Source organism: Medicago truncatula, chromosome 8 (assembly GCF_003473485.1).
Source record: "Medicago truncatula cultivar Jemalong A17 chromosome 8, MtrunA17r5.0-ANR, whole genome shotgun sequence".
In the NCBI taxonomy this organism is placed as follows: Eukaryota; Viridiplantae; Streptophyta; class Magnoliopsida; order Fabales; family Fabaceae; genus Medicago; species Medicago truncatula.
Window position 1 is genome coordinate 45,570,285 of NC_053049.1, and position 72,089 is coordinate 45,642,373.

General features: G+C 33.1%; 5 protein-coding genes and 1 long non-coding RNA gene across 8 annotated transcripts; 3 read left to right on the forward strand and 3 right to left on the reverse strand.

Moving 5' to 3' along the window:
* Window positions 1–9,067: 9,067 nt before the first annotated feature.
* On the forward strand, window positions 9,068–15,898 carry LOC25502109 (G-patch domain-containing protein 1). 2 transcript variants are annotated; one of them, XM_024773587.2, is made up of 11 exons: window positions 9,068–9,261; window positions 9,369–9,453; window positions 9,870–9,946; window positions 10,067–10,091; window positions 10,201–10,288; window positions 10,376–10,442; window positions 11,386–11,482; window positions 14,366–14,547; window positions 14,755–14,994; window positions 15,071–15,187; window positions 15,503–15,888. In XM_024773587.2, exons 1-11 carry the CDS (start codon window positions 9,184–9,186, stop codon window positions 15,623–15,625), a joined length of 1,179 nt encoding a protein of 392 aa, XP_024629355.1. In that variant the 5' UTR covers window positions 9,068–9,183; the 3' UTR covers window positions 15,626–15,888. The 2 variants fall into 2 exon arrangements, with proteins under 2 accessions (XP_024629355.1, XP_013447111.1); XM_013591657.3 differs by having other exon boundaries at window positions 9,069–9,261; window positions 15,496–15,898.
* Window positions 15,899–19,920: 4,022 nt separating this feature from the next.
* LOC25502110 (probable WRKY transcription factor 29) lies at window positions 19,921–21,406 on the forward strand. The gene is made up of 2 exons (XM_013591658.3): window positions 19,921–20,317; window positions 20,627–21,406. The coding sequence occupies exons 1-2, from the start codon at window positions 19,995–19,997 to the stop codon at window positions 21,123–21,125; spliced, it is 822 nt and encodes a 273-aa protein (XP_013447112.1). The 5' UTR covers window positions 19,921–19,994; the 3' UTR covers window positions 21,126–21,406.
* Window positions 21,407–27,082: 5,676 nt separating this feature from the next.
* LOC25502111 (uncharacterized) lies at window positions 27,083–38,178 on the reverse strand. Of its 2 annotated transcripts, XM_024773368.2 has the most exons (9): window positions 37,900–38,176; window positions 34,390–36,999; window positions 34,206–34,309; window positions 33,405–33,474; window positions 31,548–32,333; window positions 30,620–30,822; window positions 29,790–29,916; window positions 28,397–28,603; window positions 27,083–27,975 (listed from the first exon to the last, which is right to left on the reverse strand). In XM_024773368.2, the coding sequence occupies exons 1-9, from the start codon at window positions 38,074–38,076 to the stop codon at window positions 27,832–27,834; spliced, it is 4,428 nt and encodes a 1,475-aa protein (XP_024629136.1). In that variant the 5' UTR covers window positions 38,077–38,176; the 3' UTR covers window positions 27,083–27,831. The 2 variants fall into 2 exon arrangements, with proteins under 2 accessions (XP_024629136.1, XP_039684834.1); XM_039828900.1 differs by lacking the exons at window positions 27,083–27,975; window positions 28,397–28,603; window positions 29,790–29,916 and having other exon boundaries at window positions 30,637–30,838; window positions 37,900–38,178.
* Window positions 38,179–41,586: 3,408 nt separating this feature from the next.
* LOC25502112 (pentatricopeptide repeat-containing protein At1g80880, mitochondrial) lies at window positions 41,587–44,380 on the forward strand. The gene is made up of 2 exons (XM_013591662.3): window positions 41,587–42,164; window positions 42,861–44,380. The coding sequence occupies exons 1-2, from the start codon at window positions 41,674–41,676 to the stop codon at window positions 43,864–43,866; spliced, it is 1,497 nt and encodes a 498-aa protein (XP_013447116.1). The 5' UTR covers window positions 41,587–41,673; the 3' UTR covers window positions 43,867–44,380.
* Window positions 44,381–57,512: 13,132 nt separating this feature from the next.
* On the reverse strand, window positions 57,513–58,392 carry LOC112417084 (uncharacterized). The gene is made up of 2 exons (XR_003007563.2): window positions 58,252–58,392; window positions 57,513–58,131 (listed from the first exon to the last, which is right to left on the reverse strand). It is a non-coding gene; the product is annotated as an uncharacterized lncRNA (long non-coding RNA).
* A 6,554-nt stretch (window positions 58,393–64,946) lies between these two features.
* LOC25502117 (serine/threonine-protein phosphatase PP1) lies at window positions 64,947–69,385 on the reverse strand. The gene is made up of 4 exons (XM_013591667.3): window positions 68,964–69,385; window positions 67,187–67,746; window positions 66,373–66,585; window positions 64,947–65,321 (listed from the first exon to the last, which is right to left on the reverse strand). Exons 1-4 carry the CDS (start codon window positions 69,139–69,141, stop codon window positions 65,307–65,309), a joined length of 966 nt encoding a protein of 321 aa, XP_013447121.1. The 5' UTR covers window positions 69,142–69,385; the 3' UTR covers window positions 64,947–65,306.
* Between the last annotated feature and the right edge of the window lie 2,704 nt (window positions 69,386–72,089).

Sequence of the window (72,089 nt, forward strand, 5' to 3'; positions counted from 1 at the left end):
AGAGATATGAGTTTGGTTTGCGAATGGTCACCTCAGAGTGTGAAACTGGGTATGCTGAAAATTGATAGTGAATTTCTGAAAAGTATCAAGGAAGCACAGAAAGTTGATGTAAAGTTTGTGGACTTGTTGATTGCTAGAGATCAGACTGAAGACAGTGATTTTAAAATCGATGATCAAGGTGTGTTGAGATTCCGAGGAAGAATTTGTATCCCAGACAATGAAGAGATTAAGAAGATGATTCTTGAAGAGAGTCATAGAAGTAGCTTGAGTATTCATCCGGGAGCTACGAAGATGTATCATGATTTAAAGAAGATTTTCTGGTGGTCTGGTTTGAAACGAGATGTGGCACAGTTTGTGTATTCCTGTTTAGTTTGTCAGAAGTCGAAAGTTGAGCATCAGAAACCTGCTGGAATGATGGTACCTTTAGACGTGCCAGAATGGAAATGGGATAGTATATCGATGGATTTTGTGACGAGTTTGCCGAATACTCCGAGAGGGAGCGACGCAATTTGGGTTATTGTTGATAGGTTGACGAAGTCAGCTCATTTCCTACCTATTAATATTAGTTTCCCTGTTGCCCAGTTGGCAGAGATTTACATCAAAGAGATTGTGAAGCTGCATGGTGTTCCTTCGAGCATTGTATCAGATAGAGATCCAAGATTTACTTCTAGATTTTGGAAAAGTTTGCAAGAGGCCTTGGGTTCGAAGTTGAGATTGAGTTCGGCGTATCATCCACAGACAGATGGTCAGTCGGAGAGGACAATTCAGTCGCTAGAGGATTTGTTGAGAATTTGTGTTCTTGAGCAAGGAGGAACTTGGGATAGTCATCTTCCGTTGATCGAGTTCACTTATAATAATAGTTATCATTCTAGTATTGGAATGGCACCGTTCGAGGCTTTGTATGGTCGGAGATGCAGAACTCCGTTGTGTTGGTTTGAATCAGGAGAAAGAGTGGTCTTAGGACCAGAGATTGTTCAGCAAACTACTGAGAAAGTTCAGATGATCCAAGAGAAAATGAAGGCGTCGCAGAGTCGACAAAAGAGTTATCATGATAAGCGTAGAAAAGATCTTGAATTTCAGGAAGGAGACCACGTGTTTTTGAGAGTCACTCCTATGACTGGTGTAGGACGTGCTTTGAAGTCAAAGAAGTTGACCCCGAAGTTCATTGGTCCGTATCAGATATTGGAAAGAGTTGGAACGGTGGCTTACCGAGTGGGTTTACCGCCGCATCTTGCGAATTTGCACAACGTTTTCCATGTGTCGCAACTTCGAAAGTATGTTCCGGATCCATCTCATGTAATCCAAAGTGACGATGTGCAAGTTAGAGACAACCTTACGGTAGAGACTTTGCCGTTGAGGATTGATGATCGTAAAGTGAAGACGTTGAGAGGCAAGGAGATACCTCTCGTGAGAGTCGTTTGGTCGGGAGCGACTGGTGAAAGCTTGACGTGGGAGCTTGAGAGTAAGATGCTGGAGTCTTATCCAGAGTTGTTTGCTTGAGGTAAATTTTCGAGGACGAAAATCCTTTAAGTGGGGGAGAGTTGTAACGCCCACTTTCGTTTAATCGTTATTTAATCGAGTTTAGGTGATTATATTATATTTATATAATATATGTATGATTTTGATATGTTTTGATAAATTGTGGTGATTTTGATGATTTGATCGATGACGTGTTAAGTTGTGAGTATTGAAGGATTTGATTATGATATGAGATTTATTTTATTGATTAAATAAAATAAAGATTTGAAAAATATTTAGTTGAGGGCTGTTTTGATATTTTAGATAGTTTTGGGGGAGAAAGTGAGATAAGATAAGTTATTAGAAAGAGGTATAAATAGGAGAAGACCTAATATTTTAGAAACTCATTGTACGTGAAAACTTTTGGAAAAGGGAGAAAAAGCTTAGAAGGGAGAAGAGCATAGAGAGAGCTGCGATTTCTTCATAACCAGGTAAGGGTGAGACTAATAATTCAATAATGTTAATTACTGTAATTCTGATGATTAGTTGACCAAGTTAGGATTGATTTAGAGAAGTTTTGGAATTAGGTCAAATCCCTAAAAATTGATGATCAAACGGTAAAACTTGTTTAGATTGATGTAAGAACCGTCCTATAACCTTAGAATATGTTTAGGATGAATTCTGGAATCAAAATTAGGCTTTGAACCATGTTGTGTGATGGATTTTTGAGAAAAACCCTAGTCTGCCCGTGCTTCTGTTCATCGCTCGCCACAGCGAGGGATGATCCTCGCCTCGCGAGTGATGAGCTTCATCGCTCGCCACGCGAGCCCCTTCCTTCGCCTCGCGAGTTGTTTGGTGCAACTCGCCATGGCGAGCAACCTTCCTCGCCTCGCGAGCTTAGGCAGAGTGCATGTCATATTTCGTGTTTCGACCTTTTTAGTTGGACCTTGGATGCCTTTGAGTACCTGAACATGCCTAGTATTGATTAGGAATGAATGTAGGATCAGGGGGAACCCAGAACAAGCTTAGTTTGGGAGTTGAGTGGTGCTCGCCATGGCGAGTAAGAACTCTCGCCTCGCGAGTACAACCAGATTGTAGTTTCCTGAGTGTCTGTGCGATCTGTGTCGCACTTGTTGATCAAGAGTGAACCCCTAACTGGTAATGAGATCTAGTGATGACGTTTAATGCAGCATGTAGAGTTGTTTAGGTTATATTGATATTAATTGAATATGAGTTAATGTATTGTATATTCATGCAAGATATGAAGGTTTGATAATAATGCAATTTATGTGCTATTGATATAATAATATCATCTTGATATGTGACTTGTTTATGCTGCTTCCGTTGTTTAACTAAGTGCATAAGTATATGATAAAGTTTAGCTCCAAATTATTGGATGCATGTTGATTACGTTGATTACGTGTTTTGTTGTTAAGAGTCCATGCATAGCATATCATTGAGCTTAGTCCTCACCACGAAAATTAGGAGCTTTGTCCTCCGCACGTTTTATAGGAGCTTTGTCCTCCGCACGATTAAAGTATATTAATACTTATGATGACGAATGGTACCACATGCATATACGGAGTCTAGGAGCATTGTCACATTATCATGATTAAGATGCCTTGTTGATAATGAATGAATATGTGATTACGTGATAAGTGTTTATTGATTATGTTACGTTGTTCATAATGAATTGGATATATGATTACGTGATAACTGTTTAGCATTTATGCAAAGTTAACAATGGAATGATTATGATGTAAATTATGATTCGCAATTACATTGATTAATGTTATTTTATTATGAAATCTCACCCCTTCTGCTTGAAAATGTTGCCCTTCGTATGGGTAACTTGCAGGTGATCGTGCTTAGTGTGCAGTTGCTTCGTGAGTTGGCCTTGCCTTCACTGTGTCGTCTAGGTCGCTCTGATACGTAACGGGATGGGGTTATATGCTATAACATGCTTCATTCTTTTACGTGAACTGCTTATGTTTTGATAAACTCTTTTGAGATACTTATTGGGCCTGCGTGCCAAAAACGTTTATGTTTATGATTTTCCGCTGCTATGATTAAAGATATTTGTGAAGGTTAAATTATCATTTAACTGTTTTTGGATTACGTTTCTATGTGATATCCCGTTTATGGTTTTCACTCTGATAATTGTTTATGAAATTTGTATATTGGGAAAACGGGGTGTTACACATTGGCATTGCATTGTTTGAGAGGTACATATATATGCCTATTGTGTTTACTATCATAAAAAAATAGCAAAATAACAACTCAGAAAACCTTATTATTAACGCATATCAACTCACAAAATTATGTGCTTATTGTGCTTTACTGTCATGTCTAATGTGCTTTTGTTATGTTTTTTTTATCACTGGACTTTCACTGAATTATTTTCTGTTTGATCCGCAGCTCCACTGGATCCAAATCCAGTCACTGAGTTGGACAAAATGGAGAATGAACTACGACTCCAATATAGAACCATTTGCATTGAGTTCCACGTTAGGGATGTGAGCATTATTCAGTATCATTTTGTCCAGAAATTCTTCATATTTATCAGTACATAGACAAACAATCGATGATTCTTTTACAAAATCCATGCAGGGCGCTGTCATGTTACAGAAATTCTTCACATCTGGCTTTTTGGTAACGAAGCAAAACATCTTATATTTAATAGTTTGTACGTAGCATTATTCATGTTAGTTTAATCTCTCTGTTTGATTCTGCATATGTTACCATATGGATCATTTTGTCATTTGACTTTGGGCAAGAAGACTACCTCCGTTGTGTTGATTGATGACTGTGGAAACAAATGGAACTGTATCACTATATTCAGTAAACAGACACATCGCCACATTAAAATTGACGGGGGTTGGAAGCGTATGCTTGAAGCGCGCAACATTTCAATAGGTGCGCACAAGGGCTGGGAACAATATTGACAAACTCTACATTGAAGTCACTCACCCATCTGTTTTTTGAATATAGCTTTTGGATTCAGAATTATTGTTTTGTTTGCGTTGAAGACTTTTTTATTTTGGGACATTATTGTGAGTTGTTAGTTTGTAACAACAGATATCCTTTGAATTGAATGAACCATTTTGGCGTTTTGGATTTATCCTTGATATGCGTTGTTCCATTGTGTTTGCCCAATGTTTTCCTTTCATGACAGTTTTGTTTATTGTAAATTCAATAGTGAAGTATCCCTTTATTCAAGTAAAAAAATGTAAAACAGACTCAATTCAAATGCACATTAGACATGACAGGTGCAAAACCAAATTTACAATGACTGTAAGGGGCATATCTCATTGAACAAACAAAAAAAAATTAAAGAGATTTATTTAGAAAATGGTGAGAGATGTTAGTTTGTAGCATGTTTTTTTTTTTTTTTTTTGAAATAAAGTCATATAGACTGATTAAAACTTCAGCCTCAATTACTCTTTTTTAGCCAATGTTACTTAAATTTCGTCGAAGTTCTGTTAACAATGACTGATACAATGACTGATGAATTGAAGAAGATTCTGCAAAATTGACTCCTAACTGCAAGGCAATTTGTTAACCGGGCCGGGCCACCTATTTGACACATCTACTTGAAGGTACCCAATCCTCTTTTGTTGCCAAGTTAAACTCCTTGAAAACCCACAAGTACTTTTTTTTTTACCATTTATCATATCCCCGATCATCGTTATGTACTTTTAACACTCGAGCAATTTTTGGTACTTAAGAGCATCTTCAATGGGAGGTCCTTAGTTAACAAAGACCACTCCCTGTTAACGACCCCCATTGGAGGAAGAGAAAATGAGTCCTCATTAAGGAACAAATAATTATATAAGGACCCTCTCTTTACTAGGCAACTAACCGGTACCGCGTTTAAAAGAAGTAATAAAATATGTATTATGTGGTCCCACTTACAAAATAAGTAATATTTTAATAATTAATAGTTGTTTTAAATATTATTTTATCCATTTGTTATCATTTTAAATAAAATGTAATTCATGCAAATTATTATTATTATTTTTCAACGAAGGAATGTAAAATTTGTAATGTTAATTTTTCCATTTTCAAATTATTAGCCAATGTGGCAGAAATTTAAGTTCATACGAATAAATAAATATTTTATAATTTTTTTTAAAGATTATAATTAAATATTATGAGGTAATTTATAATTTAATAAATAAATTATTTTTGTTTAATAATGTAACCTTAATGGGGTTTATTTAAGTACTTTTCATCAGAATCCGTGTAATTCTATTGGAGTCATTGAATCCTTAATAAATACTTTTATTAAAATATTATAAATAAGTGATGTGTAACGTAGGTGTTTACACTGAAATTTGGTAAACAATCGCTGGTTTCAAAATGTTTACTTGCAAGATCAACCAGTAAATCTTAAGAGCATACTGTGCTTTATTTGTCTCTTTGAAATTGTAATGTTTGTTCTTGAAAGACTTTGATAAAAGCAAGAATAAATAAAAGGTAATTGAATCCAACCCAGTTGAATCCAATCGAAGTATGATGCGAATAAAAGTAAATGAATTACTCAAAATAAACAAGTAAATTGCAAAGACATTTAAAGAAATGTATTGAAATTGCATTGACTGGATGTAAGTTGGTATACATATTCATACATTGCAACTTGTGACTCGTTCATCGCTTCCATACGGATATTTTGAGCGTAAGTTTTTAGTATGATTGAATTGTGACCCTTTTTTCCTAAGAAAAACTACTATTTATACAGATAGGGTAATAACTACCTAGTATGAAAACTATAACTGCAGAAAAACTACCTAATCCTAGCCATACGATCTAAGTATCGAATATAGCCGTTGAAATGCTTGACCTTATCCGGAAAAATAACCATCTTCGAGATCCATCCGCCCATCGAACAGAGGCGCGTGTCTTCGATTCTCTCCCTAGGAGCGTAACTTCAATTAGTTACCTATAAGAGAAATGATCCTTATATAGTTACCCGTTCCTTAATGGAAACTCATTTTCTCTTCCTCCAATAAAAGATCCTTAACAAGGAGTGATCATTAGGTAAAGACATCCACTTGAAGATGCTCTTATGGTATTGTCCTAACTCCTAAGTAGCTGCAGGTTTCCCTTTCTCCAATGGATACTCTCTAGTCCACTTAAACTCTTCCAAGGTAAGTGTTAATTGAAATTTGAAAGTATTGAAAAGTAAAGCATCTCGAGGGGTAGTAACATCGATTTCAATCTCTACTTCTAATAACCCAAGATTTTCCCTAATATTCCAATGTACATGTACTTCACATAATTTTCCCAAGAATTTTCACAAAAATAAAACCACTACTTGCATCGTCTCATTCTCCACTACAAGTTTTTTTTTTTTTTTACCTACTATATCCAATACCTCATATTTATTCATGGAACCAATAAAAGAAATGATATACTTAATTGTATAAATAACTTGTTTTTTTCTTTTTCTTTTTCAAACGCATACATTTCTTATAATGTTAACAATTCATATAATTGTTTTTTTTTAAAGTATTCATATAATTGTTGTGTCCGTAATTTTTTTTTCAAAATTAAAGTTGATAATGTCTTATTTAAGGCCAACAATGTGTCGACAAAGATTAAATAAATTTGTTTTAATATCAATGGAAAAAGAATTGCTTAATGAAATCATTTACAATAATTTTTGATTGCTTAAATATTATGTTTTATTATCAATTATGAAAAAGATCAAAGTTGATTACATGCAAAATCTTTACTTCACTTTAAAGATAACCGATAATGAACGAAAAAATAGGTTTGAGTGAATCACTCCAATTTCAATTTGGAAAAAGATGAGAGAAAGGGATGACAAAGTGAGAGAAAGAAAATGCAATAAGGAAGTGATAAGAAATTTATCGAGTCAAAAAATGAAACTTCAAATGAGGGAAGATAGTGAAATTCAAAATCACGAAAAAAGGGAGCAATTATTTTTGAATATGAAATAGCGAATTTTGTCTCAAAATTCCCAACTTAACTATTTTCACAAGGTTTAGATTAAATTTTTCAACAACATATATTTTCATTTTGTCAAAAAAAAAAACAACATATATTTTCTTGTCTTAGATATAACTCAAAGTTACTTAAATTCGAACTCAGAATGAAATAGTGTTAAATTTTTTGAACAAATTTTTCTCGTCACCTTATTTGAAGTTACGTGTAAAATATATCCGTTCATTATAAAAAGGTTTAAACACATTTTTGGCCCCCTATGTTTATCATAGTAGCAATTTTGGCCCCATAATAAAAAATACCACTTTTCAGCCCCCTAACTTCACCCCCTTTTGCAACTCATAGGTCTCCTCTAATTTTGACCAAGTCAAAGGTTATTATTGAATTAAATTTAAATGGAAAAGAATGATAGGAATAATTAATAGCCTTAGGATTAAATTAGTGGTTTTAAAGATTCAATTTTAATGTTATTGTGTCCCTTCACAGGTCTCTCTCCTTCATGTACTTCATGATTTGTTTCTTTGCCACTTCAATTGATAAAAAGATTGTTCCCTTTCCTTTTGGAGTTTCGAAAATCGTAATAAATATTTTGGAAAAAGAAAGGAAAGAATCACGGGAACAGATCTGGTGTAGAACGAGAACATATATGGTGGTTCCCCTTATATTGCTGCCTCACATTGCCGACGACATCTTCACCTGTCACGGTTCCCGTCGGCGCCGATTGTGAGTGCAAGAGAGAGAGAGAGAGAGAGGGAGAGACGACAAGGGAGGGAAGACGGTCGGAGAGAGACAACAAGGGAGAGAGTGAACGAGTGAGATAGATACGAGATGCCGGTTCACTGTCACCTTTGGCAGAGAACGAGAATGGCGCAGGATGAACAAGTGAATTATGCAGTAGTTTTAATGGTGATTAAATGCAGGAAAGAGACATCGTAGATTGAAGAAGATGAAATGTAAATGGGTTTAAGGAAAAGTATTAGCTAAGAGAAGGAGCATGTGAGTTATTTTAATCTTGACCACTAATTTTTAATCTTGAGCCACATGGCCTTTGACCCGATCAAAATTAGAGGGGGCCTATGAGTTGTAAAAGGGGATGAAGTTAGGGGACTAAAAAATAGTTTTTTTAATAGGGGGCTAAAATTACAACTATGGCAAACATAGGGGGTCAAAAATGCATTTTAGCCTTATAAAAAAGATTAGGTTTAAATGTGTCATTGGTCCCTGCACTTTCATCAGATTTTGGCATTGGTCCCTGCACTTTGTAAAAATATTGGTATTGGTCCCTCTGTTAACTTTCTGTTAAAAAAAAACACAAAACCAACGGAGTGCCACGTGGCCCAATCATTTCACGCCACGTGACACCAATATCAATATTTTTACAAAGTGCAGGGACCAATACTAATATTTTTTCAAAGTGCAGAGACCAATACCAAAATCTCATGAAAGTGCAAGGACTAAAGACATATTTAAACCTAAAAATTAGATGGAGATAAGGTTTGACAAGATACTAGTACCAGATAAACCCTCTTTTCAACAAAAAAAGATGCTAGATAACCCATTAAAAATTGGATCGAACAGGGTTTAACACGACCCGACCCAATTCAACCCGCAACCAAGTAGCATCACTTTCAAAGACATTTGCATTTCCATGGAGGAAAACCCTAACAGTAACATTATAGACCAGAGCATCGTGTGTTCATACTGCACACGAAAAAGAAGAAGAAGAAAATCAGCGTCAATTCTGTCGGCGGAGCCATGGCGGCGCCTGAAACCCCTCTCAATTACGTCGGTGTCGCCAGGAAATCCGCCGCCTTCCGTCTCATGAAGCAAATGGTTCCTCTCTCTCTCTCTCTCTCTCGTTACTTTTTTCTTTCTTTCTAATTTTCTATTGTTAATGATTTTGTATATTGATATTATTGAATTCGATTCATTTGTTTAAGGGATGGGAAGAAGGAGAAGGTCTTGGCAAAGAAAAACAAGGGATCAAAGGACACGTTCGTGTCACCAACAAACAAGACACTACTGGTTTCCTTTCTTAATCATTTTCACGAATTTACTGTTTATTCAGAACAATTACTTATTAGATTAATCATGTATTCAGAATAATTAAGCAATTTTAGTATTCTATAATGCTATGTTATGTTACGCTATGCTTAGGGCGTGTTTGGATTAGCTTAGTTGAACTTATGCATGTCAGTATCTGTGAGACTGTTTGACAGAACTTATGAAAACAATTTATGACATGTTCATATGCTGTTTTCAGCTTACCTATATAAGTTTTCCAATATAGCTTATGAAAACAGCTTATAGAACTTTATTTAATATTTTGTTATAGAAAAAGCCTATACATAAGTACTTATCATGATAAGTGTTTATGCTATAAGCTAAAAATTAAGCTGTTTATCCAAGGAGTCTGAGTTTGGTTTTTCAATTTTAAATAGGCATCGGATTAGAGAAGCCAAACCAATGGGCATTTGATACCACACAATTTGATAACATACTCAAGAGATTGAAAGTTGTACGTTTCTTCCTCTCTTTTCATTTCTTACTTTGTTATCTTAATTAATTCTCATTCATTTATACATTTTTTTTTTCTCTTCACTGAAATATTTCTTTTTGTTTTTTCTGTATTTGATAGCAAGCGCCAGTATCCAATGACACAGGTATAACATCAGTCCTCTGAGATAGATCTCCAGTAAATTTTGTACTGTTTTGCTATGTTGATGAATATATTATGATGGTTTGTGTTTTTATCTACTGTGGTTTAAATAGAGAGTAACACGGTTAAGGTGGAAACTGAGGCGGTTGTTCCTGTTGATCCCAAGGTTGCTGTACCCAGAGCTACCAGACCACAAGGAAGGTCTGTATTTTTTCATTCATTGTGTTGTTTATTGTTTATATAACTACATATGTATGATGATTTTTGACTTTTCTTTTTAATTTTCAGATACAAGAAAAGAGAAAGAGGGAAGCTTGTCTCTCATTATTCCTCAAAGGACCTTGAAGGAATTCTTGTAAGTTCCAACTTCAGACACACCATTCACTGGACATCTTAAAGAATCTGAATAATATCTTTACTTCTTTTATTTGATTTTCAAAAAAAAAAAAACGGTTCTGCGTGGCCTGCTACGTTGCCATGTAAAGATGTTATGCATGAAATGAATTTTTATTTATCTTTGTAATCTGTTTCATGGCCCTGGACAAGTTGCCAAATCCAAATAAGCCTCTAACCGAAATTGTGGAAGATGCATTGTGCTCTGATATTGGCTTTCCGATTCTATAGTTCTATTCATTCATCAAATCCTGTTAATATGTGCATTCTAACTGGTTATTTTAGTCATATTCTTTACACTTGATGGGTTTTTGGTATCATTTGCAATGACTGCACACATGTGTGTTGCAATTCATAAGGATGAGTTGTGTATTCAAATACTAAAGAATGTACACTTTTTGACCTTCGTTTCGTTAAACTTAACTGAAATGGAAGATAACCAGAGATTGCAATCTCAAAGTATTAAAGAATGCTTTAAAATCAGCTGCTCCATGGCGTGGTCCTTGAAAAGGGAAACCTGGTGTCATAAAGTTCCCTCCATGACGTGTCCCTTGAAAAGGTTGGACCTATCATGGGTCTATTGTAGTCAACCTTACCATACATTTACTAGATCCCGATTCAATGACTCAAACCTCTCTCACCCGTACTATATTCTATTGACACTTTACCAAGTCTAATTGTTGCGCCAAGACTTCTTTCTTTGTGATTCTTTTATTTCAAACGTTGCTTTTACTTAAATGTTAGACTGTGAATATCATAATAAGAGTATCAAGCTGATGTGTTGTCAGAATCAAGCTTCTTAACTGCATTTTCAATAATCAAGCTTCTTAACTGCATGTTACAATGTCAATTCTATTTGATACAACATTGTCTCTGATTGTTTACTTCTATAATGTTGGTCATAGGTAAAAAAGAGTGACATATCCGAGGAGGGTACTGACAATGCTGATGATGAATTGGATTTATCAAAGACACCTGACTTTCAAGATTTTGAGGATGAAGGTATAATCTAGAATTACAGTGAAGTTTTTATGTTATTTGTATTGGGCATGTAACATTAAACACAACAACAACAACAACGACCAAGCATTATTCCATTAAGTGGGTTTGGCTACATGGTTCAAATTACGTTGTAATGTTATATCATAAACCATATTTTGATCAAACCCATTAATCTCTAAACCTTTTCTTAATAGTTTCTCTTATAGTTTTTTTCTAGGTCTTCCTCTGCCTCTAGTGACCTGACCACACCCACTCTCTTAACTACAAAATCCACATGTTCTACATGTCCAAACCACCTAAACCTAGTTTCCACCATCTTTTCTACTATAGGTGCTACCCCAACTAATCTTCAAGTGTTACAACACATCCAACACAACATCCTCATCTCCGCTATGTTTCTTTTATTTTTGTGTTGGTTTTTACAGCCCAACACTCCGTCCCATACAACATTGTCGGTCTTAAAGATTTAAAGTTGTTCGATAAAGTGTTCCCTTCAACTAGTGTGGTACTTTTGTATTACATAGAACACATGAGGTCCTCCTCCATTTCAACCACCTTGCTTGTATTCAATGATTTACACTTGCTTCTATTTCTACATCATTTTGTATCATTGAACCCAAGATATTTAAACCAAGTAACTTGTGGTATGATATGATCTCCACCTTTCACCTCTAAGTTAGAAATGCTTCGCCTTTTGCTAAAATTACATTCCATATACTTTATCTTGCTTTTACTCATGCGGAAGCAATATCCTTATAAGGCTCGTCTCCAAGCCTTAAACCCCCATTTAATTCCTCCCTCGACTCTCCAAGTAGGACTACATCATCTACAAAAAATAGACATCTCGGTGCTAGCTTTTGGATGTGTTTCGTAATTACATCCAAAATTAAAGTAAACAAAATAAGGGCTTAGGGTTAACCCTTGGTACAATCATATTGTTATGGGAAAATCATCATGACCCACTCTGCGTGTTCAAACTAGATGAAGCCCCCTCATACAGATCCTTGACGACTCAAATATAGGCAATCCTAACTCCTTTCCACAACATCTAGGCACTCTATCACGTGCCTTCTCCAATTCAATAAATACTTAAGTGCAAGTCTTTTTTATCCATCCAATGTTGCTTCCTAGGCATAAAACCAAATTGGTTAGCCGTAACTCGAGTGTCTTTTCTTAGTCTCCATTTAATCACTCTTTTGCAAAAGGCATGTAACATTAAATATCTACATATGATTGTTTGACTTCATCAACATGTTCATAGGGACTGTCAAGACCCAGGCCCACCCAACCCCCCCCCCTCCCAATTTTTTTTCTTATTTTGTAGACCTTAAAGACAGCATGTTATTTTAATGCAACAGTTTCATTCCTATTGGTTAGAGTGGATAATTAAAAAAGTATTTACAAAACATTTGACCAAGAGGACGAATATGCATGCATGCATAAGAATTCTGGAATTTTTAATCCTTAATTGCCTTAACCTCAATGTGTGCGCCACTATATTCCTTCAACTTGAACATCACTTTGCATTGCTCCAAGATTCATCTTGTCGGTCACAACATGAAACACATGCTTCCACGGATCCTTTTTCATTCTTTGTTGTCGAGTTAACACAACAGATGCAACTACTTGTGGTATAGATTACGATCTTCAGCTTCTGAAGGAGAAGACTTCCCCTCATCTATATATTTATCCGTATGAGCAATCCGCTCTTCCATCTATCTCATTGATAGACAACGCAAGCTCTTTGGAATGGACTTGGTGGCAATCAAACTCGAGAAAGCACCACACTTCTTTTCCTTTGTTAACAGTTCATCCAAAACTAAAATTGTATCCTTCAACTTCTGAATCTTGAGCTGCTTATTAAAGGACAAAGGACTCCTTTCCAATGTTGAACATGTTTCAATTTTTGTTTTTTTGGTAAAAAAACAAGTCAATTGAGGCTATTCAAACTTCTTTTTCATAATATTTTTTAATTATTAATACTTTAAATTTTCAAAAATATTATGAGAAAGAAGTATTAATAATTAAATACCCCCACGAGATTTTGTTTTTTCTTTTCAAAAACAACAAAAAACCGAAAAAATGAAACATCTTCAAAACATTAGAAAGAAGTTCTTTAATAACCATCTCAAGATTAAAAAGGTTGAAGGATACAATTTTTTAGCCGTGCATTCTCGAGTTCAATTGCCACCAAATCCATTCCAAAGAAATTTGCAATGTATATCAATGAGGCTGATATAATAACAGATTGCTCATTCGGAGAAGTATATAGATGAGGGGAAGCCCACTCCTTCTGAAGTTGAAGATACTAATATTTACCACTATGTGTTGTTGTCCGACAAGTAGCTGCATCTGTTGTGTTAACTCGGCAACAAAGAATGCAAAGGAACTGTGGGCACATGTTTTGACCGGCAAGAAGAAACCTTGGAGCAATGCAAAATGATGTTTAAGTTGAAGGATTATAATGGTGCACACGTTGGGGGCTAAGACAGTTAAGGATTACAAATTCCTGAATACTTTTGACGTATTCGCCTTCACATGATAAAATGTTGTTCCGTAAATACAACATCTTTTTGTACTTCTCGAATTTCCCTTGTTGTGGGTGGCTCTATCATAAATTTTACATTGAAAAATAAAAGGGTCATTTGAGGGGTATTGTTCTTTATAACCAATAACATGGAAAAACTTATCATATATAACTCTGAAATGCCACCATTTGTGACGACGTTCTTCCTGCAGGGTGTTGTAAGAAAAATAATTCCTCTACTTACATGTTCTGCCATTGGCATTTCTGTGATATATATATATATATATATATATATATATATATATATATATTAACAGTACTATTTTCCTCAATCAGCCTATATTGCATTGTTACAGGAAGCAAATGTCCTGATATCCATCCAGAGTGGTGGGGCAATAAGTTTGGGTTTGTCTCTGGTGGATTGCTCGGTGCAGCATCAAAGAAGAAAAAGTCCTCTACATCTGAAATTGCTAAAAGTGGGATGGCGAGAACTCCTTTTTTTGAACAAGATCAAGAAAACCTCTACAATTTAGTCCAAGTATGTGCTTTTCAAACTTGGTATATGCTGTATATTATTTTATCAAACAATAACTGTACTATGTTCACATATGACCTTACAATTATATAAAGGATGGTTGCCGATGTTCTACCAATATCTTGAATTTTAGTTCTATATTGTCATTTTAATTTCATTTTCTAACCTGAATGGTGTAATTATTAATTGTACCGTTGATTGCTATTCCAGGATAAATCCACAACAGGAAAGCAAGGTCTAGGTATCAAGGACAGGACCAAGAAAGTAGCTGGATGCTATTTTCAGGGTAAAAAGACATCATTCGGTAATAGTGACGATGAAGATTCTGCTGACATAGATTCTCTAGAAAACGAAACAGATGATGATGTGGAAATGGTGGTGGAAAAGGTGGAAAAGATTGTTGAACCCAAAATGAAGCTGAAGAAGTTGTGCAAGCAGATCTTAAACCAAGTGAGGCCTATTTCTCGGGTTGCATATTTTTCTCCTTCATAGTGAAATCATGATTGATTAGTTACTTTATGTACAGGCGCCTGGAGAATCATTGAAACTGAAACAGCTCAAAGTTCTTATTGAACAACATTCATCTTCAATTTTGTCGGACTTCTCTTCAAAAAGAGAGGCTGTTGCGTACTTGAAGCAAAAGGTATGGTTGCTTTAAATACAAAATCACAATTCATATTGAAATTTAAATAGCATGGAACCAAATTTCTTCATTTTATATTTTAAATTTGAATGTAAGTTGATCTTTTATGTTCATGTTTCCTTTTTGAAATAATGTAAAAGGAATCTCCTTTTTAACTTCCATTGCATAATAAATATATTGTGGATGCTCGTTATGAAACTATTTGAAGCTTGCTGTATTATTACTTTACTCTTCACAATTATACTGAGTTATTTTATATATTTTGCGCTCCATCTTCTACACTGACATGTTTTGGTCCTTGACTTTAGCTGACAGGTAGTCGGAAGTTTTGTATTGAAGGGAAAACAGTGCGATTGGCATCTTAGAGAAGTTGAAATTTTGATACATTTTTGGCAGTTTTTCTTATTCATTTCATTCTGGAGGAGAAAAAAGGGTTGAGGTGTTTGGGATTTTGAGATGCCTGTTCGAAGTGTAGATTGCATTGGTTGGAGTTAGTTATAGGGTATATTTCATTTCATTGCTTACCTTTCTTGAAAAATGTTGTAATATGTTTAATGGCTACACATTTACAATAGCATTTTATGAAATGTAGTTTATATTTTTTATTTTTGAAGTTAAAAAAACTTCCAAGTGTGTGTCCACTGGTTTTAAGATATTGAAATTATCTTTTTTGTATTCTTATACAAATAATGGTTGTGCAATTGTGTATTATGCATTTGTGTTTAAAGCGTGTATTGTCAGTAGGTTCTTTATTTTAGTGTTTAAAATGTGTTTGTATCTTGCAATGAAGCTTTACTAGTGTGATACCGTGCGTACGTTAATGCATCTATTATTGAACAATGTAATATAAATAAAACAAAATAAATAATGACACCGAAATTCAAGTTGATATAATTGTTAAAACAACAAAGTAGATAAACATACAACATGCAATAGATATTAAATAAATGACAAATAACTCATGATTACAAATTACATTACACCAAAGAAATGATATGACATAAAGATTCAAAGGCTATTAACCAGCATTAAAAATTAGTATAACACCCGTACTCAATTTCTTCTTTGTGACAATACTATCAACCATATTAATGATGCATGAATTTATTCCCAAAGGATTTTATGAACAAAATTCATGTTAACACATTTATTATGGATAAGATGAAAATCGCCTTTTGAGCAACAAAGCCTTGTGTTCGTTCAAAATAATAATAAACATAATACGGATCATACACCATAAAACGGATTAAATAGTTTTTAATTATACAAATCACAAGTTTTTAAGTTTAGTCGATATAAAATTTTAATCCTTCACAAAATTAGAGCTTTTACTGTTGCAAAATAATTGATGCTCAAGTGCAGCCGTAAAATGTTGAAAAATCGAACAAAACATCTCATATTTAACCTCTTGTAAGAAAAAACTCATATTTAGTCTTTTATAAAAAAAGAAGTACAATGAAAAAAAAAATTAACTTAATAAAATATTCTTGAAATTTTTTTATGTGGGACACCCTATAAATTTTATAGGCTCTTCAAATGGGTTTTAATGTGGGATACCCCTATAAAAATTTTGAGTTGAATTTTATATTTAACTTTAATTCTAGACCATTCATTTTATAAAAAATTTATAAACAATGATATGGAATTTTCTTATAAGCTTATTTTTTACTGGTATATAAAGGTTTTTGATTAAAATGGTTCATCCTTACTTTTGAGTATTACGTAATGTCTTCTCTGTTCGAATAGTGTTCTGAATTTATGGCGGCTCATTTACTCGACCATTATCCGATAATTGTGTAGAAGTAGAATAGATATGAAATGTTAATTTTTTTTTTTTCTAGAGTTAAAGTATATTCAGAAAAAGATTTAGACATGTATTTTTGAAAAATCCTAAACTATTTTTCCGATGCTAAATAATAATAAAAAAGAAATGATTTTGTGAAATGGAAATATTCTTTTGAATGAAAATTTGAAATGAGTAAATAGGCAATTATTCTCCGAAATTGTAAGTTTCGACAATTACCCATGACATTAATAAAACTCCAATTACCTATGAAATTGGACAACGTTGATCAATCTGTTAGTCATGATGACGTTTTGCAAATACCCCCATGAAGTTTTGCACTTATGTACAAAATGCCCTCCGAACTTGAAAATTTATATATATATTTTTTTTCTTATTCTTGATTCAAAAGATATTAAAGGCAAACAATTAACTTTAATAATTTAAAACTCTACAATATTACAGTCCAATATAATATTACAATTAACATTTGGATTCTTTATTACAATCCAATATTACAGTTAACTCTTAATTGTTTGTTTTTAATATTTTTTGAGCCAAAAACAAGAAGGAAAGAAAATATAAATTTTCAAGTTCGGGCATTTTGCACATAAGTGCAAAACTTCAGGGGGTATTTGCAAAACGTCATGTTGACTAACAGAAGAATTTGACGGAGGGGGTAAATTGATTAATGTTTTGTAATTTCAGGAGTAATTAAAATTTTGTTAATGTCAGTGGTAATTGACGAAACTTACGATTTCGGAGAGATAATTCATATTTACTCAATTTAAAATGGATAGTGACTCTTGGTTCCTAGATTCCTATGTAGGACTTGTCGTATGTCGGTGGTATACTGTACTATAGTGACTACAAGTTGCAACAAAGTTTGTGTGTAGACTTTCAACCAGGATCGAAGAATTCTGAGCTAGTTACAGATAATCCTTTGAAATCCTATGCAAGAAAAACGTATACGTAGGTGTGCAACATGTAAAACCATAAGACTATATGCGTGGCCGCAAGGGAAAAAAAATAAAGAAGTTAATTTATTACATTTAGATTTTGACCAAGTCTTATAAATAAACTCATTAACAACTTAATTGGGAAAGTATCCAAAGAAGTATTCCATCTCATCTTATTTATAAGAGAAAATTAAGTAAACAAAAGTTGATGTACGTGGTTTAAAATTTAGGTCAGATATATTAACTTATGTTGAACAAACATTTTCTTATAAATAGGATTGAAGGGAGTACTTCTTATTCATGATTATAAATTTTCTCAATAACTTTATGTAAAGGATAGAACAAGATGAAATAAGATATAATGCATTGAGTTGAGTATAGTGATAGGCAAAAGTTATGGTGCATAAGCCATTTCCTTATGCACCGTGCATAAACACGTCACAATCATCAGATTTCTTTTATTTTGAACAAAAATGGTTTTGGCTCACTTTGGAGGTGTAGGAAGCAATTATGTTGGGATTTATGCACAGTGCATAAGGATTTCCTTATACACCATAACCACTCCCATAGTGGTAAAGGCAACTCTTATCTCATAATTTATAAACCAAAACCAATAGTTGAATTCCAATTGAGAGATATGTTCGCATTTAATGTATAATATTATTTCATATATGATAATTTTTGTTTAATTTTTCCGGTAAGTAGATAAAATGATAAATACCACATAAATATATCTTATACGCAATTGCAAAATCTCAGGTTCTAATCCGAATAAAACTGTCTAACCTAATAATATCATCATTATCCACTTAACTAAGTTTTAACAACGATAACCTCTAATGAAGTGAATTTATGAGAACCAAAAAAAGATTTAGGATGACATCCAATTTATAAAATTTAATCTATTCAATTTCATTCCGTCATGTACCCTTAAAATCTAAGTAGTCTTTTACATTCTAAAGTGTTCATTTATCTATTCAATTTCATTTCGTCATGTACCCTTAAAATTCAATTAGTCAATTGCCTTTTAAAGTGTTCATTAATAAGTCCTTTTTGTCTTAACCCTTTAATGTTTAAGAAAATTGAGATATGATCGTCAAAGTTTGATTAAAAGGTAAATAAAATCCAATAATTAATGGGCATACAATCGAACTCGAGTGGTCTTAGTTTAAGCAAACGTATTCTGTATCTTTTTAAAGTGCCTCTTTCTTTCCTATCGCAAAGAAGTAAGTAGAACATAATATCCCAAAAGAGTAAATAAATAAGTGGCAACTTAAATTAAAATGTAACAAGACTAGCTATATACTCCAATTGACTTAATAATACATAACATATTTGAACTTTTTTTTACATAGATTAAGAAATATGTATAAATTATTAAAAAAATGTACAAATAATATAATAATATTATTTTTATTAGATATCTTTTATTAAGTATGGATGCATTTATCACTGTTACAATAACAAAAAAAAAAAAATTATAGAGTAATGCATATAGTACTAATTAATTAGAGAATATAATTGAAAAATAATAATAATTTGTCATTGAAGATTGAATGAGTCCATTCTTCTTGCAAATAAATCACTTATGAGAGGAAATATAATTTGGAGAAGATTTAAAAAAACACTTTGCCCACCCTATCACGTATGAATCATATTGTATTATTTGGCTTAACCTTAAGACTGATTCAACTGTCTCATTATTCCTTGTCTTATGCTGTACTCGCCTACAATCCCCACAATGAGAAAGAATATAATAAGGTCAGCACCGAATTGCTGCAAAACTTTATCACTTTCCCCACTCCCCACTTGCATTGCACATACTTTGACTTTATAACTACAGTCAACTCAATACTATTGCCTATCTAGCTAGCTTGCCAGTTTGAACTTTGAACAACTTGATCTAAATATCTATCTATCTATATTAAATTCACCACGCAATCCTTACACCATTTATATTTTATGTTAATTATATATATCTAAACATTAGTTGACATTTTTCATATCAAAACCCTCTTCACAAAATATCTTCAATTATCTTGAGTTAATTCAACCACTTGTAATAATGGATGAGCTTGCATTCTTAATGGATTGGGACTTGGAAGCTATCAATGAAGTACCAACAACAAACCCTTATTTTTCTCATTTATTTTCTGAACAAGATCATGATGAGTTATTATTTGGAAGTTTTCCAGAATTCTCAAAAACTACTAATGTCCTTATTCATGAATTTGAAGAGCTTTGTAAACCTAATTTCTATCCTCTTTCATCTCAAACCATCCTTACAAGTTCTCTAGCTACCCCTAAAGAGCCTGAACAAGTCAAAGAAATTAAAGCAGCTTCTCATCAAGATCTGCAAATTCCAGCAGTATCTAAATTTAAAAAAAGGTATAAATTAAATACGATCGTTATAATCATTTGCATATTGCTCTAGTTAGAATTTAGAAGTAATTAGATTTAAGCTTTTTATGTTGTGTTTCAATTTTTTTATTTTTTATTTTGATTGTCTTTGTATATATTTTTGTTCGGAGTGCATCTATAGTTATATAATATTTTCTTTATACTTAGTTTCAAATTTATTTTTTGAGGAAACCTCATGGATAAGTGTAAGTCAAGCTTTTAATTAACCCTAATTAAGCGGATATAGAATTTTGTAGTTGGTGTAAATACTAAAAAGTGAATATGTTGTTTTTTCAGCAAGAAAAACAAGAACAAGAGTAATATTGTGAAGAAAGTAACAGCAGTGGATGGTACTCTTTGTGATGCATGGGCATGGCGTAAATATGGACAGAAACCAATAAAGGGTTCACCTTATCCACGAAGCTACTATAGATGTAGCAGTTCTAAAGGATGTTTGGCGAAGAAACAAGTTGAAAAGAATCATTTGGATCCAAAAGTTTATTTGGTTACATACACTGCAGAACACAATCATCCTCAACCAACTCGAAGAAACTCATTAGCTGGAAGCACTAGGAAGAACAATATCTTAGTTACACATTCTTCAAAGACACCTTTGGTGAAAATTGAAGATGAGGTAAATGTGACAAGTATGAAGCAACAAAATAAGGGGTTTGAGAAAGATGACCAAGATCTTCTTGAGTGGTTGGATGGTGCTCAATTATGTGATGATGGTTGGATTCCAAGCAAAGAGCTAGAGGAACTTATTGGACTTGATAATAAGTGTCAATATCAATAACATGCAGAGATATATAGATATATGGCTGCAGTTTTGGATTCAGAGAAAATGATGAAATTCAATAGAATGATATATCATTAGATTTTGTTGTTTTTGGTGTGAACCGAGTATACTCTGCACGCAACTACAAAAATTAATCACGTGAGTCAGATATATGACTCCGATGAAGAGATTTAACACTGCATAGATTTTGTTGTTTGTATATATTTAGAATAAAATTCGAATGATATGGAAATATATTTACTTTTTCATTTCCATGTCATTTAGTTTTTGTTTTTAAATGATATCCTCCACACATGCAACTTTTAAAACTGATTAATATTTTTTGAATTACATTTAAGAGTTGTCTCTCTGAAATTATAATTCTCTATCTGGATGAGCTTGGAATGTTGTATGAATAATGATCACACATACTTAAGTGACTGGATTGCCTACTAGCCGAAAGATACCAAAAGGTCTTCAAATTTAAGGGTCTTCAACTTAAATTGAACAAATTTATAATTCATTTTACAAACTTTGTAATAATGGGTATCACTTTGTTTAATGTACATATAAATAGTTAGATTATATCTTTATAGAGATCTAAACGGTCTGTAATATATATAGGGGGAGACATGGACGTGAAAATAATACTGACACTCTTAAAAAAGTATAATATAAATTTAATTTCCTTAATAATTTATTTTTACAGAAACTATTAACTATTTAACCGAGTATGGAAATTTATGTTTTTTAGGAGAAAAGTATGAAAATTATGTCATGATTTATACTACACAAGAATGCATTTTTTATAATGATATTTTTTTTAGGTTTTTGTTGAATTTATAGGTTTGAAGAAGATCAAAGGGAATGAGATGAAAGTTGAAAAACACTCAATTTTTTTTTTTTTTGAAGTATCCCGGTGGCTAGAGAAATTCACATTAAAGATGAATAAGTGGGGTGTCCGGGGTTCGAACCCCGGCCCCTGCACATATTGTGCATTATCCCTTACCAAATGAGCTAAGCTCATGGGGACAACACTCTAGCTAATTTTAATTGGGATAAAACTCTAAATTAATTAGGATAGTTGAAACCTAATTTTTCCGAGATGTGGTTTATGTGTAAATCAAATCCATGAAAAGGAAAGAAATAATGTCGGTGTTAAACCATATTTAAAAGTCTTTTGAAGACGAGGAAGCGAAGGATTTTGAGAATAATGAATTTTTTTAGTCTCTGAAGTTTTGTTTGCGAGTTTAGAGGGTAAGGGAAGGAAATGCTTGGTAAAAAATGGAAGGAGTAAGTGGAAGAAATATAAGACATCAGAAGGAGGGACTTTGGGGGCTTATTTTTCTTCAAAATATAAAACCCTCCTCATTTGGGAAACTAAAAAATTGTATTGGAGGAGGGTCGGGGTTTGGGAATTGCGAGAGTTTATATGAATTCTTCAAATTTAATATATGTTGTTATAATATTCTTAAAATTAAAAATATATTAATCATAAGTATTAGGGTAAATGTGTCAAAAAAAAAAAAAGTATTAGGGTAAATTACATTGACCTACAAACACCCCCTCTAATTTTCTAAATTCACTTACCTCCCCTCTTTTTTAAATGGTCAAACGTCTGTTACAAACTATGGCTTTCTCGTTTCCATTATTCACCAACCAGGGCAAGCTTACAACCCATGGCTCTCAATTCAATTCATTTTCTGTTAATTTTTTTTTCCAACCATCAATTTCATATTATCATCAAGTTTGCTATGATGCATCTTCATATTATCATCAAATTATTCCCCCAATTTGAATTTTTCTTCATTAATTCAATTCAATTTTTTATAGGTTGATTATAAATACTTTTAGTTAATATTGCATTACTTGTACCAATCGCTTCATAAGACAAACGAGAGGCTTGAAGTAGAGCAACAAGGCAATATTGATGCTCATGCCAAACTAGGGAGTGGTGCTCAGAAGGATCAATTCAAGAATCAATTGAAGTAGTACCTCCCAATTTCAGCGTCCTTAAAACTGCACCAAAACTTTTTGCAAATGATCCTTTTATGTTTTCAGTTTGACGATAGGTCCATGAAACTGTGGGTGAAAGGAAAAAAAAAAACAAATTAACGGATGTGTTAACACCGTTAACATAAAAAGGGATGGTTAGTCTATTTTACGAGAACTTAAGGGAGGTTAGTGTAAGTTTAAAAATTAGAGGAGATGTCAGTGTCATTTTCATAGACCTCAGGGGAGGTGAGTGTAATTATCCCTAAGTATTAATTTATCACTTTTTAAAAAAGTACTCTTTCAAAAATGTGAAATATAAATATTTCTTAATTTCCCCCTATATTTCTCTCCCCCCTCAAAGCATTTCCTTCCTGTTTATCTCCAAACTCCCAAACAAAGTCGTGTACTCGTGCGTCCTTAATGAAATTGGAGGCCTAACTCATCCTTAAAAACCGGTTCATCAGGTGAGGATTGTCTCCTCTATATAAACTCTTATCAGGATTATCTATCCGATGTGGGACATACCCCCGTCACGCCCAACACTCTTTGGGCTTTGGTGCGTGAATCGGTAGGTGGCCCTTGAATTCGACAGACTCTGATACCATAATGAAATTGGAGGCATAACTCATCCTTAAAAACCGATCATCAGGTGAGGACTGTCTCCTCTATATAAACTCTTATCTATCTAATGTGGGACATGAGTTTTTCCCAATATTCCTATCATTTGGATCTTAAAATTAAAAAAAAATGTGAAGTTTTTGAATGTACGAAAGGGAGAAGGGAAAAAAAGGGTTCTCATCAGAAACACAAAAACCAAATGCTTCAATTCAACCTCTATCTCTATTATGGTACAATTATATTGTAAATAAAGATACAATTCATACAAAAAATATTATAAAGGATAAATTCGAAAAAATGGTGAAAACTTGAAAATAGCCGACAATAATTTGCCAAAAATATACGTACAGCCAATGAAAATATCACATCTGGTTCGATATTATGCTCAGCTTCAATTTGAATTCAAACATATAGCATTCCATTAATATATCATATTTTCCTTCAAAAATTAATATATCATATTTATATTCTATTATATACTAATTCTTCTCAACCTTGTAAGAAGGCATCCCTGTTTGATCCTTTTTTTTTTTTTTTATAGATATAAAAGTATACTTTATTCCTTGAAAAAAAAGTATACTTTATTTCATTTACCCAAAAAAAACTATTTATAACGAGAAATTCTTCCTAAAAAAAAGAGTGAAATTCTTAATTCCTACTAGTACAAGAAATCGTATACATCTTCACCAAAGAAAGAAAGAAATCATATGTATCATTACGTTATGTTTTTTTGTTGGATATATGAAATATGAAATTTAATATCTAATTATTTATTTCATATGCCATTTTTTTTTATGTTTTGTTATTAATTTAAATTTTGAATGAATTTTATTTATTTATTGATATACAACAAATTAATCTCTCTTTTTTTGGTAGTGTAACAAATTAATCTCTAAAATAACTAAAACTTTTTCATTTTTCCTTCAAAAAAAAAACTTTTTCATTTTAAATTTAATAAGGGCATCTCTATTTATTATTTTACCCGACTTCTTAATTTTAACGGTTGCACACAAATGATATTCTTTTCACCAAAAAAAACTGGTTCCATGAATTTTATTTTTTATTTTTTGTCCTAGTTTTCAATTATTCCCTTTAACGTGCAAGAAACTTGTACTAGCAAGTCCTTCAAAAAAAAAAAAACTTGTACTAGCAAGTGGGACGTCAATTCACCGACTTTCCAGCTCAGCTGCCAACCCTTCAACCGTAAAAGAAAATGACATTTGAGCCTTTTTTTTTTTTTTTTTCAAAGACATTTTGAGTTTTTGACTACAAAATCTAAACAATTATCTTCTTAGCGCATTTTTTAATTTAAAATGTGAGGAAAAAAAAATGAGAACCTATACTGTATACTTCACAAGTTAGATTAGTCACAATTAAACATTTACACAAGTTAGATAAGTCACAATTAAACATCGATAAAAATTTCGTATCTTAGTAACCAAAAATCATATATATGAATTTGATTACTATCCAAAATAATGTAAAAACAATTGCATAGAATTATATTTCAAAACACACACACGAGAGAAAGATATTTTCAATACCTCCAATGATTTTATTTACTCAATGAGGAAAAATATTGTAATGTGTAAATTTAGACTGAACAATGTTTATTTTCTATTTGGATTGGTAAAGATAGACGCGAGTGATTTTTGTGAATCAAGAAGGGAAGAAGAAACTCCCTTCAATTAATATGCAACGAAAGTGTTGAAAAATATATCTTTCGTTTAAATTGGGTCAAGGTCTATCGAGATCAGGCTTCGCTTAAAGGATCCCTCATATCTCGTGAGCTTAACTCAGTTGGTAGGGATATTGCATATTATATGCAGGGGCTGGGTTTCGAACCTCGGACACTCCACTTCTCCACATTTAAATGTGTGAGCTTCAGCCACTAGACGACTTGACAATTAAAAAAAAAGATCCACTCACATATGTATAGGCATGATCACTATATGATCAAGATTAGATTGTGAACAACTTCAGAGGAATTTCTATTGATTTTTCTAAATAACCCTACTATAAAAAGAGAAGACATTTGCACTCGAGAAAAGCACACAGTATTCTCACTATCTCTTACTCGTTTTAATCTCTCATTGACTTGAGCAATAGAGTAATTGCAAATTTGCAACTACATTGCCCCCAAGTCTGAGAGCTCTTGTCGTTGTCCTCCCTCGTATTCTAATAACATTGGTTGTCATTTGAGATCCACCTCGAATCAACCGTCAATTAACTATATTTCACCATATTAATACTTTATTATTACTAGTGAAACATGGCCGTCTATCCGTTTTTCTACTGCAATTAATTGCATATTATTATGATCAAATTTTTTTGACAAAGATTAAAATAATCTCTTTTAATAGTATGAAATAGCGTTCTTATTGTTTATATTTTAATGATATTTAACTAATTTTTCATTAAATAAATTGTGGTGCTTATGTTTTTCAGAAGGTACATTTGCTACTTATGGAATGGAGGAATAGCTAGAGACTTTATGGGCATTTTCTTTGTCTTTTATTGTCGTATCGGGTTGTTGCTATGTACTACAAGCAGAATTATGGGCAGTTCACTTGGGGTTCAAGTTCAACAATAGCTGCTAAAGAAGGGCAATTCGTTGGAGTAAAATTCCCAATTGGCTGTTAATTTAATTAAGGGTGGCTACATCTCACTCATGCTTCAAGTTGCTGCCTAACATTTAGATTATTATGGCTCAACAGTTAGAGGACTCATCTTTTGAGAGAGGCTAATCAAGTTGCGAATTGTCTAGCAAAATTTGACATTTCTTTAGATTTTTGTATATTTTATAATTTCACGTCTAATGTTTTTTTTTTCTCATGGTTTTTTTGTGTAGTTTCTTGGTAGGAGCTTTTCCCTTTATTTTCCAAAAAAGAGTTCATCCTTTGTTTTTGAATAACAGAGTGGATTCTCTCCAATGAAAATCCAATTAAATCTGGATTATGCGAAACATAGATTAAAAAAAATATATAAGAAAAATAGGGATCGTGTATTTTATTTGTGAGGATTGACAAATGAGAAAAACCAAGTGATAAATACAACCCGAAAAAATTCACTCCCTTATACACCACAAGTTATAAGCCTAAATCAATACATCAATTTTCTTTCCCTCATTTTTACTTATATTTCGTTACAAATGAAGTATTTTCCAAAAACACACTCGCGCACACACTTACACCTTCATTTCTCACTTAATGGATTATCTAATTCTGCATATTCACGTGGTTCCACATAAAAACTCTAGCATTGTTTATAAATCTTAAATTGAATCTTTTGGGTGCACATTAGTTTATCTTCCATACTATTTCAGAATTATTGTAGTATCCAACTTTCCCTTCAAAAAAGCATTAAGGAATAAAGGCATTGTATTGCTTGTTTAGTTGCATTGCTTTTGTTCAATCAAAGTCTCAACGTGTACATCGGTAAACACACTATTCTCATTCTCAATAAAACTTCAAGAGATGCTAAAGGCCCTGTCTGTACAAATGTTGACGGGGAAAATAGAACGAATGACTTCTGTAAAATACAGAAGAGATCAACTCAATTTGCTCTAATAATATAAATTAGGAAAGAAAAAAAAAACTGCACAAGCCTCTCTGCTCACTAACAAAACTAACATTTCCCGTTATTCTCGAGAAACTATTTAACTATTTTATATGCAGTGACCAAATTGACAATCCCAGTGGTGACTCATTTTGAACGATTTTGTGATTATTTGGTCCATCACAATTAGTTTGCAACAATTCAGAAATTGCAAGGCCCCTTTTCTTCTTTTGTCAGTATTTTCTCAAAATGATAGCCAAATCACTAAAACCATCCAATTGGCTTCCGGTTCCGCCCAAAACATTCCTTTTTAAAGGACTTCCTGAGGAGCATCACTAAGTGGAACTGAATCCATATTTGCTTATCTCAATAAATCCTCAAATGTAGTGTTGAATTTTAAGTGCTTCAATGAATATCTCCTCCAAAAGCACTCTAGTATGAGCAGATTAAAAAAAAAACTTCTGTTGCTTGTTTGAGCTGCTATACATGCTAAAGGTACATTTCACACAGAGCCTCAACTAAAACTGTGAAATCACTGAAATTTCCACCACCGCTACAACTGAAAAGTGCCCAGTTCATTACCATGCCTTGTAAGAAGTACTTTCCGTTCCGCAACCCATTCTAATCGATAAGAGAGGTCCAGATTATGAAGCAATTGCTTCAAACTGTCCACATGATTTGAATCCTTTGCATTATTCTACAAAAGGAAATATTGGTGGTATTACGGAAAATGATAAATAGATTTAAGGAAATAGTAGTAGATGACTTGATGACCACTAATGATGGTAAAAAGCAGTACATCATTCATCTCAAGCTATCTAGATGATGTGGCAGCGGATCTTTATTATTTATATTCATGCATTTCAACCAATTCAATGTATTTTAGCATGCTTTCAATCAACTTTCTATTAGGCTCTCATCACGTGCTGCTACCGAGTTTAAATGAAAAAAGGGTTTTCAACTTAGCAATGGACATTTCTTTCTAAATAATAATTTATAAAACTCGTTGCATTTTCCCTCAGGCACCAGTACCTGGCAAAAGACCAAGTTCTAGTTTCACTCGTTACACATCAGTTTTATATCTGAAAGAAGACAGCAAAAGAAGAAAGCAAAAGTACCTGCAAATTAAGCTGCTTTTCAGTATCCAAAATGCTGGCCATAATGCTTGACCGGGATGAATTAGGTGAGAATCCCTCCCAAGGAGGAACAAATATTAATTTTGTGCACTGGACAGGAACAAAGTTCCGGCTCAGTTTCTCATACCAGAAAGATCCCAGTGACCACCATCTAATCATAAGCCCATGTTCCGAAAAAGCAACCAGCCCCTATAGGGAAGAATGTTTAAAGGTGTAGGAGGGAATCAATTATCAGTTTAAGATATTTGTAGGAAAAATCAATCCCAGGGAAAATAATTTCACAGTAAACTAAAGAGAAACAAAACATTTGGCATATAATGGGGATATCATGGCAGAACTGTTATTGTAAGGAGCTCTGTTGATGCAATTACTATGAGTTACAACTTCAAATGGAAAAGGCAAAACAGTAGCATACTAAGGAAGATGACTAATTTCTTTTCAAAATGATATTATTCGAAAGGGAGAGTACAGCACAGGCTAAACGAGCCCATATGGTTCGCATAACATAACAGTTCTGGAAAAATGAAAAAAGAAAAGAGGGCAGCACTCTAAGATTTTGGGGAAAAATTTGATATATGAAGTCAAGCTTTTCAACTGGTTTAAATTGCTACAATCAAGCACGATGAACCAATATGGAAAACTCAAGTCACAGCAACAAAATAGTGAATAAGAATGGCTAGAAGCCAGAAGGCTATCACCTATCAGGATTCCGGAAGTATGTTGTACTTCTGAGGGTTCCTCTATTACTCTCCTAATTCCTAGTAGTTGTTGAAGTAAATCTCAACTATTTTCTTTCCCATGTATTGTTTAATAACAGTAAGGTAATCAATAACATATGGTGGTTGAAGCAAAAAAAATTAGTTTATTTGTCACATATATCAGAGTACGGAGTTGATGTAAAGATTCTGAGTAAGACCAAATTTTGATACATAAATACTTGGTAAGCTAATTCTAAACCCATCAACAAGAGGCCAGTTTTACAGGTGGTCCATGATTGAGCAGTACGTGAAAATCGTCTGAAACTTTAACGATGACTTACGTTGGCTCTTGAAAATAGAAACTCATGGTCCACCTTGTTATAATGTCTGAGTGAGTGACTTGAGTGAATTCACAAAATCAAGAAAAACAAATGCGTCTCAAAGCTCAACTCATATTTGTTTGCTCTTGTTTTTGACAAACTGGCATTACCGTCTTAGTCATGAAAACAAAGAAGACCATGAGCTTCTAATTCTAGAGGGTGACATCAGTCGTCATTGGTGTTTTGGGCAACTTTCAACTACTGGTTCACCATGGGTCCCCTGTAGAACTTGCCCCAACTAGAACATATAAAAAAAACACCAACAATGTAAAATAAGCATAAAAAATTCTTAAGTACCTCTCCATCTGGTGAAAAGCTTAGTGCTGAGATTGCAGTAGTTAACACTGCTCCTGAAGCGGTTGCGGTGAGCAAACTAGGAAGTCCTGGAGGTCCACTTGCATCCAAAACCTTTATCATTGTTACACTGCATAAAAACAAAGGCTTCCATTATAGAGAATTATTATCTCTTCAGTCATCAGCGCAAATAAACACAAGCAGATAATAATCTGAATCAGATTTCGTAAGTTTCAAAAAAGAAGCATTAAGGTGTATTTTTTTGAGAGGGGGCAAGGAGTTTAACAAGTTGTAAGTGCAATTATCATATGCCGTTCTTAATTATCCTCATCCAGCCTACATTATCCACGGCCAACGCATTGTATTTAATATAGACTCAAGTCACAAAAGATTTGAAATTGGAATTTAAGAAGTTATGATTTACAAATGTTTATAATGGAGTTGATTAAAAAAAATTAAATTACTCATGCTTATAAAATCAATAATCGAATTTTTCATTAAAGATTGAAATTTCTTCCTTTTACCTTTAAGTGAAATCCATTATAAACCAAGAAAATCCCCATTCAGCTATTCAAGATTAGCAGCAAGTATAAGGCCACAAGACTTGTTTTTTCCTCAAAAATAGCATGTAGTTAATATTTCTCTTCAAATTTTCATTCCAATTCCATCCAATCCCCATCCCCACCCACATACGACACAAAATGATACAAAATCAAGTTAAGTGCACTTGTCTCAAGTACATGTGTGACAGAACTAACAATGACGGGGTATCTACATATTGTCAGCCTAAATCCTGAATTTAAAATTACATTCTTTTTTCCTAATCCTGATACCTTTGCATATCATAAACCCTAATGCTTGCATTGTTAACCTCTCCAATCACATCTCCAACTGCTAGTCTGGTCCAAGACTCATTGACAGCAACCATAGGATATACACGTACAACTTCTTTAAAAGTTGTCCAGGAACTCTGGAAGCACGCCTTCCGCAAGACTGAGTTGCTAGGATCTATAGTCTGTAAAATGAAGTTGACAACCTGCAGATCTGACCCACTGTCACGGAAATTCATGCTTTCATGTGTTGAAACAGTTAAGTAGTATGTAATTTGAAACTCAAGGGATGAGAAAACTATTAACGAAAACAAGATGCCACTCAAAATAGAGAATCACTCAGCACCTGACCACCAAGAATAGAATCTAATAGCAAAAGGTGATAAAAGAGATAACCAAGAATGGGAGTTTCTAAATACGAGTACACAAACCTACCCACAAACATGCTTTGATCTAAAATGAATAACTGATAAAGAGAGACAAATAAAAACATTTACAAGATATAAATACTAAATAGTTCTAGCAGTCAACATAAATATATTGCAAATAAACACTTGGGATCAAAAGATAATAAATCTCCCATATATTGATTTTTTCAGAAGGAACAAAAGAGGCCATATTTCAAACATCAAAGCATCATCATTTCTCTCTTTCCAATTGTTCTACGTAAATAATTCTATCCAAATAAAACTAATTCACCTAAAGGAACTAGTCTGAAATAAGAAATGCTAATACTGTGTTCAATTTCAAAGATTCACATCAATCAAATGGTAATTGAAAAGTATGTATTAATGAACAGCTTGATGTAGATATTGAACAGAAAGGCGAAGTTCAGTGAAAAAATCATCCTAGAACTAGAAGCAGCAAGATGAATCTATCTGAAATATCAATGAAAAATCCAGTCAGTGCTGATGAAAGTGGCTTTACAAACCTTGTCAAGGTACTGGGCCAAATATCTTGGAGAACCACGCATAATCCTTATGAGAGTCAACAAGGATACCATGTGGACAGGTGAATCAGACGCTGTTGACCAAATTTGGCTTTCGATCACTGTCAAAAAGCCTGGTATATCAGCCATAGCTAAACTTGGAAGGAGAACCTCCACCAAAGTCTGTTTAATAGAAAAAGATGCAGGTGGAATTTCTGTCAATGACTTGGAAGACGGGCCACTCAACTCTACTTGGAAAAAAATATCTCCAATTAGACGAGGAATCTCAGAGACCATGCATTCTTTCCACGTGCTCTCCATGCCTTCTGCAAGGAGCTCAGCAGCAGTGGAGCTGTACTTCTCGTTCATGGACATAGCCAACTTCATTAATGGATGAACAACTAACGTGGAAAGCCTAGGTTTTACAAGACTAGGATACCAGATAGCCAGTGCAGCAGCAACAATAATGTGAGATGTCATTGCATCTTGACTTGTTCCACCAACACAAGAAATCCAATCTTGCACTTCATATGATTCTAGCCAAGTCAGTATCTTGGATTCCTCATCTTGGGACATTCCTTGTTTTTCTGCCTTAGGAGATATCCTTTCTACTATCACATCTCCCAGATGTTTGTCTCTACTTCCAGTTTGGGAGATTGTATTAATTGACTCACTAGGTTTTGAATTGCATAGAGGTAGAGGAATAGCATGAGAGGCAGCACAGTGAAATATAGAGCGTGCAGCCATACGTACATGCTCACTTTCATCTTGCCAAAAAGCCACCAAAAGCTGTAAAAAGAGGACAGCTTTCAGCACTTGATATCAATCAACTAGCAAATGGTTTAATAACACACAGTTCACAAACACTATAAACTAACCATAATATAACAAACTACAATACAGTCCAGCATCTGCATTAATCACTCTGATGAAGATGATGATAATAATAATAACATCATAGGGAACAATAAAATATTTTTTATTTTATTTTTACAATATCTTATGCGGCAGCAAATAGTATGGACTAGACTTCCAAATTTGAAGCTATTTCAGACACTCGGGAAACACAGACAAAGCTCCTAAAAAATTAGCTTGTCTCAAAGCATTAAATTAAGAGTTAATAGACATTGACCCTTAATTTTCTTCAGAGTGCATCATGATCTTAACCCACTAAAATTTAAAAGCAAATGTCACTTTAAAGGAGCCTTTTCATGAAATGAGTGTTTCTCCTAGGTTTAAACTATCCTACAGTGCCCACCCCTCTAAACTGCATTTTTATTTGTTTTTTGGGGACTTCATTAGCGAAGTGTCGCATTTTTTATGGGGCGGGGAGAAGAATTGTTAATCATGCCACCTAGTTGTACACCAAAGTACTAACTGACTATACCAGTACTTTACACATACAACAACCAAGTCTTTTTCCCATGAGGATACATATATGATACTACTTTTGAAATAATCATGCTTCATAATCGTTGGCATCAACTACCACACTCATCTTGGCCAAATAACATTTTTACATTGACATATGTCTAAACTATTTTTTTCAGTAGTTTCACTTTTCTTCTTTGAGAAATGAAATAAAATGACACTTGCAACACTACACAAGAAAACTTGTCTTGCAAGAAAGGGGAATTGAATAAAAAAGCAAGATTGGTGAACAGATATCAGAAAATAAATAATCTGATTTTAAAGGCACAGAAAATGACTATTATACACCAAGGTCTTAAATCAAGCAACAAGTCTCTAGTAAAGTGAAATGATGTGTGTAGACCCAACCACGGCATGGAAAACAATCAGACTAAAAGAAAACATAAATATGATTAGTCATAAAGAACAGCTTTTTTTTAAGATTCTAACCTGTAACGAAGGTGGCTTCATATCTGGAAAATTTTCCATGAAATTCCGGGTATAGAATGCTGCTAAAGCGCTGCATATGATAAAAGATACTATCAATCATCAGCATGTCTTTTCTAAGCAAAACTCAAAGGGGAATACACATTGATTTATAAATTAAAGATTTCAGAATGAAAGGAGAAAGGGGAATACCATTGGAAGAACACATAGAAATGCCATTAGCCAAGCAGTAAAAGTCAAATTAGCAAGGCATGCGTTAATAAACCAGGTGTGAAAAAACTACTTTGTAACCGGCCGGCACATACTACTTTTTTTTTTAATATCTACCAAAACATCAAACATTGTGTCATTATGGACAAATAGGTGAATGCAGGACCCATAATATATCGTCTTAGCCAAGCAAAGCAGGACATTTTTTTTATTTCTATTTTTTATCTACATTTGTTTTCAACTTATGAAAGAGTATTTATATGTTGCAAGAAAAAGTTCAAGACTCAACTAGGTTTCAAAGAATACCAAGACCCACCTGAAAAACATAAAAGAAACTGAGCACTAGATCCATGACACCAGGAACTATATAAGAAAAAAGAATGGTCATTTCAGTTTGTAAAAACCATGAAACTTCGTAGATTTAAAAAATATCTCATTTAAAAACATCTTTCCCAGATAAGTTCCGTAAAAAGAAGGGTTTCCTCCACTGAAAATCTAAAAGCAAGATGTGGTTTTAAATTTTTAATAAAAATAAATAAATTGTTTGTGTGTGGTCCCCTTCCCCCCTTTCTATTAATGTAACAGGCACTATACCTGCTGGCTGCTGAACTTGAGTGAGACAAGCTAATCAAACGTTGGGCAAGGGATACCATCGTCAATGATCTCATTGCAGAAAACTCAGATGATGATTTCCATAGCTGAAATATCGTTTTTATTATCACAGGAACTATTGAAATGAGACCAGAGAAAATAGATCCCAACATACAATTTAAATTACCTCAAGAGTGGCACTCTGACCAGGAAATGACAATGTCAATGACCCTTTATCCCCCTGCAGACCCGAAGCTAATATAAAATTTTCTGGTCTCCTCAGTTTCATATCACTTATCAGCAAATTATCAAGCTCACTGTCTACGTTCCACAAATGTAAAAATGACAAACTGTATCGCAGTAAGTATTCTTCAAAAAGGCTAACCCAATTGTGGCCCTCTGAAGTTTCTGGATTATGGTGGCTTGGATTTTGCTCCTGAACACCCTGCTGCTTCAAATTGATATTCACTGGCTTGCCCTCACCACTCTCCATGGACTCATTCTTTTGAAAAGAGAACATCAATGATGCAAGATCAAAACTAAGAGACACAATACCAGGGAATGGACAAGTGCATTTGATAGGAAGGTTGTCACTCAAAAGACCAAACAGATAAGATGAACTTGGCTTTGCTGAATTTCCTTTACCTGCATTAGGTTTGGAAGAATTCAGCTCAGTCATACTTGAAATGCTTGGCGATGACTTTGATGAAGTAAGCAAGTTCTCTGTATGATTTAAGGGAGAGTTAGATAACCTTGCATCATCAACTATTGGAAGAAGTAATGAAGAGACTGACGTATTTCCATTCAGCACTGAGCCAGATATAGAATTCATACTAATACTTTTACAAAAATGATCGAACAAAGAATGCGCTGCTGTCCCACGTATGAGTCGCTCCCGGGAACCTGTCTTTACGTCCCAAATATATAATATATCACCATCAGAAGTTCCATAATGTGTTTGACAAAGACAGGCAATATAGCCTCTTGTTCCATCCCATAAAACTTTTGAAGGATAGTTCACGTGTCCAGGAAACATTCTTTCCACCTGCAGAGTCTCAAGAGAAACAAGGGCAACACATGCATCCTCTCCAACTGAAAGAAAGCAGTCGCTCCAAGGATGCCCAGTCAAAGATGGGGGAAGAATAATTTGACGCACTGCAGCCACATGATGATGCATTACCTTAATAAGACTGCCACTGTCAAGATCCCATATACGAATTGTGCAATCCATACTGCCAGACACCAGAACCCGTTTAAAAGTGCGGCTTTTTGCACTACACATCATTTGATGTACTGCCAAACAAAGTACAGAACCTGTATGTCCCGAGAAATTCTGTTTGTGTGCAGTTGACTTTTCATCAGGATTGGAACTTGCATCGTCCAGAAAAATCTCTTGAAACTGATCAAATCTTACAACCTCTATTTCTCCACTAAAAAATCCATATACGACAGCATAAGGTGTAAAGAGGTTCTCAGCAATAATCATGGAAGAAGATACTATCTTCCCCTTGTAAGGATAATAATTACTTATGCCCTTCTCATTTATGATGTCCATGTCCTCAGAACCTGGACTTGCACCACCAAAGGTTGATTTAATCTCTAGATCACCATGTCCGTCGAGCTGAGTGGACTCAAACCAGTTGGTGGAAAATACACCATCACCGATCATTCTGCATTGACGGCACAATTGTCCGAGTTTATCTTCAAATTGATGCAGCGACCAAATTGTGATATGTGGTCTCCATAGTAAAGGTTCCTCGTGATGAAAGCAAACTGATTTGACGCACACAAGATTTTCATTTACTTGTAGGAAAAAAACAGACAACCTTATATCAGGTTGATAATGACCAGCAGGAATCTCGGAATGGGGTTCACATTGAAAAACATCATTCTGATACGACATTTCATAAATGATTGCATAACCTCTATTATTCCACACAACAAAGTGTGCTGGAATCAAGTTGCCGCTTTCATAGGTATCAGGTGTATTCCCCATATCATCACTTTCAAGAACAACTCCACCAACAGCACGAGCTTCAGTGGAATGTCCGTTTGAAAAGAAGAGGCTGTCCACAAAAGAAACCTCTCCAATCATGGTATCACTAGACAATGACCTAAAAATACATTTATCTTTCAATATAAAAGCAACAGTATTTCCAAAGGTTAAAACTGAAATAACTTGATCCACACCATTGAATCCCTCTGTCGAAAAAGAACTTTCCAATGGAAATTTATCGCTGTGCGGACTCGACACGCTTTCCACACAATCACGAGGCTCATCTGATATCGGAACTGTCTGCTGTTTCCCATAAGAATCAGCTAAAAACACTGAGTTCCTCTTTTCGTCATCATCAGAAAAGACTAGTGACATAAACTTAATGGGACCAATGGATAAATTTCCATGAAAAACAGTTTGTGTAATGGAAAGCAAATATGTATCCACAATAAGGATAGTAGATTTAGAGGACTTTTTGTGGTGATTTTCTCTATCTCCTAACTCATCATTAACAGAATTATCCACAAAAGAACAAGCTATACATACATATCTCGGTGTCGAAGGAAGTGTTCGAATTACCATAGGAGTACCAACCCAAGGTGGCAATTTTCTTCTACAACGGCAATGTCCACTGCTTTTACTCCACACACACAAGAAACCATCACAACAAGCACTTATTAAAGCACTAAAATTAGTTTTACTTGAAACATGATCGTTTTCTTCAGCTGTGATGGGGCTGCAAAGAGCGAGATCAGTGATTGGTGATGCGTGACCACACAACACTCCCACCGCTTTAACTTGCTGCAAAATCAACATAGCTCTTGAGTTTCAGATACATATTTAACAAAACTTTAGATGTTAGATATAGTTGGATTAATTAAAATTGATGGAATTGAAGAAGTTGATATAGTGAGGGCCTATTTGAATTGGCTAATTAAAGCTTATCTACTAGCATAAGTACTTCACCGTTTGGAGGAACTTATGAAAACATTGTGACATGTTCATAGATTTTTTTCAGAAAGACGTATTTTTGGGCTTATAGCTTATAAGCTCATATAACTAAAAAAGACCCGTTTGGTAACTGTCATTTTCTCACGAGCTTATAACTTAATTTTACTAGCTCATAGTGTTTTTTTATAAGCTAACTCAAGTAGCTTATAGCTTATACCCCTGTAATCATAATTGGAAAAAAAATTAAATATTAATTAAAAACTATCTTTTTCATACCACTTCATATTTATAAGCTAGTTCAATGTTAATTTTACCAAACACTACGATTTCAACCAGCTTGCTTGTCCGCTATCAGCTATAGGCAAACTTATCAACTATTCGCTATTTTTTACCAAACAAAGTCATAATCTCTTCAAGATAGCTTATGAAAACAGCTTACAACTTATACAAAATATTTTATCTTGTTATAGAATTAGTTTATGAGTAAGCTCTTATCTCTATACACTACAAAATACAAATCATGATAAGCGCTTATTCTATGAGTTGCAAACTAAGTCGTTTATCCAAACAGGTCCTAAGTGTAGAATTTACCTATATAATGATCCAAATGTAACTGATATAACAAACTTGGAAACTAACTAGTAAACAACTTTAAACAATATTGAAAAAATTATAATTAATCCAACTATATCTATCTAACACAGAGATGAGAAATCATATAAAGTTTTTTGAAAATGAAATGGCGAATACCGGGGAGGAGGTGGAGGCGGAAGTGGAGAGGGACCACCAGATGATGGAGCCATCGGATCCGGCGGTGTAAAAGGCGGCAGGTGACGGTGGTTGGGTGAAAGCGGCGACGGCGGTTACTTTGTGAGCGGAAGGGAAAGGTGTGCCTGACCATATGCACGCAACGGATCTGCACTTCATTGATTATTCGATTCGATTTTGTTACCTCACTCCATCAATCTGCATTTCGTGTTGTTAATTGCGATTTATTTATGAGTTTCGGTTTGATTAAATTACGATGCTGGTTTCCGATTCAAACCTCACCCACCAGTTATTACTGTTGCTTTTTTTTTTTTTTTTTAGAATTGTTGTTGACACATTTGATTTGGCCGAGTAACACGAGTAAATTACTCAAATGTCCTTCGACAGTTAACTGTCGAAATTTTAAAGAATCGGCTGCAGTTAACTTTCGAGGAAAACTTGGCAGTTAACTACCGAGAAATTTTAAATCTAAAATTAAATAAGGAAATATACATAAATTTTCCTTAATTAAATTTAATTCTTTAATCCTTTTAAGGAATTAAACATAATTATTTTTATGATTTCATTCATATGATTTTGTTGCCATAAATGAAGAAATATGAGAGATGAATAATATCTGCAATCGGTAGTTAATAGACCTAAAATGATGATTCAATAAAAAAAATGCAACAACAAAAACGTTACAAACGATAGAATAATTATATTTGTAATTATTATTAATTCATTTCATTTCATTGATGTTTGTCATTATTCATAGGTTTGACTAACCTATTATTACTTTATACTAATATTTTAGATATTATTACTTTAATTAACATGAAAAACGCAACAACAAAAAATAAAAACGCAACAACAAAGAATAATGTTAGCCATCAGTAATTAATGGACCTAAAATGGTGATTCAATAAAAAAAGATGCAACAACAAAAAACATTATATATGATAGAATAATTATATTTGTAATTAATTTCATTGATGTCTGTCATTATTCATAGGTTTGACTAACCTATTATTACTTTATAATATTTTAGATATTATTCATCTCTCTTTCAAATAATTATATTTGTAATTTTTTTTGAAAGAATTATATTTGTAATTATTCTATTAATAAAACCTCTTTTTTTTAGAAATAAAACCTCTTTTCTATTATTAATAAGAAACGTGATCGAATATGTAATTATAGGATCTCATATTTCTTCATTTATGGCAACAAAATTATATGAATAAAATCAACAACGTTATAAAAAGAATCATGTATTAAAGAATTAAATTTAATTAAGGAAAAATTTAGGTGTATTTCCTTATTTAATTTAAGGTTTGAAATTCCTCGGCAGTTAACTGCCTGCAGTCGGTTCTTTAAAATTTCGGCAGTTAACTGTCGAAGGGTATTTGGGTAAATTACTCGTGTTTCTCAGCCAAATCAAATGTGTGAACAACAATATTCCTTTTTTTTGGGTAGCTACTAATTAGTGTTGCTTATGATCAACGATCAAGATCTTACAAATGTTCCTTAAAAAAAGATCTTACAAATGATTTTACACTATCACCTAGTTAATTTTTAATTTTCAAAGCATTAAAAATTGTTTGACTTTTATCATTGTGATTGTTAAAAATATTTTTAACATCACACCTATGATTTCGATCTCATTCTCCTCAAAGTCTCATATTCAATTATAATAAAAAATAACCATACATATTTTTTTTATGGTGGTTAATAACCATACATATGAATAGTTGTAATACGTTAACATATTAGTTTAGCAAACTATAGTCATTTAGCGCAGTTAGTATGAACAATGTATAATATATGCAAGGTTCGAGGTTTAAATTCCGACCACCACGAAAAAAACTAATAATCATTTAAGGTTTTTCACATAGATTAAGAGAGATAATATGGACAAATGAATAAATGAAATAATTTTACAAAATTGCCCATGGTAATTGTTGATTATTAACAATTGCCATAAGTGCATAAGTTAAATTTAATAACTTGAATTGAAAATGGTACACATAAAAGTGATGTTGGGTAGACTTGGAAAAAAAATTAATTCATTTTGCATCGAAAATGTAAAAGACAATAATAAAAAAAAGTGTAAACTTTTGCAGCGTTTCATTGACATTACAAAAAAACTGAGGTGGCATTTAAGTGTATGACACGATGGTTAAACAAGTGACGTGGTAAATCTAGATAAAAAATGGTTATCTAGTTAATGGAAACAAATTTAATTGCATATCAACCTTGAAATGGAAACAAATATACTTGCATATCAATATGCACCCCCGCCAAAATCCCAAAGAATTGAAACAAAAATGAAAACTCTTATGAAACAGTTGAAGAAGGTTATTACTCTGGGATAGATAGAAGTGGGAAATCAAATTGAAAGTTTGTATTAAAAAGGGTCCAATTATTGATATGAACAAGAGCAAAAATTAGTATTTGTAGAGATATGTGAGATCAAATTCAGAAAATGGAAATAGCAAATTGATAGAGGTGAAATGAAATTAAGAATTTAAATAAACAAAATCATAATCAACTTTGCAATTTAACTTCAACTTAAGATCAGTTCGAGCATAGTGATGAGAAAACGTGCATCGATCAACTTATTATGAGTGTTGTAGGTGAAGATATAATGGTTATTGTTATAAAAAGAAAATGAAAAAATTAGACAAAACGAGCTTGAGCTTGAGAAGTAGAAAGAGATAGGCAGTGAGCGTCGAATTCGATGGTGCAATAGGCATAGATAGAAGTGTGGGGGAAGACGATGAAAATGGAAATTTTAAAAAAAATTAGGTTTGGAGTTGGTAAATTTCTAGGTTCCAAGATTATGATGAAAGGAACACGTTGATGATGAATTTCTAGGTTCCAAGATGATGATGGATGAAGATGAAAAACATTCAAAAAATTTCTTTAATTTCTTACTTAAAGATTAATTTGATTTTAAAATAAGGTTAAATATGTTTTTAGTCACTATAAATATACTAATTTTTCATTTTAGTCCATCCAAAAAATTTCTTTGACTTTTAGTCTCCAAAAGTTTTTCTATCTTCACTTTTGGTCTCTTATTTCAAGTAAACTCATATGTACAATTCATATTTATGAATAAATTTTTGCAGAAAAGTTTAAAATCTTATAAGAATCTCTCCCAAATAAAATTAAAATTTTATAACAAAACATGAATTAAATATGATTTTTTATATTTTTGGCGATTACAAAGTCATATCTAATTCATATTTTCTTAAAAAATTCTAATTTTTTTGGCAAATATTTTTACAATATTCTACATTTTTGCACAATTTCATTAAAAAAAATGCACGAGTTGATTTAAAGATAAAGACCAAAAGTGATGATCGAAAATTTTATTGAAACTAAAAGTCAAATAAATATTTTAAAAGATCTAAAACGAAAATTTGATAAATCTACATAAATAAAAACATATTTAAGACTTCAAAATATTACAAATATTAAATTTAAAGGAGATGGTGTAAGTTTAGGGAAATACTTGAGTGCAATAGTTTTTTGATGACTTAGATTTATTTTACATGAGAGAGAATGATGAATGAATGAATGATTAAAATAAATCCAAAAAATAATGAATGAATGATTAAAATAAATTATTTAAATAAGAGATAATAAGTTGTTAAGAGAGAAATAGACACAGCACCAATATGATCAAAAGCCAATGACCCTGATGCTTTAAATGTTACTACCATAGATACATATATAAGTTTGAAGGCAATAAGCACTTGAAGGTTTGGAATGGCTCAACCTTGGCAGTTTTGCCTTTCATTTTCAAGGAGGCTTCACGCCCTTACAGCTGCAAAACCTTCCCACCATTTTGTGGCATCATCTTTCTCTCAGGCTTTCTATCAAACACTTTCAGTACCCTCTCACTCTCATTCTCAAACTCAGCAACATGCGCCTTTTGATTTCAACTTCAACTTTGATTTAGATGATCCATCTCTATTGCAATTCACCCAATTGCTCAAAAAGGACGATGACGATCACAATTGCCTTTCGTCGCTGAAACCAAATATAGATTTGATACGTTCCGCAATTTGGGTTTTAAGGGATGATTTGAAACCTGCACTCCGTGCCTTCAATTTAGGTTATAATGACGAGAAAGTTTGCAACTTGATGATATGGGTTTTGGGCACTCATGACAAGTTTCACACTGCTTGGTCCATTGTTCGAGATATGCGTTCCTCTTCTCTCTCCACCCATCAGGCTATGCTTATTATCATTGACAGGTACACAATCATATACCCTCTGTATTGCAATATGCATGTTCATCTTCATCTTCGTGAATTGCTAGGATTCGGCCTGTTTGGATTGACTTATTTGAGCTTATTGATTGACATAAGTACTTGTATGTAAGAACTTATGAAAACAACTTATGACATTGTACATAAGTTCTCTAAGATAGTTATACGAAAACAATTTAACTGTATTTTATCTTTTGCTATAAAATTAGCTTATACATAAGTGCTTATCATGACAAGTGTTTGTCTTATAAGTTGCAAATAAGTTGTTTATCCAAACTAAACCTTAGTAATATGTAGATAGGAGTGCTATGAAGTAACATTCACCTTAGTAGCAAAGCTCGGGCTTTAAATTGGCTCCCCGCTAGTGGACAGTGGGATTGTTGCTCCAGATTAGTCGGTCCTTAGGCTGGATGCTGAGTTTTCGAAAGAAAAAAAATAAATCACTTTTGATGCATCTGATTGTTTCTGCTTAAATTCTGTCATTATTGTAGTAATGGATTTGAATTATTTAATTTACTATTACCATGCTTTCATTAAATTTTTATGGTTCATGTGTACGGTGATAGTCTTCTGTTGATGAATGATGATAAATTTCATCGATTCTTGTTAGTGCCATGGCAACTCTATTGATAGCAGATAATTCAGTTTCTCATTTTTCTTGTGTCATTTTATTTCAATCAGATATGCATATGCAAACAACGCTGCCAAGGCTATTGAAACGTTCAACTTTATGAACAACTCTAGATTGACTCCTGATCAGGAAGCATTCCGTGCACTTTTGACTTCTCTTTGTAAATATGGTAACGTCGAAGAGGCTGAAGAGTATATGCTAGTAAACAAGAAGCTCTTCCCGCTTGAGACTGAGAACTTCAACATTATTCTTAATGGATGGTGTAACATAACAACTGATGTATATGAAGCGAAAAGAGTTTGGAGAGACATGTTAAAATACTGTATAACACCAGATGCTACTTCATATAGTCACATGATTTCCTGCTTTTCAAAGGAAGGGAATCTTTTTGACTCTCTTAGACTCTATGATCAGATGAAGAGAAGGGAATGGATCCCTGGGATAGAGATCTACAATTCTTTAGTGTATGTTTTAACGCGTGAAAATTGTTTGAAGGAAGCTCTCAAGACTATAGATAAGTTAAAGGAACAAGGTTTGCAGCCAAATTCTGCCACATTTAACTCCATGATACTCCCCCTTTGTGAAGCTGGAAAACTAGCAATGGCAAGAATACTGTTGAACACAATGATAGAGGAGAATGTTAGTCCAACCGTTGAGACCTACCATGCATTTTTTGAAGGGACAGATTATCATGGAACCTTAGAATTTCTGAGTAAGATGAAAGGTTCTGGTTTGGGTCCAAATAAGGATTCATTTCTTATAATTCTGGTAAAATTCCTAAAGTTGAAGCAACCTGTAAATGCACTGAAAGTTTGGGCAGAAATGAAGAAGTATGATGTGGTGCCCAGCTGTATGCATTACAGAAAAATGGTTGAAGGGTTTGTGACATGCAGTTGGTTCATAAAGGCCAGGGATTTTTATGAGGAGATGATCTCAAACGGATGTTCAGAAGATCCAAAGCTTGATAAGCTCTTTCATAAGAAAGTACTTGATAGTGGTGTTAAAAGAAAACAGATTGTTAAAAAAGCTAATAGTGATAAAGTGCGAGAGTTCTGAAATGGAAAATTCATCGAGAGCAGTGAAGATAGGAAAATTCTGACTCTTGAGCAGAGAAAAATAGGCTCCTGATTTTTATCTTGACATTCTGCATTCTACCATTGTGAATATGGTAGCCTTTGCAGTGCCGATATTGTTAATTAAAGGCGAAATTTCTTGAGTTCATTTCAAAGGCTGGCTGTAACCCCTTGACAGCCTGCCTAAGTTTTGAATTTTACTACAAGAGAAGATGTACTGAAGAAGTGGGAAAATAGAGTGACCTCGAACGTTCTCTGATAGATAAATGTACCCTTGGTGGTTTTGATCGCTGCTGCATGCTCTGGCCCTCATACTCCCTTGTTTTGATTGTCTCATGGTTCATCACAGCACACAAATTACATATTTAGTATGGGAAAGGATGTTTTGATTGTCTCATGCTAAATCCCACACATATTTTGGTTGTGTCTTCATGAGAATTTCCATTGTTGATTAATTGGCTATATCTTAGACTATCTAAAATGGTTTTTTCTTTCAACACCATTCAACATCCACTTTTTCAATTCCCAACACTCCACGTCATTTTCTCTCTCTTATTCAACACTCATTCAACTTTTACCATCTCCAATGGTTTTTCATTCAACACTCTACCCCTCCACTTTTTATTTCTTATTCTTATTTAATTTTATATTTTTGTTTTTATAATTACATAAAATTACAATTATCGATTATAATTAAATTAAAATAAAAAACACTTAACAATTTATTTTTTAGTTATTTTAAAAACAAAATTTATTTAAATAATTTATTTATATTTTCTTAACTTAAAATGCAATACAATAAATTATTATTATTGGGATCCATTTGAAGTTTAAAACTTCAAAAGAAAAGTTAATAGAAAGATAATAATAAGATTAAGATAGTAAAAAACTTGGATTTTTTTTCTGTGTCTAAATCAAATAAACCAAGTCTCTATTTATAGATAAAAAAAATCATGAATTTTGGTAAAAAAAATATTTTTTTAAAAAAATTAATTTACAATGAGTTAATTGAGTTCAAATTATTAAAATGAGAAAAATTCAGGCAGCCAATCAGAATCAGCCATGTGTCAACCACTTACCCACAAACAACTTTCTCTCTCCGCGCTATGCAGCTTCACGCGCCATTTTCCACCAACCAAGATGTGACGCGTGGAACTGTGTGCAGGCTTCAACAATCTCTCTCCTCCAGTTCATCCCTCGACACCATTCGACACACCATTAGGCATGCTCCATTTGTTGAAAGTCAGATTCAACACCCTCATTGTACATGGTCTTATAATTCTTACATAATTGCAAACGCTCAGCTTGCCCATGTAGGGTTGGGAATAGGCCAGGCCGGCCTACAGGGGCCTACGGCCTGACCTGTTTTGGCTTGGACTATTTAGTAGATAGGCCTAGGCTTAGGCTTTTTAGAAAGCCTGTTTAGTTAAGTAGGCCAAGCTTAGGCTTCAAAAAAAGACTGTTAAGCATAATAGGTCGGCCTATTAATACTTATTTATTAAAAAATATTTTTTTTAATATTAAAATAATTGCATATATTAAAAATATAAACATCTTTTTCTCTATCTATTAGTCCCTTAATAGGCTTTTATGTAGGCTTTAATCTAGTTAAAATTTACTTGTAGTGAAATAGGCTTTTAAGTAGGCTTTAAGACATGTTTAACCTATTTAGTAGGCCAAATGAACTATTTGATGGCCTTAATGTGAAGTAGGTCTGTAAGTAGGCTTTCAGGCCAGTCCAGACTTTTAAATAGGTCAGGTCAGGCTTAGAAAAACGGCCTATAATAAGCCATAGGTCAGGTTCAGGCTTGTGATTTATTTCGTAGGCCAGGCTCAAGCCTATCAAAGCCTGACTTATTCCCACCCCTATGCCCATGTATGCGTGACCCCAATTTTCTAACAAGTTGAACTATTTAGTAGGCCAAATGAACTATTTGATGGCCTTAATGTGAAGTAGGTCTCTAAGTAGGCTTTCAGGCCAGTCCAGACTTTTAAATAGGTCAGGCCAGACTTAGAAAAACGGCCTATAATAAGCCATAGGTCAGGTTCAGGCTTGTGATTTATTTCGTAGGCCAGACTCAGGCCTATCAAAGCCTGACCTATTCCCACCCCTATGCCCATGTATGCGTGACCCCAATTTTCTAACAAGTTGAATTTCCAAAACACTCTTTGACATATAAACCTCCTAGCCTAATGATCCTTAAACAATACGACATTGGTCCCTTTAAACTTTTAGGAATACTTCCAGAAGAAAATGCAACGAAGTTATCATATTTAGGTGCCGTTTTTTTTTTTTTTTTTTTGACTTCCTGTGTGTATTGGATCATGATTCTAAGGGATTTTAAAAGACTTTTTTATCATGAAAAAGTCTTGTGGTATTCAATCAAGACTCTTTCCAATTTAAAAAAAGTTTTGTGTTATTCAATCAAGATTCTTTGTCATTTAAAAAAAGTCTTGTGGTATTCAATCAAGACTCTTAATCACTTAAAAAAAGTCTAATGGTATTCAAAATCATTCAAATTTCGAATGATTGTTTAATAAATCAGATTTTGTGGGATTTTCTAGTAAAATTTTAGCATGAAAAAATCTTTCATGAAAACATGAGATTTCTTAGGATTGTTTTTTTCTTTTAAGATTTTACTATCTCTCCCTCTCTCTCCTCCCTTCTCTCTTACTCTCTCTTTTCCTCTCCTCTCTCTCTCTCCCCCCTTCCTTCTCTCTCTCTCTCTAGCTCTCCCGTAAAAAACCTCTCTCCCCCTCTCTTTCTCTCTCTGATTCCTTCACTCTCTCTCTCCAGCTCTCCCGTAAAAAATAAAATAAAATAAAATAAAGAGTCTTTATTGAGATTTTGTAGCTCTAGCTCTCCCGTAAAAAATAAAATAAAATAAATAAAAGAGTTTTTATTGAGATTTTGTGAAAGAGAGTGTGTTATGATATTTTTTTCAATTATTTCTTAAAATTCATAAAATCTGTTAAAATCTCTTGAAATCCATAAAATCATTTCAAATCCTTTAAAATCTTATGAATTAAATCCATTAAAATTCTTAATAGTCTTTTAAAATCATCAAAATCTTACAAAGTCTTTTAAAATCCTCAAGACTTTTTTAAACAAAAATTATCCTTTAAAATCCTAATCCAATACATACTTTAAAAAATATGAATATGCAGGATTGATTTCATTTACAGGTGACTTCATGAGTGAGAGCTCAATTGAGGAACACAAAATATAATTGGATTTAATCTATGGTCCAAATTTATTAAAATTAAAAATAGAACATCTATACTTTCCCACATACAACCATGCCTCTATCTCTTCTCCATTTGGGTACTCTCCAACTAAACAAAAATCTGCACAAGATGGTTGTTGGAAATTTAAAAAACTGACAAAAAAGTGTTTGAAGGTTCAAACTTCATTATTTCATTTTATACAATAAAAAAATTCCAGCATATAGGCTTCAGGATTGCAAGCAACATTCCAGCATTGACAATTAGTTTCCACAATTGCTCAACAAGATTAAGATGATCCTTCTTCAATTTGGCTTTTATGCTTGAGATTATGTATATAAATTCTCTTGCAGCAGCAGCAACTTCTAATTTAATTCCCAGTCATCAACACCACAACAATAAAAATAACAATTAGAGCGTAAAGACGATATAGTTTGAAACTCCTCGTTCAAATACATAACTGGTCCTCTCAAGTTGATTGTTTGCAAATAAAAAACATAATGAACTGTTCTGTCAAGAAAGTTATTGTTTCTTTCATAGACCTTTGTTGGATGATTCATCCATTCTACCTCCCCTCTTTCTTCTCATCAGATTACATAATAGAATCGAGTTTCTGCATGCAATAAGGGGAAGTGTTATCATATTAAGGTACATGTAGGTAATTTTTATTGAGTAAATCACCAATCCCTGTCTCTATTAGTTGTTTTGTATTTTGAGTGTTAATGACTCAATGTCTTTTGAATATTATTTAGTGGTTAATGGCATAATATCTTTCGAATCTTATTTGGTACGTTAATGACTTAAAATACAAAACAACTAATAGAGTCAAGGATCAATATGAAAAATGTTTGACAAAGACAGTAACCATTTTGAGTTATTAATAAAGTCAGGGAACAATATGAGAATTTGGTACAAAGATAGGGACTAAATTGATGATTTACTCAATTTTTATTTATTCAATGATGCATATTAAATGTAGTTTAGATGTGTGACCACTGATTAAGGTCAGTATTAGAATAACTGCATTACAATCACATAGCACAGAGCTTATCAGAATTGAATAGATTGCTCATCAGAATTAGCTTCTCTCATTGTGATATCCTTTTGGACAGTTGAAGACTGCTTTCTGTTCACGGTCAGGAGACTATTACTTTATTTCAACGATAACCAATCAAGGAACTCTTGTAACTGATTGGATTATGTTCAACTACATAACACTAAAATCTCCCTTTTTCTCTAAAATCAGTATTAGAATTGTGGGGTCCAGCCATTGCTACATGTCCAACATACATTTGACAAGATGGAAGGTTGCATGTGATGACAAGTAGCAAGATGCATGGTGTACACATGGTGTAGTGTATGAGTAACACATGTTGTAATGCATGAGAGACACTTGGTGTGGTGCATGCATTGCAAAGGACACTTGGTGTTTGCATGAAAGGCAAATGACAAATGTCTTCATGCATGTAAGGCAACTTTGGCTTGCTTCTCCTATAAATAGGACCATGAGCAAGCATTCACAACACACCACAAGAGAAGAACAACAAAGAGCAAGAGAAAGAGAGCCTTGCTCAAGAGAAAAGTCATCCTCATAGAGAGTTTTCTTGTGAGAGAAATAGTGAGCCAATTTGTGAGAGTGTTCCTTACAAATTGAGAGATATATTGTAGTGAGATCCACCTAAGGGTGAAGTTGTTGTATTCCCATTATCATTATAGTGGAAGTTTTAAGAGGCCCAAGGGTCCCGTGGTTTTTTCCCTTTCTCATATTGAGAAGGTTTTCCACGCTAAAATTCTCTTTGTGTCATTACGTTTATATTTCACGTTTCCGCTAGTGCCTATTTTGAGTTCACGGAGGAGGGAAATTATGCAGGCATTTCCCAACAAGAATACTCTCCATCCTTTTTCTAGAACAAACTTACAGCAGATGTCATCTACTTTTCTTGACATTGGTCACATGTTTTCGTACTCTAGAATGGTTTCTTTATTGGCAAAGTTGTGAAGCCACACCTCGTAATCACATGTTTTGCAGTAACCACAATATTCACAACTAGTACTATTTTGTGCTTGTTGCTTGGGATGATTTCAGAATTATTTATAATATAGCTTATGTGGTTTGTTGGTGGAAAGATTCACTAGCTGTTTCTTACCAAGAAGTTAGAGAAAAATAGACAAAAAATACATAGGAAAAAAGTGCTAAATGTGAACCTGTGCATCTCTCAGGGGGGATTTCTACTTGCTATGTTTATTGTGGTGAAGTGTGGGAAACAACAATTAACGATTTAACAGTAGATTGACAATATCTATTACATATTAGAGAACTAAGTTGTTGAAGGCTATATACCTACTGCAGTAGGATGGAAAGTTATTGAAGGAAACCAGTAGTAATAGTATGGCCTTCATTGATATAGAAAAGGAAGGGTTATACAAGAAACCCTGTGAATATGTGCTAATGTACAAAATTCTGTCATTATGTATGTCTACAGAATTTTTTTCATCCACTTTCTTGCTTAGGATATTTCTCTTAATAATAGTTATTTGGTTTTGATAAATTAGTCAGTAACATTCTCTGTTCATTTGCAAAAGGAAGCAGAGTTAGAAATTGAGGCTTATCCGTTGCTGAGTGGACTGACATATAAGAGCAGTATCTCTAAATTTGGAACGTGTTTGTTGATTGAAAAACAGACTTGTTCCCTGACTAGGAGAGTTCAGAAGGTGATGTTCATTTTATAGTTATATTCTTTCTTCACAGTTGGAAACGACAATTGATAGGTGTCATATTAGCTGAGTTAATATTGTGGGTGTGTTAGATTAGAGACGAAATAGAATAGCTTACGGATGATGATGGTGATATGGCTGAAATGTACCTTATCGAGAAGAGCTATGGTTGGATATATAGATCAGTTGATGGTGCATCCTTCTCTTCTCCAGTCTCTCTCGTTTCATCCCCACCTGATTCTCGGAAGCTTTAGAAGAGGTTGAGCATTGCTAGGAATCAACACGAGATCATGAGGAGATCTGAAAGTAAAACAGAAAATATAGAAGAACTTGAGGTGTTGTTAGAATCATACTTTGTTGTCATTGGTCATTGTCAGCACTCTAAACAAGCCAACATCGGTAAACACACAATGTTATCTATATGAACCCTTTTCTTTCAAACTTCACTGCAGTTTATCTATCACAGTTTCCCTTTTCTTGTTTCAGTTAAAAGAATAAATCGATAACATAGAAGATTCCATCATAATTCAGCTGGCATCTTCTCCTATTGCATGTTTGCTTATAAGTTATAACTGATCAAATGCGAATGCACAAGTCATCAGGCATGTTCACATAAGAGATTATGCATATTATTAAGATTGGGTATGGCATGCTACTCCTTAATCTCCTACACAATGTTTTTCAAATTAGTAGAACATATTATAAAAGGTCTAGTATAAAATAAAGGGTATATGGTCAAAAGGTTTAATACATATCAAGCAAAAATTTAACATTTAGTTTCATGTGAGCATGAGCATCACTAATGGAAGCAAGATATGCAATTAACGAAGTAATAGCCTTTTCTTAGAAAGGACATAAACTTCTTACCAATTCAAAAGCAGGGATAATGTGTTTCTGAAGGCTTGAACTCAGGAAATGGGAGATTCTGGTCATGCTGGCGACTATGTCTTGAGAATGATGGATTTGGTCATTGGAGAAACCGTGGTTATTGAAAGACATAACAGAGTCGGGATTGTCGGGTGTGTTGAAACCAAGTCATTTGGATGCTTTAAGAGCTTCTTGTGGTGATAAACCACAAGTGTTAGTGAGGTAAGAATCTGAAAGATTTTTTGTCTTATAAATTGAATATGTGTGGTATCTAAAGTGATGTTTTAGAGAAAAATAAATGTTCAGTTCATGGTTGAAATCATGTGATGTTAGTTCTAGTTTATCTTTCTTTTCTATCACTAACAAAAAAAAAATTATTGCTTTTGGCACTGTGTTAACAAGATATATATATATATATATATATATATATATGAATTCCACTGCAGGCAGAAAGCCGCAATTGCTCTATTGTTGTTATCTTTTCTCATCATTTGCTCTCTCTCTCACACACACAATCAATCAAAAGCATTATTATATGAGCATTAATATTTTTTACGAAGCAATTTAACATAAAAAAGGCAAGAATACAACTATGCACTGTTTTCAAAAAATCAAAAAATTATAAAGTCCACCTTTGATAGAAATCACGGTCGTGTGCTGCTGAAAATCAAAGGAGCATATGAAGTTGTGCCTTTCATTGTTGTCTCTTTCGTAAAATTGAGCATTACCCTTATTATATATACAATCTTTCTCGTTAAGTGCGGCAACCAATTCAAAAACTCAATTGTGGGTAAAATCATATAGCAAAGGACAATCGCATAGTTCAAACAAAATTCACCAACTTTATTACTTTATTCTTAAATATATGTTGAAAATTTATATCAGGTGGAAACATGCTTAGAGAATAGAAAACAATAATGCGTCAATGAGGTAAAGAACAAATCCATCTCAAAGATATATAATAAAATTATATAAGGATGTAAGATAGAAGATATGCAATTTCATCATTCAATATGAAATCATATCAATTGTGGAAAGAATTTACCTGCACAAACTAATCCTTCAATCAACCATGAGGGTTCATATTGATAATGATAGATTTGATTTGCCTTTGACTTCAGCTCTTGTTGTGAGAGGCTTTAAACACAATTATTGTTGCTAAACCTGTTCATTGAATTCAATGCAATGAATGAAAGAGAAATATTAGACTTGCCCAAGAACAAGGATATACAAATTCACCTAATATTAAACTCCAAACCACAATCTTATTCCCTTTCCAAGTCTTAGCGTCAAGGGACAACATATTTGAATGAATAATTCCTTTCTTAGTTTTCAGATGAAAACAAGAGTAAAATGATATTTAGAAATAGAATGCAAAAACATCTACTATGCAATAGAGTAGAATCATAACACATTTTTAAAAGCAAAAATAGAATGAAATCTTTGTTATAGATGAAAATATGGTCAGGGCCCTTTTTCCATATCAACATTAAATCATATGAAATAAGAGCCTCCAAATGACCATCCTAACCCTTATGAAATTCCCATCAAATGCAAGCATTACATGATAAGCTGCCCTTGATGGTTTCTAGAACAAACTTTACAGCAGATGTCATCTACTTTTCTTGTCATTGGTGACATGTTTTCGCACTCTAGAATGGTTTCTTTATGGGCAGAATAGTGAAGCCACACCTCATATTCACATGTTTTGCTGGAACCACAAGATTCGCAACTAGTACTATTCCGTGCTTGTTGCTAGGGATAATTTCAGTTTTATGTATAATATAGCTTATTTGGTTTGTTGATGGAAAAATTCACTAGTTTCTTACCAAGAAGTTAGAGAAAAATAGAGACAAAAAATACATAGAAAAAGTGTACTAAATGTGAACCTGTGCATCTCTCAGGGGGGATTTCTACTTGCTATGTTTATTATGGTGAAGTGTTGGAAACAACAATTAACGATTTAACAGTAGATTGACAATATTTATTACATATTAGAGAACCAAGTTGATTTAATCCCAAGAACATCAACCATGGAGGCTATATAGATACTGCAATACGATGGAAAGTTATTGAAGGCAACAATAGTAATACCTTCGTGAATATAGAAAAAGAAGGGTTATACAAGAAACCCTGTGAAAATGTGCTAATGTACAAAATTCTGTCATTATGTATGTCTACAGAATTTTTTCATCCACTTTCTTGCTTAGGATATTTCTCTTAATAATAGTTATTTGGTTTTGATAAATTAGTCACTAACATTCTCTGTTCATCTGCAAAAGGAAGCAGTGCCATATTAGCCAAGTTAATATTTTGGATGAGTCAGGTTAGAGATGAAATAGAGCAGCTTATGGATGACGATGGTGATATAGCTGAAATGTACCATATCGAGAAGAAATTATGGACGAAATTGGCATTTTATGGAGATCAGTCTGTGGTTGGATATGGATCAGTTAATAGTGCATCCATCACTTCTCCAGTCTCTCCAGTTTCACCACCACCAGATTTTTGGAGGATTTAGAAGAGCATACGAGAGCATGAGGAGTTCTGAGAGTAATACAAAAAATATAGAAGAACCTGAGATATTATTAGAATCATACTTTGTTGTCATTGTCGGCACTCTAAACAAGCTAACATCGGTAAACACACAATGTTATCTTCATGAACCCTTTTCTTTCCAACTTCACCGCAGTTTATCTATCACAGTTTCCCTTTTCTTGTTTCAGTTAAAAGAATAAATCAATAACATGGAAGATTCCATCATTCAGCTGGCGTCTTCTGTTTTCCTTCTTTTTCATATTAGTCACCAAAAGGTTCTCCTATTGCACATTTGCTTATAAGTTATAACTGATCAAACGAGAACGCACAAGTCATCAGACATGGTCACATAAGAGATTATGCATATTATTAAGATTGGGTATGGCATGCTACTCTCCCATTTCTAATATTTTTAAAGGGGCGTTTGTTTTTGGGAAACACAAATTATTCCCAGGAATAACATATCCGGGACTGAAAATATGAAAATTTGATTCTTGGATATTTGTTAAAAAAAGTGTTTGGCAAATAACTTGACATTCCTGGATAAATTGGAAGTTACAATTTTTTTTTTAAAATCTATGCATAATATCATGGGAATGCACATTCCCATATCTTTACATGAGAATAAATTCATGGGAATAATGGAAGTTATGGGAGGTTACTCCATTCCCAGGAACCTTTATACCCAGGAATATTTTTTTCTCAACCTCATAACAAACATGGGTATAATCATTCCCTAGCCATGTATTCCCGGGAATGTCATTCTTAACCTTGAAACAAATACCCCTTAGATTCTACTTTGGTTTAGTAGAATTACCAACATATGAGATAAGAGTACATTTGATATGTTTACGATATATGTTAAAAATAGAGTTCAAGGAAGAAGGAATTCAATACCCCTATAAGGGCCAGGATTTTCCATGAGTAGACAAGACAAATTTTGTCGATTCCACCACGGCCATGGCTACATGACCGAGTAGTGCAGTCAGCTGAAGGACGCAATCAAAGAGTTGCTACAGAGGGGAAAACCGAGTAGATTCGAGTCCGGGAGCAACGGAAGTTATCGGGATAGGAAGTCACAACAGAAGTCCCCCAAAGAACATGGTTGTGGCGGAAAATGTTGAAGTCCTAAGGAGGATAAAGGAAAGGCTTAATAGCAGTTTTCGCCCCCGAATTTTCACGAAGTTGCGATTTTGACCCCCTAAGAAACAAAACTACAAAACCGCCCCCTAAGTTTTGCAACTGTAGCAGTTTTGGCCGCCCAAGGCCAATTTAAAATAAAAAAAACAAAATAAAATAACATATGGCACCTCACTTAGCGTGTCACGTCAGCGTAGACCGAGTCAAAATTGGTCTTGGGGGCCAAAACAGCTACAGTTGCAAAACTTAGGGGGCGGTTTTGTAGTTTTTTTTCTTAAGGGCTAAAATCGCAACTTTGGAAAAGTTAGAGGGCTAAAACTGCTATTAAACCTAAAGGAAAGGATCACCGAATCATCTCCCAAACTTTTCCCAGTTGCACTTTCAATTTCCGGAGGAATATTCTCCGTGTTCGGGTGAAGCGTTGTTATAATTAAACATTGTTCTAATTAAACAATCTATGTCTTAAAAAAAAATGTATATGGAATAAAACAAGGATAGTGTTAACCACGTCAGAAATCAAATGCAGTAAAACAATTATTCTCTTGTTTCAATTCCTTATAAAGTTCAAACAATTAGCGATATAAAAGCCAAAAAAAGGTTCCAACTTACTGAGCAAATGAAACAAAACAACACAATTAAACTAGATCAATATTCATAATCCATAATATGGCTGGTTTATAGAGTTCCATCAAAATATGTTTTGAGAACTTATCCAAGCACCATATGCTAGCATCATCCTCCCTGATATAGCTTTAATAGCCAGGATGGTTTATCTTCAAAACGTTTCGCATACTTTTGCAAGAGCAACTAATCAGACAAATAAAATGGTGTAGCTAAGCTTGAGTCCTTCTTAATTAAATCATGGGAAAGAAGATATTCGACAACAGAGTCCCTTAGAGTTAACTTATTCTCAATACTAAATTCGAAAAAGTGGGTGCTGCCAGAAGCAATAAAGGAACCCAACCAAGTAGCTCCATCCAAAAAAGCAATAAAGGAACCCAACCAAGTAGCTCCGTCTTAAATGCATGCAAAATTTTCATCTTTAGGATAACCTAAACTCTTCAAGGCAACATGGCATCCCATTGAGATTTGGTGACAGCCCTTTTGACCACTAGTACCACACAAAAAGTTATACTGCATTTGGAAGGATATCAAGCTCTAACTCCTTAATCTCCTCCGCAACGTTTTTCAAATTAGTAGGACATATTATAGAAGGTCTAGTATAACTATAAAGTAAACGGTAAATACTTAAAAGGTTTAGTACATATCAAGCAATCAATCAATCATTATTTTGTGAGCATCATAATAATACTATTAGGATAAGCTGAATTTGAGATAAATATCTATTTCTCTTAAATGATTGAACTATTTATTTGAGAGCAACTGGAAACAGGTTTTTTTTTTTTTTTGAGGGAAGCAACCGAGAACAGGTTACTTTCTTTAAAATTTACGTTTAGATAAATACATTCAATAAATCTAAATTAAAACATATTAAATGTTAATATCTGTGAAGCTCCCGGAGTGATTATTGCTATAGGGGGTTCTATGTGTGAGCAATCAATTAATCAATCATTCTTATGTGGCCATTATTTTTTTCCTTTCTCGTTAATAGAGGCAACCAATTCAAAAACACAGTCGATTGTGGTTAAAAGCATACAGCAGAGGGCAGTCACATAGTTCAAACAAAATTCACCAACTTTATAATTATTCCTTGTAGTATTTTAAAAATAGGTAAAGCATAAATTATTATATTTTCTCTAAAAAAAATAACAATTTTTTTCAATCATTAAATCATATTAAAATAAGAAGAGTTTAAAAATAATGAAATTCATCATAACCTTTAGTATGGTATTTAGCGATGTAAGGGATTAAAAAAAATTAAAGATTACATTTAATTCTTAATCAACGACTACTGATGTTCGTACAAAATAAACTTTTAACTTGCTTAAGTCCCTCTAATCCCTAACTCGTGTATCCAAAATAAAAATAATGAGTCAGGTAGCTTGTACTTGCCCCTAACAATCAACTTATATAATTTCTTAATTCGGGCAATACAAACAATGCCAATGAGAATGTTAATGACAGGAGTTAATATGAGCAATTAACAGTTGATAGTACAGTTAGTTATACTAGTATTGACCAATAGGGAGGCAAATTATAATGATAATATCTTCCCTTTATTTACTCTATCCATTTTTTTTTTTGTTTCTTTCACATGCAAAACGATGGTCTGTGTCTGAACATGAAAAAATAACAACAAAAATCCAAATATTCCAGAAGGAAAAAGTTATTGATAATAAAAAAAAAAAAAGTTAATAGATTTTTACTTCCTACCATTTGGATGACTTTTATATTTGATGTGGCACGCTGAGTGTGTATATGATTTTATTTTTGATTTTTTTTAATACCCATTTATATTAAAATATTTACATGTCATAAAAAAATTAAAATGAAATTAAAAAAACAAATTGTTAAAAGGAGAAGAGAAGTGAAGAAGCGATTTCCTTCTTCTCAATCCGTATTTCCCTTCCCCACTTTTCTTTCTTCATCTTCACAACCACCATATCATCCACCGTCCGTCGCCCCTCCCACCTCCGGCTGACCACCACCGCAAGTCAAGCCACTTCCTCGTCCGAGACTCTCCGGTGCCAGTCACACATCCACTTTCCTCCCCCAACTCTCGCCTACCCAACCACACATCCACCATCTTTCAGATCTGGAAAAAATAACCCACACACCAACAAAAACACTTGTGGTTTTGGAATGAGTAGGGTGAAGAGAGGTGAACCATAGTTTAAAAGGTTGTGAGATTAACATGATGTGATTAGTGTTGTGTGATTGAAGGTTGTGAACTATGATTTTTGTTTGAACCTGTTTGACATGAATTTGTGCTTGAATCCGTTTTACTCCACAAAATTATAGGAGAAAATAATTTTGAAGAAGATGAAGAATGGAGAAAATGATTTTGAAAGTGAATGAGGAATTTTTAATAATTTTTGTTATTTAAAATTAGTTTTTGGTTAAGAAGAAGATGGATGTTTGTGTTGGAGAAGAAGATGAATGTTTAAAGGTTCATGAAGTTGATGAAGGATGAGAGAGATGATGGAAATTGATGAGAATTTGAAAGAAAGAACAGTGAGGGTATAAGAGAGAAGAGGATGGATCGATTGGAAAGGAGAGAAAGATCTCATATGACAGAGGGTAAAAACCTATTAACCCTGACAAAAAACTGTATCACAAGACAATTTACAAAATAAAGTACAACAAGATTAATCACCCCCTAAAAAAGAGATGGTAAGAAATTTGATTTTGAAAAATTCAGCTCCACACAGAAATCAGGACTCTAGCTAGCTCCTATTGCATCTTCAAACAATGTTGGTCTTTGTCTTACAAGGGAAATCTACGCTTGTCTCTTGTAAATTTTAGCCAAAAAGGACTTCAATACTTCTTGAACTGCTTTGTTGGGATGAGCTTCAATGGAGGTTACAAGCTTCTCGTAATTCGCACTCTCATACTCCGCAAATACACGTTGCACAAACTGCATATGATGCCTCCGTTGCAAATTCGACCTGATTACTTTTTTTTTTTTGCTTCATATGATGGCACTTGGTCTCCTTCATCAACGGATTGGCATGATGTCCATTTGGGTTTTTAATCAAAGAAATTACACTTGTAATTGACCAAATAAAACACATGGTAGATGATGATGATGAAGAAATAAAAAGCATCTTCATCTTCAACGTGTTGCATATGAAAATGTTCCCTGTAGGTGGAGAAATTACAGATCTATATTTAATAGAGATTAAAAGAAATAAAAATAATAAACTCAACAAACAAACAAATAAATGAAAAAGTATGGAATCATAAGTGAAAATGTATATACTGCAGCATCCATTTGTCTAACTTGAATCTTTGCAAAAAGTGATTAAGGAGCAGCTGTTGTGGCCGGCGATGCTGGGGATTTAGAAAATGTTTGTGCAAATACTTGCAGCAGCTATGACAAGCGTATTGTGGATTTGTAAAATGGGTTAGAAGATGTTTGTATATATAGCAAATTGAGGCGGTGCTGGATTTAGAAAAATAGAGTCAAATGGCCATTTTTTAAATTAATTTAATATTTTTTTAAAGAAGGAATCAATTTAAATATGTTAATAATATGTTTAAATCTAAAAAATAAATGAAAATAACAGATGAATGTTTTAATGTGGGTCAACATTGGTGGTTAGTGATCATTTAATAATATATTAAAATTGATAACTTTGCTAATGGATTGGATTCAATTAATTAATCCATCCATTTAAAAATATGGATGTATTCAATGCATCCATTTATATTTTTTAATCCTATATACGAATCAATTAAAATCAAAATACAAATACATTGAATATGATATAAATATTTTATTTGTAAATTAACTTTTTGATGATATTGATTAATTCTATAAATAAAAAACTGAAGAAAAAAAATTGCATGCTTAAATTAATTTAAATATGTTTTTTTTAGAGGAATTAATTTAAATACGTTAATAATATGTTTTTTTTATGACAAAACGTTAATAATATGGTTAAAACTAAAAAAAACAGAAAATTGAATGTTTTAATGTGGGTCAATATTAGTGGTCAATGATCATTTAATAATGTATTAAAAATTGAATTTCCTTTTAACGAAATAAAAAGTGAATATTTAATTTTACAATTATTTATTTTAAATTGAAAAAGAGAAAAATAAAGATTTTTTACAAATAAAGATTATTTATTTTATAATGGCGTGTTGCAACGGTTAACGTGGGTTCAATTAAAAAAAAAGTGCTTTTTAAGGGTATTGTCAAGCAAATGAGATCATTCTCAATTGTATTACCATGTTTTTCATGACTTTTTGTTATCATTCACCATTTTTATGTTACACTCATGACATAGTTCTATCGTCAAGTTTTTAGTTATTTTACCCTTCTCAAAGGTATTACTATGTTTCTATTTTATTCCCTCCTTTTGTGCAAAATATCCCTACATGTTCTCATAAAAGGTCTTGTCTCTCAAACATATTTAAAAAAATTGTCTAAGCTAAAATCCGTTTTTTACGTACTTGCTCTATTTCGTGTTAAATACATATTTTATACAAGTTGTCTAAAAGATTTGTGTCTAAACTACTTTTGATTTAATTTTTATTTTTACTTACATTCAACGAAGTTATGAGGCCCGGCTGGAGGTGTATGTAGGTCGGTTTGGGTTGGGGTTGGCCAAACCCAAAACCCGAACTATATAGTGTACTCCGGTTTAGGTGAGGTAAAATAACCACCAATTATATATACTATTGGGTGGGTTTGGATAAACCCGTTAATTCTGGGTTGCGTTGGATTTGGTAACGGGGTTACCCAACTTATTTTTCACTTTTTTTAATATTAAATGACTAAATGATAAGTACTCATATTTTTTCTTAGATATTACTCTACATTTTAATTTTCTTAAAATAAAAAATTGGTTAACTTATTTTTACAATAATTTTATGCACTAAAGAATAATAAATTATAATATCAAATAATAAATTTCGTCATAAAATACTTGCAACAAACTAATGTTGCATGATATAAAATTGCATTAGTATTAAAATAATCAAAAAGTGCAACATTTTGACTTGTAACTCTAGCATGTTTTAATTTTCATTATATAGGGTAGAATATGTATGTTTTGGAAATATAATTTGGTTTATGACCATAACCTTTAGTATTTTTTCTTCTACCCTATGAAAATAAAGATGAAAAAATGACATTATTGGGTAAATGAGTTTTTTGGATTTGAATCTAGTTTTACCCGAAACTCATTTATTATTATGAGTTTTCTATTTTAGAAACCATACCAACCTAATTATTCCGTCCAACCTATTTTTTTTTAATTTTTAGATAAGTTTGATCGGGTTTTCGGGTTGACCCAACCCATGCACACCCTTAGGCCCTACCCTTGCAGAGTAACCATGATATATCACTTATTTTCAAGCCCTTTGACGCAATGTGAACTTAGCAATCCATTTGAAGCAAAACTAACGTACCAAACAGTACCTTAAGATCTCCCAATTTACATATTCACTTCAAATGGAATGGATATAAATGGAATGGATATAAAAGATAAAGTACTGATCTACTGTGAAATCTGAAAGATAAATGTACGAAGGTCCTAAACTAGTAACAAAAGAAATCGTTATAACATCAAATCTTGATAAGTTGCACTGAAGCTGCATCGAGTTGTTGCAATAAATCACCTACTGGCAGATCTCATAGCACCATATCTCGCATTAGCAAACTAGTAACAAAAGAAATCGTTATAATTGAAATTATCAATTTGGATAGATATTCGTAATTGATAATATAGATATTCGTTTACAATATCTTTTTTACTTGTAAACGTTGGAACTCGTCATTAGATTCTTGTTTAGCTTTCGTATTTGAGTGGCATTATCCAATCTTTTTGCCTTAGCCAAGACTTAATCATATTTTGCTTAAAGATTTCGATTAGTTTAATATATGTATTTATTCTAGTAACAACGTATATTTTGCTTAAGATCAACCCAATACGTATTGCTGTGATTTTACAATATCTACATTTTACTATTCTTCAAAAAGGTTTGTTTTATAGCTTCCTATGATTTCGTAATCGTTTGATCATGCAGTGATTTCATAGCTTCGTATGATTCCATAATTGTTTGATAAGCAACTATACTGTTTATTAACAAAAATCTTTATATATAAAAGTTAATCCGTAAGCCAATTTTTAACCTAATTTTAACCTAGATTTTATTATGACTTTTACGTTATTACCCCTGTGTTCAATTAAACCTGTTTAATTAAGAGATAAACTTTAAAAATCGTTGCTCCTATTCCTCTTATTCCTATAACAATTTCCTCCTATTTTGTTTCCAACACAACAATAAACTGATAAACATAAAAATTAAAAAAAAATACAATTTCCTCCTATTTTGTTTCCAACACAACAATAAACAGATAAATATTAAAAATAAAAAATAAAAACACTCTTATTAACAAATTCTTCCTATTATTTTCATTTAATCAAAATGTTATTTTCAAATGCTTCTGAAATCAAAAACAACAGCTCACTACTAAATCCAATTCAATCCTATTTTCGCTCCTAACAAATTCCCTTTTTCAAAACAAAAAAAAAAAAACCTAACAAATTCACAAATTCTAGTAAGTTTGTTGCGCCTTTTCCAATTCGTGTGCATTAATTAAGAGATGATTTAATCAGAATTTGTTAGGCTTTCCATTATATCAGGCTTCCCATTTTTGCAATTGCAAAATTCAAATTCTCTTCTAATATTAACCACGACCCAGACTCCAACTCCCCACAAATTTAGCTGTTTCCAAAGCACTTTCACGTATCAATTCCCCTTCTCACTATAAATGTGTATCATACATAATTGAATAAAACACATCCTTATTTATCCCTTTAATCATTCGTTCAGAGAATTTCTCCCTTCAATCATTCATTCAAAGAATATCAAGTGGTAATATTGAAAAATGTTGTTGTCGTATCACTGCTTAACGGGTATATCTGATGCTATGGTCTGATTTCTGCGTATGTTTTCATACTTAAAGATGTTTTGTAACACTTTTTATTTTTACTGTATTGATGCAACAGGTCCTTTGGTTAATAATCCAGATTCATATAATGGAGTGTTTGCTGCTCCATCTTTTTGCTTTATTTTCAATTGTTGAATCAAACATTTGATTCTTCAGTTTTTCCTTTTCAATGTAATGAAGTATCAGTCTTGCTAAATTCTCTTCATAATTTTAATCTAAGCATCCAAATTTTATTCTCTTTCCAATTTGGACTTTCTTTTTTTACGGCATCTGTCTCTTATTTTCTTAATTTTGATTTTACAATTTTTCAGATTCTCCATTGTTGCAGTTTTACTACGATGTCGATATTATGATCTTTTTCCGTGTTCATTTTCTTTCAATTAAACGTAAGTATGCATTCGCTTTTCTTCATTCCTTCCTTCGATAGAATGTCGTATTAGCTTTGTTTAGTCTTCTCCTAAATGAAACAAATAAACAATTTATTGAGGGATTTAAGTGTCTTCTTTTATTTTGTTTCTTTATTTATGTGTGCACAATTCAAATAGTACCTATCTTGAAGTAAAAATCATGTGCACTTGCAGATCCTCACAATGCAACAATTGCTAATGTTATTGGTGGGTGAGTAAGAGTTTAGTCTCTTCATTTGGTAAGGAGATGTTATAAATATAACTTTCATTTGCAATATTTAAGATTATAACTCAGAAAATATACATTGATTTGATTTTCACTTTGTGAAAACTTCTAGCAGGTGATTAACAATATTTTTGTCCCGCATTTTGTTCTCTTAGATGTTACACTTTTTAGTTGTTAACATTTAATGCCTTCTTTATCTTAATTTATACCTGTAAGTTCTTATCAATTGATGGAAATGTGACAACATAATATATTTAGTGTATAAAACGTAGGACATGCTTCGACAGAGGGTATGAATATGAACCAGGTATTTAGCTGCATGTGTGAATGTTAACTATAACATAATCTTTCATTGTTTTATATTCAGATAATATTTTTGAGATTTATTTCTCTTCATAATCCTCTTTAGGTAAAAATTATTGTCTTCACTCTTTTCTAAACTGCTTTGCTGATTTGTTGTTTTGTAGTCATAATAATATTTTTTATTAGAGGTTTTATGAATGGCAATACCAATTCTATAGATAACACTTATCCGTAGAGCTGATCTTCATGGACACACATGAGTTCTCATCATAGTCATACAAATAGAATGATCCCTTTGAAAAATTCTTGATATTGTGGAGGATTTAATGCAAATTTAATTTTTGTTGATTAGTTTAAAGAATTGTAAGCTAAATAAAACAATCCAAATATTGTTGTTAATTCTTCTTCTTTGCTCATTGTGTTTAGCATTTCATTGCAGGAAAACAATTTACATAGAATTCCTTAAGGTGCCTAAAGCAAATATAAAGGTCTTCTATTTTGTTTGTGGATTGAGATAATGCAAAAGTTTCAGTTGTTTCTAAGCGTTATTGAAAGTTAAGGATATTTGATTTATTTTTTCAACCTATAAAAAACTGGTGTTTTTGTCTTATGAGGAAAGTCATGTGCATGGGCCTACTATTCAACTTATGGTGCTTTTGACACAAAAGCAATACAACAAGAGGAATTGTGATTTTGAAGGCTAAAAATCTTTCTTTTGGGTCCTTTGAGAATAGTTGATTTTTGTTTTGAAGATTTATTATTGTTATTTAGGTATGAGTGGTTTTCATGTAACATAGGTTTTTGGAATCAAGTACTGACCAATTTGTATAATGTCGATTCTATTTGCACTTGCAAATTTTTTAATTAAGTTTAGATGATTACAATGAAGAGAACCAATTGTAATTTTGATATGTGAAGGATTAGAAATATGTAGAATTTTAAATCCCTGTCATTGTCTAATTTTTATTTTTTAATATTCGTTTGTTTCAATTAATCGATTTCATGTCATCTCCTACTTTATTTTTTGAACTTGCATAAGTAAAATGTATAATACTCTTCATCTTTTATTTATTTTAGGATTTTTTTTTACCATTACTTATTCTTATATATTAGTCGAAATGACCCGTGCGACACACGGGTCTAAAGTCTAGTATATAATAAAATCAACTCCTTAGGGTTCATAGAGCTTAGTTCAACGGAAAATGACAAAATTATTATGTTGAACACATTTCTGGAAGGTTAAATCGAAGACTTTATAATTATATGGATGAGTTTCAAGGATGCTTATCACTTCTTCTACGAAAATAAAATATTTGAATCATTAGAATTTAGACGGATGAAATATGTATATCTAGATTATTAATTGAATTGACAAATATATTACCTTCTTTGTCGCGGATATTAACCTCTATTGACTTCTTATACGACCAAATAGGGGGCATCATTAAGATACTAAGTGATGACAATGTATCTTATTGACTTTATTTAAAAATAATGGTATAACCCAAAGAAAACTACATGACTAAATGGGGGAAGAAACTGCCGCTGCCGGCACCATCTTTGTTCTTATTTTTATTTTTTAACATTGCAAATTTGAAGCAATGAAATGCTATTACTCCTCCCAAAATAATTGATTACAAATATCTATGATTCATATTCCTCCCAAGATGATTGATTACAAATATCTATGATTCATATTCTCTATAAAGGACGGGACATGCCTTGCTTACCTATTATTGGAAAGTGCATTAACATGAATACAGCAATAAGAAGAGGTAATACAAAAGTATGTAAACTATAAAAACGAGTCAAGGTAGATTGTCCCACACTGGCGCTTCCGCGCAATAACTATACCCTTTAAATAGCACTGCTCTTAAAAATAGCCTAGTTCAATCTCCAACTGAAACATGATTCATTTGACTTTCTTTAACGTCAAGAGAAAACTCTGAATTACATGACCTTTTCTCTAACGATTAGAAGACTAAATAAACTCATTCAAGTTAGTGTTTAACCGTCATATTTTTCCTACTCGCCATAGGCTGTCACACTCAGTGTAAAGTCGAAGCAATCTTATATTAAAATTTTCGCAATACCATAACAAGATCACCCTTTATGGAGTTTGAATTTCCATTGTACATCAATAATAATAAGAAGAAGAAGAAGAAAAGAAACTAAAAAAAATAAGAAAGAAAGAAACAAGGATAGGGGGTCAATTGAAGTCGCACAATAAAAAGTGCCATGTCCCTGCCATACTGTCTTCAGTTATCGTTGCAAAGGAAGGCAGGGAAAATGTAAACATCTTGTGAATCATCAACCATGCCAGGTAGCAGAAATATAAACCTTTAACCTATGTGGAGAATGAAAGCCATCATCCAGCTCACTGACCTTATAGTTACATAGCTCGAGTATGTTAATTAATTCTTCCCACCCTGGAATAACAGGTATATGGTCAGAACTCATTAAATATCACAAAAGATATGCAGCATGTGATTCAATCAAAAGAAAGTAGCAAGTCAATTTTCTCATGCTTTTATAAACAAACAGTTAAAGTAATTTTACAAAGTAAATAAATGAAGTCCTAATAATTTTAGTCGACCCGTATAGATAAGGGCCGGGGTCACTTCTCCCACTGAGCTTTTTTTTTTTAGGTGGGGGGAGGGGGAGATAGAATTGCCCCAAAGAGCATAGCCATTTCTCACTTATATGCCCCTAGAAACCACAAGAAAATGGTGAATTGTGTCTATGGATAATGCCCGTGAACGTTGAATCTCTTTTTGGACACTTTAATTTTAATGGGAAAACCATTAATAGTTTTTAAACTTGTCTTAACTTGGTAACAGCATAGGATTTCACCCAAAATGTTTCTCTAAAGCAATGCACTTCAAACGAATTATCTGTATCATGTCTTGGTACTTAAAATGATACATAAATTACACAAAATGAGGTATATCTTCATATGTTCAACACGACAATACTAGTGGAAGTTATGAAACTTCTGACTTCTTTGATGTCTTGATGCTTAATATGATATATAAATCTACACAAAATCGGCATATCATCATGTGTTCAATAACCAACTTAAGTGACATGAAACTTCATATTTGCTAATACTAGTTGAAGTTATGAAACTTCTGAATTCTTTGGTTATAACTCAAGTTTATATTATGCATTTAAACATGCAATACATAGATCCCATGCACATATACATAGAATCAAATAATGTCTTAGTGCTTAAAATGATATATAAATCTATACACAAAATCAGGCATATCATCATATGTTCAATAACCAACTTAAGTGACATGAAACTTCATATTTGCTAATACTAGTTGAAGTTATGAAACTTCTGACTTCTTTGATTATAACTCAAGTTTATGACATGCATTTAAACATGCAATACATAGACACCCATACACATATACATAGAATCACGTGTGTTTTAACGAACAAGTACATGCATAACAATCATTATATTTTTACCTTATGAGGTGGAGTTCCAGGTCTTGATGAGTTATTGCCAAATCCAACTTTGCCCTTCTTATCGGAAGACTTCAGTATCTGGAAAGAGCATGTCAATGAGTCATCCACACTCATCATAGCACCGGCATTATCAAACTCACCACAGTAATTTGGTGCAGAGAATACAGTCACCAGCTTACGTTTGGCAAAAAACTCATATCCATCTTCTACAACCTGAAACGCAGCCCCCAAAATATTAAAAGGAAACATCAGATCAGATTTACTGGTTTATTAAAAAGAATTAAGACCCCTAAGCGAAGCAAAATCCCAATACACCAGCACACAGACAAATATATAATACAATATACAAAGACGTCCGCAATTAAAAAAAAAAAAGGAGGCAGTTAAACAAAGGATCGTCAATTGAAAATAAATAAGAATGATCCCATATTTATGAGGTGTTGAAGTTTAGTGTTAAGAACAAAGGAAAGGGGAAGCCGCCAGAAAACCATATTCAGTCGTGTTGTGCATTAAAAATCATAAATTAACAAGACTTTACAATAGTAACTAATTTGTCTGTCTTAAAACCCAACTTGGTCATATCCTTACTCATGTAGTCTTTCTCTTATTCCTTCAAGTCTCACCGCTCAATTATCATTATAAATACCTCTGCTCAAAGCATGTGCTTATTTTTTTTAAACAATTTGAGCGATAATCAGTAAATTTCAAACATATTGTATATACAGATGGTACTATTTATAAATTATAGCCAAGGATGGCATTGGTCAATCAAGAATAAAATCATTGAAATCAACCAAGCTACAGGGTTCATTACCTGGTGAGCTCTACATATCAGATCAAGATCATGATGCTCAAGAAACTCGACAACCTTGTCAGCCCCAAATGTGAATGAAACACCTCGATCATTTTCTCCCCATCCCTCAAGATCTTTATCAGGATCAGCCCACAGAAGGTCACAGAGAAGGCCATGATCTGGCACATCAATAGGGCGAGCAATATTCCGTATCTGATCCAAGTTTTTAAGTTCAGGAGAAAGTCCCCCATGCATGCAAAGGATCTTCTCATCTACTAGAGCAGCAACCGGTAAACAATTAAAGCAATCAGTAAACGTCTTCCAGAGACGAACATTGTACCTCCTCTTGCACTCATCGTAGAAACCATAAATACGATTGATGGAGGCGCATTCATGGTTGCCCCTGAGAAGAAAGAAGTTCTCCTTGTATTTGATTTTATATGCAAGGAGCAAGCATATTGTCTCTATGCTCTGCTTACCACGATCAACATAATCTCCAAGAAATAAGTAATTTGCCTCAGGTGGGTATCCCCCGTATTCGAACAGCCTTAAAAGGTCTGAAAACTGGCCATGGACATCTCCTGCAAACAAATTGTTTAAACCAGTTTAACACTTACAGATGACAGTGGTCAAAAGCAAAATAGGACCTGAAGGAAGATACACACACAACATAATGAGACAAGGCAATCAAACTAGGGGGGAATATTTAATTCCGTAAACCAGATACTCAAGGTGTCAAGGGTAACATTCATATTTTTAACAAAATGGAAAAGCTTTAGGTGAGAAAACCTGATGATAAGTTGATAACATGCTCTAAAGTAAGAGTGTGTTTGGTTTTGGCATTCGGAACTCCAAAATCACAGTATGTGCAAAAGCTAAAAGAGACAAGCTTTTGCCCAAACCATGATCTGGGACTTTCCAAACGTCAATGAAACATGCACTAAATACCACTGCAGCCCTAAAATTAAAATTCACGAGTTGCCACCTTAGATAAATGAGCTTTTAAACTGTTCACAAATGTCAACAGGCCAAAAATTTGAGATAAACCCAAAAACACACTACAAGGCAGTATGTTCCTGACATAAGGGGCCCAGATACCGCCTAAACCGGGAATTCACAGAAGAAAGAAGCTCGACCAGGGGTTTCAAACTAAACTGATTGACAACCAAGAGGTTTCCCATCGCAACAGGAAGAGATACAGGCCTTAAGTAAACTACCATTAAACAGCGGCCCCTTCTATTTCATACAGCCTCAGTGCATTATAGCCCTCCCATCAGCAATGTAGAAACACAAATAATTAAACAAGAAACTTATTTGAAATCATCTCGGGCAGTAAACTACTTAATTGTCTGAAGAAAACCAAACAATCCTATCAAAAACCACGAAAACAAATTCAACTCAAGCTACCAAAGAAGTGTGTAAAGAAGCATAACAAAAACCTAGCCATTCATTAAAAAAGTGTATGATCTATTAACAGAAATTAAGCGTTCAGTAGTAACAGCTTAGTCTTCTAACCTCTCGAGTTCAAATACCCTCTCAAACAGTTGTAAAATGACTATCAGTGCTGCTTCAATTAAAAAAAAAAAAATTCACCCGTACCCCCAATTAAAAATAAAAATTAACAGAACTACGTGCCACTTTCAATTCAATTACATAAATTCTAAGAAAATGAAAATCACAATAAAAAATACGAGTAAAACTCATATCAAAGTTCAGGCATACAGATGAATTATAATAATCAGCACAAAGAAACAAGATTACAACTAATTGAAGAAAAAAAAATGCAAAAGAAAGATACCACAAATTTTGATAGGAGCTTCAAGTTCAAGAAGATTAGGCTGACTGAGAAAGATCTCCTTAGCAGAAGTACAAAGCTGACGAATATCAGCCTCGGTAAGATGAACTTGCTTCGTTGTTCTTCCGTTCTTCGCTGATACAAGCTTCTTTATGATATCATCAAGCACCGTACCATCCATCTCCAAGAGAAAAAGAGAGAGAGAGAGAGAGAGAAAGAAAACGGTTACGTTTAGAGAGAGAAAGAGAAACGCGAAACGGAAAGGAATAGAGAGAACGTAAAACGACTAGCGAGTTTCGCTATAGCCGCCGTTTCCCTCCTTCTTGTAAACGACTGAGTTTTATGAACCCTAGCCCAGTTGATGATACATCTTCAATTTGAAATGATGGATATAGAATTTAATAATCATAAAATAAAAAATCTACTAAATTAAAAATCATGCCTTACTTTATTTAATTCCTTTTATATATTTCTGACTCAATCAATCTTCAATCCTATCTGATCATTTCTGGTCAAATTTTTTATCGAAAAATAAATATAAAATCTGGTCAAAAAAGGATTAAATCCTATCTGAAAATTTAAATTTTTAAGTGTTGATGTGTGGGACCCTCATCCTCGCACGTGTAATGGTTTTCAATTTCAAAGAGTGCTTCAATGGTTTTATTTTTTACCCAAAAATATATTTATTTACTCTCGGTCACTATTATACTAAATAAAATTAATTTAAATTAATTAAAGGGTGTTGGTAACCGATATATGTGATCTTAAAATACTTATATTATTTAATAGTGTTTAAATAAGAAGACACAAATCTTTTCTACATTAATTAATGTTTGAGTTCGAATTCAGTATTGAGTATACAACATTAAAACTCTTATCAAGAGTTTTCCATCCATTTAGATCTCATAAAGTTTAAGTGATTAGCCTCAACAGTTGCACGTGCAGAAAATATTCAATTTTAAAAAATACTTACATCAATTATTTAATAAATTTTAAAATTAATTTATATTATATTTGTGGTAGTGCGAGTATGAAGATTGAAGCATTATCAAGTATTTGCTCATTCTCTAAAAAAAAAGAATCACACAAGTGTACAATCACAAGTCGCACACAATGATGTGATTACGTTGATGAATTATTACTGCCGGCAAAAGTTTCCAAAAAAAAAAGGTTTCCGTTGACCGTTTTCAAATTTAAACGCCTTAATTATTTTCATTAGTAATTATTCTTTTTTTTTTAAGAAAATTAATTATTATTCTTTTAGAAGTGTTTTTGTTTTAATTGCTTTATACTTTTCTTTTCAAGATGGATATCGGTCATTTCTTCAAGCTAGGGTAACTAACGTAAAAAAAATAAAAACTTTTCGATAGAAAAAATTTTTGTAACAATTTTTTATTGTTTTTTATTTGAACAAACAATTTTTTTATTGTTGATGCATTTTCAAAATCAAATTTAAACTCATGGATTTGCGTATTAAATTTGAAATTTGGATCACCTAATCGAGACAATATTTTTTTTTTTAAGGAATCTAATCGAGACAGTATTAAATTCTTCGTAAAAATGGAAATAATACAACTTTCTTTTCACCCAAATTGGATATATACATTAATCTTTTTCTTTTCTTTTTTTTACAAAATGGACATATACAATATATATCTAAAAAAACCGTGAAACGTTACTACTTTTTTTTACTACTTGTAAACTCCCTTCAACATTTTTTCTTGACTATATTTTTTCTTGTATAAATAAATTTAGTGTGTTCTTAAGAGTTTAGTTCAATTGGTATAGACATTGTATAATTATATATGAGTGGAACTTGAACCTCAGACACTCCACGTGTTCATCTTAAAATATGAATTTCTAATCATTAGGTTGTTTGAACCAAAATAAAATAAAATAATTGTGTTGTCACCCTTTTAGACAAATAGGACAACATCATAATAAAGTTTATATTCGAGAGTTGTAAGTGGTTGTATTACTAGAATTTAAAGGTCCGATTTAGTTTAAAAAAAACTTGAACTTCGGATGTTTAATTCAGAAGAAAATGTAAGTTTTCTAGGTGTCCATGCAAGGTGGTTAATAAGATATTCTAGGGTATTCTCTCTTATATTGTAAGCGGGTTAAGGTTTCTTATCTTTGATGCGTCAGAACTTATAAGTTTTCCTTCATCTCCAAGTAGTGAGAGAGATGCAAGTTTTTTTGTGTATCTATGATGACAAGTTTAGTGGATCTCAATTTGAATGAAGTGGAAGATATTATGTTTTTCGATAATGTTCCTAACGACGATGGTCAGACAGATCCCACGATGTGCTTGGTTGGTATGTTCCTTGCGAACAAACCAATCAAGAAACCGCATAGGGAGGTTGCAATCAAGGAAGTCGATAAAGGTGTTCATGTATTTTAGTTATTTCATTATGTGGATATGTGAATGGTGTTTAATGGAGGTTCATGCTCTTTTCATGGTTTGTGTTTACCAGTCAAAATAATGACTAAGAAAATAAGAGATATTATAGGAAAATTCATTGGAGAATATGTTGAGTTGATACAAAAAAAAAAATTCAATTTCTAGAGGATGTTCATGAGGATCCGAGTTAAAAGTTGACGTTTGAAAACCCTTGAAAAGAGGAAAGAAGACGGGCACGACAAATGGGAAGGTAGCCACAGTGAAAAGAGGAAAGAAGATGGGCATAGCAAACAGGAAAGTAGTCACGGGTCATGTCAAACATGGGCGATTTACCCCCCAGCTAGCCCGGGCTCAACCCGTACATTCTTTGTATCGCTACGAGAAATTTACAAGAAATTTGACTTTTAGTGACGGCCAAAATCCATCACTATAGGGCAAATTTCCGTAGCTAAATCTGTCTGTCATGGCCAAAACACTGTCACTGCATGTTTTCCACCTTTACCTACGGAAAAAACCGTAGGTAATTCTAAGGAGACCATTTTAAAAACATTACGGACATCTACCTACGGTTGCAGCTGTCACTAAAACTTATCATTGTTTTATTTTGCCCAAGCTCCAAAAAAATTATGGCTCCGCCACTGATTTCAAATACGATAAGTTATCCTTGTTTTGTTGCCTTTGTGGCCTACTTGGGCACGAAGAACACATGTAAAGATATTTTTAAT

Bases quoted from the DNA above. Each gene is read 5' to 3' on its own strand.
- LOC25502117 (XM_013591667.3), bottom strand. From the start codon at position 69,141: ATGGATGGTACGGTGCTTGATGATATCATAAAGAAGCTTGTATCAGCG. The intron at 67,747-68,963 runs GTATCTTTCTTT...ATTTGTTTGCAG, and splicing joins AGCTCCTATCAAAATTTGTG to GAGATGTCCATGGCCAGTTT. The intron at 66,586-67,186 runs GTAATGAACCCT...GCTGCGTTTCAG, and splicing joins TGATATGTAGAGCTCACCAG to GTTGTAGAAGATGGATATGA.
- LOC25502110 (XM_013591658.3), top strand. From the start codon at position 19,995: ATGGATGAGCTTGCATTCTTAATGGATTGGGACTTGGAAGCTATCAAT. The intron at 20,318-20,626 runs GTATAAATTAAA...TTGTTTTTTCAG, and splicing joins GTATCTAAATTTAAAAAAAG to CAAGAAAAACAAGAACAAGA.
- LOC25502112 (XM_013591662.3), top strand. From the start codon at position 41,674: ATGGCTCAACCTTGGCAGTTTTGCCTTTCATTTTCAAGGAGGCTTCAC. The intron at 42,165-42,860 runs GTACACAATCAT...TATTTCAATCAG, and splicing joins ATGCTTATTATCATTGACAG to ATATGCATATGCAAACAACG.
- LOC25502111 (XM_024773368.2), bottom strand. From the start codon at position 38,076: ATGAAGTGCAGATCCGTTGCGTGCATATGGTCAGGCACACCTTTCCCT. The intron at 32,334-33,404 runs GTTAGAATCTTA...CTCTTTTTACAG, and splicing joins TGAAGCCACCTTCGTTACAG to CTTTTGGTGGCTTTTTGGCA. The intron at 28,604-29,789 runs GTACTTAAGAAT...TCTTCCCTATAG, and splicing joins GCTTTTCACCAGATGGAGAG to GGGCTGGTTGCTTTTTCGGA.
- LOC25502109 (XM_024773587.2), top strand. From the start codon at position 9,184: ATGGCGGCGCCTGAAACCCCTCTCAATTACGTCGGTGTCGCCAGGAAA. The intron at 9,262-9,368 runs GTTCCTCTCTCT...CATTTGTTTAAG, and splicing joins TCCGTCTCATGAAGCAAATG to GGATGGGAAGAAGGAGAAGG. The intron at 10,443-11,385 runs GTAAGTTCCAAC...TGTTGGTCATAG, and splicing joins AGGACCTTGAAGGAATTCTT to GTAAAAAAGAGTGACATATC.